We start from the raw sequence: 70689 nt of genomic DNA, 5'->3' as shown, positions 1-70689 counted from the left end.
TTAAGTTCTTTAAATGTGCAAGACAAAATGATTGCAATAAAATAGATAACATAAGGGAAGAGAGAAATGCAAACTGATTTATACTGGTTCGGCCACTTCCCGTACCTACATCCAATCCTCAAGCAACCCACTTGAGATTTCACTAACTTGTAAAAATCCTTTTTACAACTTCTGAACACCCAAGGAATCTCTTTCCCTTGTATTCAGGAAACTCACAATTCAAGAGACAACCAATCTCTTGATTACAACTTACTTCGTAAGATGAATAAAAAGATTCTCTCCTTTAGAGTGGATAAAACAATTTGATGTTCCTGGATGAACTCTCAATAGATTTGCAAGTGTTTACCCAAGAGTTATTGAGAGAGCATTTGACAATGAAATTCTCTTAGAATATCTCTCTCTTGCTTTTCAAAGTCAGACACACACATACATAGGCCCTTCGTGCCTTTTCAAAATGGTTTGAAGAGATGTGTCTTTTCAAAAAGTTTTTTTCTGAAATTCTTCATTGGTAATCGATTACAGGTTTCTGGTAATCGATTACATAGTTATATTTTGAAGGGTCATGACTTTTCAAATTAAATTTCAAGAGTTCCGTTGCTGGTAATCGATTACACATTTAAAATTCAAATTTCAAACCCTTTTAAGAAGCTGATTTGCAAACTTGTCTTTTGGTAATTATTTACATTGTCTGGTAAAAGATGATTTACCGAGCCTTGATATGTTGGAAACAATGTGTTTTGAGGCAAAAGCTGATCTTGAATGAATCTTGAAGTAATTCTTGTTTGTTGAAGCAAGCTTGTCTTAATCTTGAAGCAATGCTTAACCTTTGAATGTTTGTTGAAGTAATGTTGAACGCAACCTTGTTTGATTATTCTTTGGCACATCAAAATTATGTATTCATACATTCACATTCTATTCGGCAACCCATGGTAGATCGGGAAGTGGTTCCCAGCAGATATTCCTCATTGAAGGAGGTTCCTCGCAAGGTCTCCGATAATGGGTCCTCAGCTTTTGAGAGGTTGATGAACTTTGACAATGTGGGTGAGGGTAGTTTCAGGCTATGCATGGGGATAGAATCATGACTCTTACAAAGGATCAACCTTCCTTGTTATAATGATCATGCCCTTGCCCCCCTCAAGAGAATCTAGTGACTACCAAGGCTACGGGAAAAGAAGATGGTGGTGAAGTTAGGGTTTCTAGTTCTCCTCCCGGTGGAGCAAGAGATGGTGAGGTGAGAGAGGGAAATGATGGAGGGCCTTGGGAGATTTTGAAGAATAGGCATCGCTGTGATGGCGAAATGATTTCTCCTTTTCCATGCATTACCAATTTTGAGTGGGTAAGAGAGGACATTTTGAAGTATCATTCGTCGATAGCATCCCTCTTGAGTATTGGTACCTAGTCGCGTCAACTTGAGTTGACAAAACCTGGTGAGGCCCATAATGGTCCCCACTATTTCTATGTTTACCGTTGTATATTTGAAGTGTGGCATTTGACCCTTCCCTTGAATGATTTCCAATGTACTTTGTTGAAGCACTTGAACATGGCCGCCCCCTTTCAAGTGCATCCCAATAGTTGGGCGATGGTGAAGGATTTTGAGATTTTGTACCCGTTCTTCAACATTAAGTCTAGCGTTACTGTATTCATGTATTTTTCCAAATGAAGTTGATTGGGAAGATTGGCTAGGCATCGTTGAATAGTTTTTACAAGAGGATGTTCCATATCGACTTGAAAGCACTCTGCAGATCCATGGATTGCCTTTTTATGGTCAAGGCAACTAGTGTCATTTATGTAAAGTTCAAGTCTTTTGAAGAACACCTAATGTCTTTGGAGGAGAGGGTCGACAAGGCCATATTGGAACAATTGGTGGTCATGCCTGATGCATGAACCAACTTTTCCTTGCCTTCAGCAAGCAATCCTCTTCCCCAAAACCGATGTTGTGTAGTAGCAAAACAACATCAATTTTGACCGAAATCAATGTTTTAAGGTTCATAACAACATCGGTTTTTGGAAAAACCGATGTTGTAAGATGAAAAACAACATCGATTACTTTTTACATTCAATATCGATGTTGGAAAAGCCGATGTTGTATAATACTTACAATATCGGTTTTTCATAATCAATGTTGTTCTACATTTTCTTTTGTTTTTTGTCTATTTCCAATTATACCACATCAGTTTCTCTGGAGAATTGATGTTGTCTGTTGGATTTCAACATTGGTTTTCCCAACCGATGCTAAAAATGGTATTTCTAACAATAGAAGCTTTAACATCGATTTTCAACTGATGTCGAATGTCCATAAAAATCGATGTTAAATATTCATAAAAACTTATGTTAAAAGCATATTTTCTTATAGTGTATCCTCAAAACCTCTCCTAACAGCAACATCAGCACATGACATTACAGGTACAACAAAAAATAGCAAAAGAACTTGAAATGGTGGCAGTAGCAACGAGCCTTCGTGCTTTTACTTGCTTCGTTCATAGACACCTTCACACTTGGCTTCGTGCTTCAACTTCCTTCATTCCCAAAGATCCACACATCCGACTTTATCCTTCTACTTCCTTCAATTTGTTAACAAAGACCTTTACACTTGCCTTCGTTGCTTCTATAGTAGTGGCGATAGTAACAAAAGGGCGGTGGCCGCAATGGCCATGAAACAATCACACGGTGTGCAAGGCGAGATAGGCCAACTGGATAGTACAGGTTTGAGAAAGTGGTGCCAGGGTTTCAAACTAAGCTCTAGAGAGTAATGTAGGCCTACATTTTTATAAAAGAGCTAAAATTAGTTTTTAAGGCTAATGTTAATGACGCCTTCCACAACATCATTTTTCAAAAACCGATGTTAAGATTGTACTATCAACATCGGTTTTCGAAAAACTAATGTTAAGTTTACACTGGTAACATCAGTTTATCGAAAACTGATGTTAACAATATCAATTTATTTACAAAACTGTCACTGTGGGTAGTTTAACATCGATTTTCTTGTAATTGATGTTATGTTGGAGATGTTGAATGCATAATTTGTGGTAGTGATGGCACTGCAACCCTTTTCAAGAGTCACTACACCATAGTCTTTCAAACTCTTCTTCTCAGTTATGAGGTTTTTTAAGAGCTTTGAGTATTCCGGCATGATGTCTATGGCACCGGTGAAAGGAATGGTGACATCAAGTTTCTAAATCAAGTCTATAAGTCTTTTATATCGTTGCTCCTTATCTTGCTTTGTTGGTTTGCAAGGATACAGCTTATCATGTGTAATTGCTTGTTTAGCTTCTCATGCTAGTTGGCTCTTTGTCTTAATTGGCTCTTGTGCTATTTCATCAATTATCATGTCCTCCTCTTGCATGTCTTCCTTCACTCCGTCATGTACCTCCATGTCCTTTCTTACTAGCTTTTTAGTTGGTAACTTGCTTCTTGTGTTATGACATTACAATCAACCTTGTTGGTGATTTCTTTTATTTGCACCGCAAACTTCTTTACTTGATCTTTTAACAAATTTATTACCTTCATGGTGTTCTCGAGGTTGGAGTAGTATGTGGTGCTAAGCTTGATTACAGTTTCTTTTAATTTTGTAGTGCATTCTCTCATGAATTTGGCTTCCTTGGCTACTTCCTCCATACAGTAAGAGGAACGGTGATTACCTCCACACTCTTCACATGGGGGAATTGGTTGTTTTGGCGGTATCAATGGATGAAGTTGTTTTACTATGCTTTTGGTTATGTTCTCCATCATACCCTCCCTTATAGCTTTCATTTGTGTTTGTTGTTTGAGGGATTCATCTTCAGTGTCTTCTTTGGAGATTTCCTTTGGAGAGGTGCGGTTGCAATCACAACCTCATTCACTAGCTGCTACATCTTCTATAATCTTCTTTACTTACGTCATGGTTCCATTATTGACATACTATCCTCCTGCTGAAGTGTTTATCATTATTCTATATTCATCAATTGTTCCTTTTATAAAATAAAGACTTGGGTGTAATCAGAGTAACTATGGCAAGGACAACTCCTAAGTAAAAGCTTTATACCTCTCCCATATATCAAAGAAAGACTCAGATGCCATTTGTCGAAAGCTAGTTATCCTTTCCTTGATAGCTTCAATTTTTTATTCTGGAAAAAATTGTTTGAAGAACTCATCTTTGATTTACTCTAATGAGGTTGGACTATGGTGTGGTTGAGAATTGAGGCATTCAAGTGCACTTCCCACTAATGAAAAAGAAAAAAATAGCATCTTGATGCGACTATCTTTGATTCTGGATATTCTTACCATTGTGAATATTTGTTGGAATCGCATAAGGTGGGTATGCGGTTCTTTAGTGTTGGATCCCGTAAATCAAGTGTTATGGAAAGTATTAATGATTCTGATACAAAGATTTGGTTGATGCTCTCCTGTGTCCGGTGCATGACTAGGTTCATATATATCTATGTCTTGGGGGCTTCTAACTTGGCCATGCTTGGATCTTCGGCCATTTTTATAATTATGAGCCGTAGTAAAGAAAGAAATATTTATTATTTCTTTCTAAAGAAGGGGTAAATGGTATTTTTGGACAATAACAAATAATTCCTAAATAGAAAATATATATAAAGAATAAAGTATTTAGCCTAAAAAAAGTCAAATATAATTTTTTTAATTAAAACGAGTAAGTATAAATATTTTTATAGAATATAATTTAAGAGATAAGAGGTCGCATTAAACTATTATAAATAGGATTTTGTTTTTCAAAAATCAATAGGAGGGATTATAGATATATTTTCTGAGAATTTGAATATTTAAAATGGGAAGAGAATTTTTTTCTGAAAATTAAAAGATAAAAATAGGAAAATAAATCTAAAAGGATAAAATATAAATCTATATTAAAAACTGAAATATATTATTTATTTTTGAAAATTCTATCAAAAAAAGAAACTAAAATTTAATGTTCAAAATTGAAGATAAAATAAAAACTAAAAGGATAAATTCTAAAAGTAAGAAAAACTTAATGTTGGAATTCTAAAAGATAAATTCAAAATATAATTGTATGATCTAATGAGAAGACGGAATTATATCTTTATCTATATGTATATTTCGAGATTTTTAATTTTAAAAAAGGAAATAAAATCAAATGTTGAATTATTAAAAAAATAAATTGAAATGATGAATCAATTAAATCTAATAAGATAAAGACAAAAGATAATATAAATAACAACCTAACAAATAAAATCTAGAAAGATAATAATTATGATAATTTCCTAACAAATTTAAAGTAACTACCTAATCTACAAATATAATTTCCTAAAAGATAATATAAAATAAAATCTAAAAATATTTTAATTTGAATTTCAAACAACTATTCTCCAACAATGGTGCCAAAAACTTATTAACCTTTTAATTACACTTGGATATTTATGTTGGCCAAGTGTAAGCGAATCCCAATTGTCGAACTGAACTGAAGCTTTGGTTGTCTCCCCCAAGGGAATAATGCAAGGATGAATATTCAAATTAAAACCTATCAGATAAAGATATTTTTGTGTGTTTATATTTTAAACTACCTGAAACTAAAACTAATCAAAATAGGAAATAAAAGATATATTTTTCTAGAGAGTTTAATGTGCTGAAAAATTAATAATAAAAATTAAAAGAAAAGGTAAGAAGTTACTTGTTGGCGCGATAATAATTGTTGATGAAAACAATAACATTGAGATGCCAAGATTGTACTCGGAATCCCCCTATTTGCTGCAATTCCTCACACTTTTACATTGTTATATCATTTATTTCCAATTCACTAATGTATTGTATCCCTAATCCCTTAGGTGATAGACCCTAAATCACTTGACTTGATTCACAATCCCTTGGAAAACCAACACTAGCAATCAACATTATTGGTTGGGAATTATCAAGGCTTAAGCAAGATTATTCTATCCTTAGAAGGTAATTATCAAGGCTCTGGTAATCGGTTACCAGGCAATGTAATCGGTTACTAGAAGGTAATTTTGAAAAATAACTGTTAAAAATGGTTTTAAATTTGAATTTTGAACCTCTAATCGATTATCAGATTTTTGCAATCGATTACCAGCAACAAAAATCTTGAAATTCAAATTCAAAAGTCATGACCCTTCAAAATATAACTGTGTAATCGATTACCAGAAACCTGTAATCGATTACCAATGAAAAAAATTCAGAAAAAGCTTTTTGAAAAGACAGATCTCTTTAAACCATTTTGAAAAGGCACGAAGGGCTTATATATATATATGAGTGTGTGTCTGATTTCAAAAGGAAAGAGAGAGATATTCCAAGAGAACTTCATTATCAAATGCTCTCTCAACAACTCTTGGGCAAACACTTGCAAATCTATTGAGAGTTCATCTAGGAACTTGAAATTGTATTATTCACTCTAAAGGAGAGAAATATTTATGTTCTTCTCAGAAAGTCAATTGTAATCAAGAGACTGGTTGTCTCTTGAATTGTGAGTTTCCCGAACACAAGGGAAAGAGATTCCTTGGGTGTTCAAAAGTTGTAAAAAGGATTTTTACAAAGATAGTTGAAAATCTCAAGTAGGTTGCTTAAGGACTGGACGTAGGCACAAGAAGTGGTCAAACCAGTATATATCAAGTTTGCGTTTCTCTCTTACCTTAAACTTCTTTTATTTATTGCTATTTATCTTTTGTTTTAAAGAAGTTTATTTTGAATTTTCTTTTGAGTAATTCATATTAAGGGTGCAGTGTTAATCCAAAACGAGAGTTAAATTTTAATTGGGAATAGTTTTTTTTATCTTAATTTAACCCCCCCCCCTTCTTAAGATAACTGAGGTCTCTTGTCCAACACTCATTAACAAAGTGCTGAGATGTTTAAGCAGACAATAGGAACCAAAAGTAATAACAATTGCAGAATCAAGAGATCTCACTAATCTGTCTCTTGCCACTGTTTTTGGAAAGCTTCAAGAACATGAAATGGAACTTATGAGACTCCATCAACATGAAGAAAATGATAAAAAGAGGAAAGGAATAGCATTCAAAGCCTCATCATCTTCTATTAAAGAAGAAAATGACAAAGAAGACTTGAATGAAATAAAAGAAGATGATGATTTCAGATTTTTTGTGAAGAGATTCAATAAGTTTCTGAGAAACAAAAGAAATCAAAGAAAATCAAACATCAATCCAAAGAAGAAAGGAGAAGATTCCTCCTTAGCCCCAAAATGTTATGAATGCGATCAACCTAGGCACTTGAGATTCGATTGTCCTGTCCTTAAAAGAAGAATGGAAAAATCCGACAAGAGAAATTTCAAAGAAAAGGAAGAAAAGAAACATACATCACTTGGGAAGACAATGACATGGATTCTTCAAGTGATTCAGAAAATAAAATCATAAATCTGGGTCTCATGGCAAAAGACTATGAAAGCGGAGAAGAGTTGTCACATTGATAGTGGTTGCTCCAAACACATGGTAGGAGATGCATCAAAAATTATTCATATTTCTCCCAAAGATAGTGAATATGTGATCTATGGAGACAATAAACAAAGGTAAAATTGTTGGAGTTGGAAAAATAGGTACAAATCCCTCTACCTCCATATAAAAAAAATCTTTACTTATTGATGATCTTATGCATGGTTTATTAAGGCCACTTGTTTAACAAGCCAAACAAGTGGTATCAAATGATACCAAAAGGACACTTGTCTTTGTTAATTACTTTTGATGATTGTTTTTTGATTGAGTTTTGATTGTCCTTGATGATTGTCTTTGAGAGTTATGTTGATTATTGATTACTTTTGATGATTGTTTTATTATTATTATTATATATTTTGATTATTTATACTGAATATGTATTTTTGTGAGTGCAAAATAGTTATTTTTAAGGCCTTTTGATATCATTTGATTCTCATATTCAAACAAGCGGTAACATTTTCTTTTGGGCCAAGAAATGGTACTTTGAACGGTATGGCATGCTCTACTCTTTTAATTCATTATAAATTGCTTAATGTTATTCTCCTCTCTGCTCATGATTTGTTTTTGATGTTGAAAAATAGGGAGAGATAGATAAAATATAAGATAGTATGGGGACTTATCTATTTTATTTATGAGAGTATTTTTTATATATGAAATCTTCAACTGTTTCATACAAGCAATCATTGCAAAATCAAGGGGTAGTAAACTATACAGATAGATATTCTTTAGTTTTTACTCCTAACCTACAGATGATTGTCATCATCAAAAAGGGGGAGAATGTGAATCATGCAGGTTTCGGGTTTTGATGATGTCGAAAAGAATTTCCTTGATAATTATTCTCATCATCAAAAAGGGGGAGAATGTGAATAATGTAGGTTTTGATGATGCTGAGAAGAATTCACTTGATAATGATTTTCATCATCATAAAGGGGGACATTGTGAATGTATGAATACATGATTTTGATGATGCCAAAGAATAATCAAATAAGGTTGCTTTCAAGATTACTTCAACAAACATTCAAAGGTTAAGCATTGCTTCAAGATTAATACAAGGTTGCTTCAACAAACAAGCATTGCTTCAAGATTCATTCAAGATTAGCTTTCGCCTCAAAACATATTGTTTCCAACATATGAAGGCACTGGTAATCAATTACCAGGCAGTGTAATCGATTACCAGAAGATAAGTATGCAAATTAGCTTCTTAAAAGGGTTTGAAATTTGAATTTTGAATGTGTAATCGATTACTATTGATGTGTAATTGATTACCAGCAATGAAACTCTTGAAATTCAATTTGAAAAGACATGACCCTTCAAAATATAATTGTGTAATCAATTATCATAAATCTATAATCGATTACCAGTGAAGAATTTCAGAAAAAAAAACTTTTTGAAAAGACACATCTCTTCAAACCATTTTGAAAAGATGTTCTAAGAGAGAGATATTCTAAGAGAACTTCATTGTCAAATGCTCTCTCAATAACTCTTGAGGAAACACTTGCAAATCTATTAAGAGTTCATCCGGGAACATCAAATTGTATTATCCACTCTAAATGAGAGAAATCTTTCTGTTCATCTCAGAAAGTAAGTTGTAATCAAGAGACTGTTTGTCTCTTGAATTGTAAAAAGGATCCCTCAGGTGTAAGTTGTAATCAAGAGACTGTAAGTTGTAATCAAGGGATCCCTCAGGTGTTCAGAAGTTGTAAAAAGGATTTTTACAAAGTTAGTGAAAATCTCAAGTAGGTTACTTGAGGACTGAACGTAGGCACGGGAAGTGGCCGAACTAGTATAAATCAAGTTTGCATTTCTCTCTTCCCTTATCTCATTTACGTTATTGCAATCAATTTTGTCTTGCATGTTTAAAGAAAATTATTAAATTGATTGCTGCTTATTCTTCTGCATTTTGAGCCTATCATTTAGAAGGGGGTTTAAAGTTTGTTAGTGGGAAATTTTGAAACTTAATTCACCTCTTCTTAAGTTATTGAGACCACTTGTGCAACAAATAGTTAAGGTTTGATAATTGAAAACTTTAAGACAGATATCCTCCTTAGATATATGTTAGTGACCACATTCGCAAAATAGTTACACGTGCCATGAATTTCAAAATCATCCATGAACCTACAAGCTTTTGTCACTGGAGCTGTGTCCTAATGCATTGTCATGGTCTTGTGTGTTATATCAAAAGTGGATTAATTTCACGAGGCTATCCCAAAGTTCCAACAAAACAATTTGATGCATGCAAGAGGTTAAATTTTTTTATTAAATGCTAGAAAGAAATTTATTAAAAGCAATAGTCAGAAATGAAGCACAGGTTGTGCCATGCCTCAACCACCCAAGATTACAAAAATAGCACACAGCCTAAAACCTTTGAAATACTAAAAGTAATGCCTCTCTTTATATGAAAATGATAAAACGAAAAATATACTTTGAAGTATCATTTTTTTCAAATTGTGTTGTCTATTATCTCTCACTATGTAGAAGAAAAGTCATATAAATTGCCACTGGCACTTTTGATGCATGCACTTTTAAATTTTTTATTATTATTGAATTTTGATTAGTTTAGAGTTTGTTCACTTTTGATTTATGAACAACCAAATTTTGTTCTAGTGAATGGTGATGTCACACAATCCGATTTCTACATCGGTTCTAACATGACCGATGTAGAAATGCTAACCATTCTAAGACGGTCGCGTGTGAAAGACTGTCTTAGAATGCTTAGCATTCTACATCGGTTCTTCAACGACCGATGTAGAAATTACATATTTTTACATCGGTGCTTACGTCAGCACCGATGTTGAAACACATTTATTACATCATTCAAAAGCTAACACCGATGTTGGATGCGCAGGTTACTACGTCATTGCTGACGTCACCACCGATGTAGAAATCACATCTTTGAAGTCGTTGCCGATGTCATCCCCGTATTCGAAAGGCACCCTTCTACATCGATGGTTTGGTAGGCACCGATGTAGAACCGCTGTTGAAAGTTTTTACTTTCAACTATGTTAGTATCAACAACGGTTGGGCCCTCACCTGGGATAAAAAAAATACTACTTTATTTTTTATAATTTTTAATTAAAGAAAAAGTAAATAACAAAATATAATTATATGAAATAAAAAAATGAAAAGACGGAAAAGATAAAATAAAAAACCAATCAAATTCTCTTCTCCCCATGCTAGCCCGCTTCTCTAAGATCTCCTTGACACCTGCATGGAGATGATTTATGACAAGGCTCTTGCATTGCTGGAGGAAGACAAAAGATCTGTAGATTGTAAGACAAGCTCATGAAAAGTTGAGGTGTGTTGTTCATTTTATTAGTTGTAGGTTTCACTTAATGTCAAACACGTGGTGAACACAAAATAAATTATAAGGTTGTGAGCATCTTTTGAGAATGGTTGAACACAACATAAAAAGTATTGAATATAAAAACAATAGTCACGGAATTTTATTGCATTAAATTAAAAAGGAAAGCTAAATTGGCAATTTATATGACTTTTCTTCTACATAGTGAGAGATAATAGACAACATAATTTGAAAAAAATGATACTTCAAAGTATATTTTTCGTTTTATCATTTTCATATAAAGAGAGGCATTACTTTTAGTATTTCAAAGGTTTTAGGCTGTGTGCTATTTTTGTAATCTTGGGTGGTTGAGGCATGGCACAACCTGTGCTTCATTTCTGACTATTGCTTTTAATAAATTTCTTTCTAGCATTTAATAAAAAAATTTAACCTCTTGCATGCATCAAATTGTTTTGTTGGAACTTTGGGATAGCCTCGTGAAATTAATCCACTTTTGATATAACACACAAGACCATGACAATGCATTAGGACACAGCTCCAGTGACAAAAGCTTGTAGGTTCATGGATGATTTTGAAATTCATGGCACGTGTAACTATTTTGCGAATGTGGTCACTAACATATATCTAAGGAGGATATCTGTCTTAAAGTTTTCAATTATCAAACCTTAACTATTTGTTGCACAAGTGGTCTCAATAACTTAAGAAGGGGTGAATTAAGTTTCAAAATTTCCCACTAACAAACTTTAAACCCCCTTCTAAATGATAGGCTCAAAATGCAGAAGAATAAGCAGCAATCAATTTAATAATGTTCTTTAAACATGCAAGACAAAATTGATTGCAATAACGTAAATGAGATAAGGGAAGAGAGAAATGCAAACTTGATTTATACTAGTTCGGCCACTTCCCGTGCCTACGTTCAGTCCTCAAGTAACCTACTTGAGATTTTCACTAACTTTGTAAAAATCCTTTTTACAACTTCTGAACACCTGAGGGATCCCTTGATTACAACTTACAGTCTCTTGATTACAACTTACACCTGAGGGATCCTTTTTACAATTCAAGAGACAAACAGTCTCTTGATTACAACTTACTTTCTGAGATGAACAGAAAGATTTCTCTCATTTAGAGTGGATAATACAATTTGATGTTCCCGGATGAACTCTTAATAGATTTGCAAGTGTTTCCTCAAGAGTTGTTGAGAGAGCATTTGACAATGAAGTTCTCTTAGAATATCTCTCTCTTACTTTTTGATAATATATATATAATCAGTGCCTTTAGTAATTCAATTAATTACTTATGCATTATAATTGAATTAAAAGTGCCAGTGGTGAAGATAATATATATATATATATATATATATATATATATATATATATATATTATTTTCTACTTTAAGTTTTAGAAATAAAAGAGAATGCATTGATCATCCAAAACCAATCAAAATGCAATTTTCATTTCCTCTAAGGCCCAATCCAGTATATGCTTTCCACATACAAAGTCAGAGCAAAACAACAGTGACAGTGGCAAGCAACATCAACTGACAAACACAGAACAAATGAAAGGCAACTAAAGGAAACAGACACTCAGATGAGGGGAAGTACTTAGCAATAGCAATACGCAGTGTCTTAACAATGCCAGCATTGATGTTAAAAAGATTATCAGGAGTCATTCCAGGCTTTCTGGGCACACTAGCAGGAACTATAACAACATCTGCAGCCTCCAAAGCTTTTCCGAGCTCTTCATCACCTTGGTACCCCACTACCTGCAATCCCAATTAACAAAAAAAGTCAGCTAGCTCAATCAATAGCACTATAACATTAAACTATAGTAAATCTTGCACATCCCTGCAAAAAGGGTACATTAGCTTTCAAGTTCCAACATAGACATCTACATTCTGGAATAATTGTGCAAATATAAAGAATTGGTTAGACCAAAACTAATCTTATTTGGTCATGGGACTGCATGACAACAAGAACTACAAACTACAAAATAAATTTTAACAAGGAAATTTACCTTCTCTAGTTAGACCAAAACTAGTTTATTTAAATTCTTCAGAGTCTTGGAGGGTTTTCAAATAAGAAATAATTTGAAGGTTTAAAGTAAAATGAATTCATGAATTTTTATAAAAATTATATCTTGAAGGTTTAAAGTAAAAAATTCACCATACCATATACTGCATACCTACATCCATATGAAACCACATACCTGCTAGTTATGTGGAGGCTAGAATTGAAGCAAGTATCAAAGGCACATCATTCAAAAAAGGAGTTTTCCTATTATCCCGACAGTGAAGTCAGTGTGTTTGTAGAAGAAATTGATTTTGTATGAAAATGTCTCAATAGCAAGAGAGAGATTAGGGAAAAAAATATTACCTTGTTTAATTTCATCTAATTGCCTAGAAAGTTGTTGGTTCTCTTTCCCTAGGTGTTCCTTTTTCCTTGACAAAACATCAATCCTCTTCTAGAAAAGGATGGTAGGAAGAAGAGAAGCAATGTGAATATATATATATATATATATATATATATATATATATATAAAAAGAAATATACAACCATCCAGAGAACTCTATCCATTTTCCAAGATAAGAATTTCCATGCACCTTAAACTGAGCCAGCAGTTTCCTATGCTTCTCCGAATCAAGTTTTAGGTTAGCCTGTTTTAATCACAGCAGAACAAAATGTTAATAAAGAAAATATTTCTTCAAACATCAAAGGTAGAGAGAGTATCTCAGAGACCTCATTATGCAGAATGTCATTAATTCTCTTCTCTGTCTCTGCTAGCTCCAATCGGCAGTTTGGAAGATCTTTCTCTAGGCATGAAACAGAATCCTGCTTTTCTGATAGACTTTTACCAAGTTCCTCAATCCGAGCATCCCTCTCTCTTAGTTTATCCCGATGAGATAAAGTATAAAGATAATAAATTCAAGAAAAGATACTGACAACTCACTTCAAATTGAGTACATGCAATAAATAGAAATCTAACAATGTTATCTTTTTCTGTGAGTGTGTATCTATCTATCTACGAAAACTTGAAGTTTCTTGCAAATTTCAAAACTGCTCGATCTGATTTTTAGCTCTATTGGTATTCCAAATATAGTTATAATTTTTGGGAATGGAATTATATGTTCTCCACCTTCTTCCACTTATTTAGTAAGCTAATATCTCCACCTTCTTTACTTACCTAAAAGAGATTAATCAAGAGATGAAAAGTCCTCCTATACAAAGAACTCTAAAAAAGATTAAGAATTTTTTTTCCTTGTAAATTGATTATTCATAAATAGACAAATTATGAAAGAAATAATATAAAAGGTTGACAAATTATAACTCCAGAACCAAAAAGTTCATAAAAGAATAAATGATTTAAATATTTTTTCTTACATGTATCTATCTCTCACTACCAACATTATGTTTTAGGATATAATATATAAATATCACGGTATATATATAGACAAAATGATCTCGATCTTGAGACGTGTGGGTATCATTTCGCATCCCTCCTAAAAAATACTCCAATTCTTCTTTTCTACTTAAACTTTTCTTACCTGATTTAAAGATGGGCCATGCAACACAAAGAAGGATTTTTAGCTTTATCAAAATGAGGATTTATTTTTTTTGCACTTCACACATTGGTTTCAGAATTATCATTCTAGAAGCAATTCTGGAAGTGCAGAATGCAATTGTCTCAAAATGATTTTATTTAGAACGCAAGTTTGATAACCAAGTAATCTTAAATTACTAAACAAGCCAACTTTAGATAACAGATTTTATGTATGCGAAAAGGAACACCAAACATGTATTAAATGATAAACTGTGCTAGACAACTTCAAGGTTGAGAGATGCCTGAATATTCTTAAAATAAACAACCTGGATTTCTCTAGCAAGTTTCTTCACTCGATCATAATCCTCAACATCAACATTTTTACTCCTTTCAAGCAACTGAAAAAAACAGAAAAAAAAATAGAAAAATAATGTAGACCAAACACACAGTAATACATTATAAAATTTTTTTGGTCAAGGTTTGATAAGAAAATACCTCAGAAACCTTCTTATTGAGATTATCTTTTTCCATTTTTAATGTTCCAATTTCTTTCTTATGGTGCTGAAGCTCAATTTAAAACTTGTGCTACCACCATGACACACTAATTAATTATTATCAAACGCACATTCTAGATTGTACCCATTCTTTTTTTCAGTTAAAAGAATAAAATGATAGTGCTAAGACAAAAAATTGTCAATTAGCTAAATATTCCTAGTTGTTAGGATAATAATGTTTTATTTTGGAGACATGAAAAATAGTTATATAATGAGTATATGGCAGTCTTAAGAGAGATGTAAAAAAAAATCATGTTAAAACTAGATTTATCCGCATTTCATGCTATGTAACTTTGAAAAGAAATTTCAAAATTATGAGGCATCGATTATTACCTGCCCAAATAAAGCTTCTCTCCAAAGACAAAGTAGGCTAGAATTGCCTCTAATATCGTAGAAAGAGGGTTAAACTTTGTGACAAAAACTGGCCCTTTTTTCTCAGTGCACCATAGTTGAATGTAGATTATCAAACCAGCAACGACAACTCCCTGCCATTACAATGATTGTGTTATGTTAGAACTCTGGATTTTGTACTTTTTCTTTAGTATGGAACAAAAAATTGTAGACTATATAAGCTCATTATTATACTTAACACAATATATTGGGGACCACAAGTCAACGTTCAGCCCCATAGCCCATGCTGAAGAGTTGTATTCTACTATAACTGTGAAAGCAGCAGATTGTGCTGCTCCAACAAAACACATCCATGTGGTGAGTGAGAGTTGGGCAGGGTATTCTACTATAACGTCAGTTTTGAACCGTCTTAATAGCCGTCGTCGTAAAAGGTGCAAGTATTTTAAAGACGGTCTTCTAAACCGTCGTTGTAAATAATATTTTTTATGACGGTTGCCATAAAACCGTCCTTATATGTATATGCGTTTTACGACGGTTGCCATAAAACCGTCTTTGTATGTATATGCGGTTTACGACGGTTGCCATCAAACCGTCCTTGTATGTATATGCGTTTTACGACGGTTGCCATAAAACCGTCTTTGTATGTATATGCGTTTTACGACGGTTGCCATAAAACCGTCCTTGTATGTATACGTATTTTACGACGGTTGCCACGAACCGTCGTTGTATATGACATGCGAAAATGAATTTTTATGCCGGTTATAAAATAACCGGCGTAGTAGGTGTAACATACTAAGACGGTTATACAATAACCGTCGTAGTATTGCTTTTTTTTTTAATCTTTTTTTATTTATTTTTTGCTTGACTTTTTTTTTTGCCTTTTTTTTAAGGTATTGCATTGGCTTTTTTTTTTAATTAATGTATCTATGAGAATTTTTAAAAAGCAGAAGTATAATGGAGAAACAACAATTAGAATAAAAAAAATGAGTCAAGAGTCAACACTAAAGAATAAAATACAAATTGTATATAGGAATCAAAATGGCCTACTAATTGATAAAAAGTGAAAAGTATATGCTGGATAAAATGATCAACAAGGTAAATATTAAAGCATTTTTTTCTTCTTGAGTTAAAGACCAGTCAAGCTTGAAGCCAAAAGGAAAAAAGAACTTGTAGCTGTTCAATGTACTCTGCATAATAAAGTGTGTTCAATGCAAAGTTACCACTCCATTCCATCGAACCTTGAGGATTGATAAAGCCATCAAGATAAGTCTTCATTAAAATTGTTCTTGAATATTGCTTCCATGGTCTTCGAAGATAAGTCCTAACCGGGTTTTGAAACAACAATATTCCAAAAAGTTCCTCGCATATCGTGATGGATGCTTCATAGAATCAGAAGCCTCTTGATTGAAGCTCTCCAGAAGATCACTTGAAGAGGTCCTAAGGATTCTGCATTATTTGTTTTATATTACAGTTGAATTTCCAATCAAAAGTATGACCCATTGTGTCAAACAAAAAGGAGTGAAAGGTCCAATATACCAAATAAACTAAATCCAACAAGACTGAAAATTGAAAACTGATTATGAAGCAATAATTTCCAAGAAAACATGCTAAGATGTACAAAAATGCACTTACTTTGAGCATCTACGAACAACTAGGTTTGCAACAGGAGAGAGCTCTCGTATAAAGTTCTTCCCAGCAGAAGGAGAATTTTCCATCTCTTCAAATTCTTCACCAAAGTAACTCTTCTTGCCAAGCAACCATTTCAATGATCCTTCTTTTACCAAACCTTCAAGCATATTTCTGGTTTTGCTAGCGACGGGCATATCTCTTTCCTCCCCACTATCTTATTGAGTTGGAATACAAGATACCCAGTACCTAATCTTTCTTAAAGTTGTTGCATTTACTGAAACATAAAAAGTTCACAAAAAAATCAGTCACACCAAATTGAATCCTCAAAACTATAAAATCAAACTACCAGGTACCAACCAAAAAGGCTCAACCTATCCACTCCCATCTGCATGACATATAGGTATTACAGTTGGAACTGAGTGATCAGACCTATAACTAATAAGCTAAAAACAATTCTTACAATTGTAAATAAACTTGTTAATAACCACTTATGGAAGAAGAAGAAAAATGAAGTAAACTTCTCAAATCAGATAAAATTAATTTATACATCTCAGCTTTTGGAGAAGTAGAGCGAGAGAGTTTTTTTTTTTATAAAAGTTGAAGAACATAAGTTGAATTATGAAACTTTTCATAATCCTGCAAATTCTAAGATCTAGTACTGCATTATATTTCATATTGTTCCCTCTCTAGCTCTCTTTCCCATCCATGAAGTTCATAACTTGAAAAATACAATAAACTAGATAAACATAGCTTGAAACAGGAACATGAGTTAAGGAATTAAAGGTTAGGTTAAGCGTATACTTTTACTTTTCTGAATTCATGTCCATGTGGGTTACATTAATTTCTTATGATATTATGTTACATGCATTGTTTGCTATTGTGTTCCAACAAATATAGAAAATTGCACAGGCTGAATACGATTAAATAATCACTAATCTCTCTTGACTATGTCCAACACATGAGTGCAGACATTAATTTCAAGATCACTACATATCTATTAACTTTCCATCATGTAAGGTTAAATGAGAAATCAGCCCAATCATTCACAGATACAAGTTTGATACCCTCCTCACTCTAATCTGCATATAACTACCTCACGGTCTCTTTCTAAAACTAACTCGTACAGGGTTTTTAAGCTACTGATGGCAATTTTTAAAGGGGGGAAATTATCTGAAGGTAAGAAGAGATATGAAGAGATGTTGAGGAAGATAAAGTGTCCATTAACAACATACAAATTAGCCAAGAGAAAGGGCAGAGGAGGCAGAGGAAATACAAATGAGAAAAAAGAAAAAAAGCTTAACCAAATTGTTAAAATATTTTAAAAATTCATTATTGTATCTTAGAATATTTAAGTACCTTGGAAGATCTTTTAAGAGTGCTTTCCATATTTCAAGACTTATTTCTTGTTGATAGAATAAGGGCCAATATATTTTGTATATATATCAAATCAATATCAATTTCAGATTATTCACTAGCCTATTTTCACTTTCTCCTCCCCTACCTAAAATCTCTATAATTTCAGCAGAAGATTTATCAGTGTCTCCATAATTAGGAGATAAGAAAGACAACAGCCTATTAGTAAATATACTCTTGTTTATTTAAGATCAAGTTTCCAAAAGCATTAAATACAATGAGGATTGGCGGTCTAGTACCAAATTTATGCATGATAGATAGTTGTTTAACATTAAAATCAAAGGTTTCTACATTTAAAAAACACAAAAGCCAGAGATTCACTTTTAGCAATTAACTTATACATAAAATATTCCATACATCAAGCAGATTATGAAGCACATATACAAATAAAAAAAATTCAGAGATCTAAGATAACTAATCACCTGGACTCTGTGTGAGTGAAAGAAAAGTCTCTTCTGCAGAAGCATTCGGCTGGAAAACAATTTTGAATTAAAAAACTGAATCAAAATGCTCAAATCAGGACATTTATGAGAAAGATTATAATTAAAAAAAAAAGTCATGGGTATTACATTCCTCTCAAATTAATCAAATTTCATGGTGATAGAAAGTATAAAAGACATTCTTAAAAATAATAAAATCTGATCACAGATGCCACATTGGCAATGATAACAGTAATGATGCATTTGCATAAGCAATGAAATTTGAATCACAAATGACAGAAATACAATTCAGATATTCTACAACTCAAACATCCATACAGAGGTATTTGACTTTGTATTATTTCATATCATTCAATTAAATTGTTCTTAAAACTTTAATAAATACAACTTGATGTTTCACAATATTACCACACTCCTAGCAGAAACTATATTTATTATACCCCACATGACATAGAAACTACTTATTTATAAAACAGAAACTAAAAGAACAATAGAAATAAATATAAATATTAAAGACAGGAGTGCTAGGAACACACTTTGTTCTATTGGTTATAATTTATTGAAAACCACAAAATCTTGAAAGAGATTCATTAAATATGATGTAGAAACCACACAATTGTGACTTTCAATAAATTTCAACCAATAAAAAAAAGTGTGTTAAAAAACGAGTGTTTGAGACTGCCTTCCTAACATTTCTCTAGTAAATAACTCAAAAATAGTTGAGTCTTCATTTTCAACTGAAGTTTATATTTTCAAAAATCAAAGATAAGAAGCAAAAAGGTTTTATGAACATACTTTCTTGAGTCTGATCGATCCATGCTTAGCTTCTTTGTTTTAGCAGGCAGAGCAGGATCACTTTTACATATTGATTTACTACATTCAGGGTCCACAGAAGATTGGGGCATGGCAATTGAAACACCTGGAATGTTGAAACTGGATTCCACATGCTCCAGGTTGTCCATGGTGCCAGGATGATCAGGACCAAATTTTCCTCCGTCATTTCTTCCACTAGGCAAAATCTTCTCACTACGAGATGTTCTAGACACATTCTCTCCTTTGCAGGATAAGATATCTACAAATAACTTTAGAATTTCAGTCCATCCCACAGAATATATAAACCAAAGAATTATATAGACATTACTCGTAATTAACAAACTGGAAAAAGTATGTATTTGCCCCTCCCCCTATTTACTGCAGTAAAAATAATCCATCAATTTGCACCCTTTTATTTTGAAAGGGAGATTCTAGGAGTTTTCCAGGGCATGAAGCCCTTTGTGCATCTAAATAAAAGATTATATTAAGGCATCAACTTAGTCATCCATTCCAAGCGTGTTTGTGTGTGTGTTTGATAAATGAAAACATATCATAAGAGCAGAAACAAACACAAGGATCAGGAGGTATCCTAACAGCAACAGAAAAAAGGGTGAAATACACTTTACCTCCTTAAAGTTTTTGTCCTAATTAATTTTAGTATATCAAGAAATTAAAGTTTTCCACCATCATGTATCAGAATTACATATTACCCTTTCAACCCATGAAGATTGAAGAAAAACCTGCAGGATGAACTGTGATTATTCATGAATGGAAATGTCCTAAGACACAGATTACAACAGAAATAAAATTCAGCTACAAACCTGAAATTCTCAGCAAGAAGGCACATATTAGTGTTTAAGTCATCACCACCAATAACGACGAGGCCATCCAAGTCTATGTTGTTAGCTGTTTCTTTCGATTATTTAACTTGCACCATGCAAGTACACTGAACAAGTGCATCACACTTCAAACAAGCTAAACAAGTGGTAAAATTAATTAATCATATAGTAAACATGAGCCCTAACAAAAGTCACCTATTAAAATGAATCTATGAACTAATAATTGCGTTGATCCTATTAAAATGAATATTTTGTAATAAAATAAAACCACAAACTAAAACAATTTAAGCATAAACAATGGAGACCTTAATTGTGCCTTTCATATACACTTAGCTAACCGAACCATCAAGTAGTTTGTTTGCAACCATTAATGTCACATGAAACAATTGTTTGAAATTTTAAACGAAATGATGTAATCACAGTAAAAATGTTCTACTACATAATGAAAATCCTCTTTAGCATCCGCTTTTCCTAATACTTAAAAAGAATGTTGCCCATTTCTGGCGAAGTGTGGTGATGGCCTCCACGTCTAACGGTGATCCATCAGAAAACCACTACAAATTTAAGAATTGATGACATTATTAGTAACTTAACAAATATTAACCAAACCTACAATTGTAAGTCCATGCATTACGTATACCTTGTTCCAGTCATCCTTCAATCCACCAGTCACTATGCACCACATCCAATGCATCACATAATATCCGCACTCGTACGCTCCAGTTTGGACATGACTCTAAATTTAACAGTGAAAATTGTTAGTTAAGATGCAAGACTTCAACATGTACAAACGCTTCATTAGAAACAGGTAGAACTTCAATAATTGCTAACCTTTGGTTCAACCCACCGAGGTGCAGGTTGATTAGACATGCCTTCGAAAGAACTGGTTATTGTCTTCATTGCACTAGTAAAAAAAATACAAACAACCATATAAGTGACAACCATTATTTCTGAATATGTAACAACAATTACCTCCACAAACCATCATTTGTATATTTGAATAGAACCTGTTAATTGTGGCTTTGATGCTAATGTCTGGCTTCTTCCTCAGAGAACAAAACCAAACAACTGTGTTTTCCGTTGGACACAAAACAAATAGTTGCCAATGTGCCCTGAAGTTGACAATTACAATTAGGTTTTTATTCAAGCAAAAAAAACGACTTCAATTACAAGAACAGTTCAACTTACTGATGCAAGTAAGCTCCTAAGTACAACTGCCTTTGTGATTCCTTGACCCATGTTTGAATGTATTGTTGGCATTGTTCACGTCTGTCCTTAGCATTGTGTATAGATTGAGGCTCCAACAGACCATACAGTGACTGATCAACTTTGCTTCTACCACAGTTATTCATAAAACTATTTCCAAAACAAGTCATGAATATTGTAAATGTTTTAGATTCAACAATGTTGGTTATGACGTAATCAAACATAAAGGTTGACGAAGAATGACTTACATGGTCCACAGCTGCAGGATAGATATGTTCAAACACTTGTCACCTGATATTATTTCCGCTAGATCAGCATGTGTGATGAAAAATTTTGCCCCAACATCAGGAAGTCCAAATTGCGTTGCCTCCCACGGCACTTCCACTGGAGTCTTGTACACGTAAAATAATGTCTTCATCAATTCGCCCAACGGATCAGCTTCAGCTGCAACCTCAGCCTCACCAAGACGTCCAACTGGAAAACGCGCATTATGATTTGAATCCTATATGGTACAACAAAATAAGTAGTAAAGTTAATCACAAATGGTGTATTACCAAATTTGTATTCAATTAAATGACATTAGGCAGGGCGATAATTATATTACTTACATCAGTTATAGGCTTCACTAGATGTCTGGGCCATGCAATGAATGTGCTACTCGCGTCCCTGACATACTGAATCTCTGAAGTTGGAAACGGGACACTGGCGTCACCATCGTAAATTGTCTCAACACAAACCCTTACTACATCATCCGCGTAAGCAACATTGTGTATAATGCCACCAACTCCATACATTTTTCCCGCAGCCACCACCTGTGTACTATCGCCACACACAATGTATAACCCCACAATAGAAGCATCAAGTGTAGACCGCTCCTTAGCAACAACATTTGCAGCAGCCTCGGCACAGCTTTCTTTGGTGCTGACACGTGCAACCAATACATCAGGGATAGACGGTCTAAAAGGAGCTGACTGTTGCGTTTGAATTTGTGATAACTCAGTCTTGATCGCATCCAACTGCTTCTGCAATAAGTCGATAGTCCGTTTGTTTTCGTCTTCTACCTCTTTCCTCAACTCTTGCTTTATGCTTCCTATGATTTCCACCAATTTATCTGCACTCATCGTCGCCGAAGAAGTGTTGGAGCCACTACCACGCGGTCCATAGTAATTACCTATAGTGACACCATGTCCAGCAACACGAACCCGACCTGGGTGCTCTGGACGGCCAATGGCAGTGTTCAGAATGTCTTCACGACCATGCGGGACAAAAGTTCCCTGTGTTGATTGTTCCTGCAAATCATCCTGTAACAATCACAACAAGTAAACTTATAAGTGTCATTACAACTTAAAATTTTTACGGGTGACATATATTGAGCTTACAATTTTGTCTGCGATTTCTTGAGCTGCAGCAGATGTCATTTGCCCAAATTTGTTAGTTCTAGCCTTCTTCCACTTCACATGTCTTGCAATAGGGGATGGAGGGTCGACGACCACATCTGTATTGTCAGTACCGTCACCTTGATTGACTCTTGACTTTGTTTTCTCAGCCATCAATTTTTTTTCAAGCACGTCGTACCCTCCACGAGAAAGTATGTGGGGACAGTCGTTGAATTTTTGAATTTCCTGTGCTTTTTTACGGATTCCCTGTCAACATTATTAAATACAAGTCAATATATCAAAACTTTGACAACAATTAAATAAGTTAAATGTTGAGTAAAAGCAATTCAATTTAAACCTTCCAAGTAGGTGTCTGTCGAGTCTTTGAAAATGCTTCCCATGTTTCTCGATCGAAACCATACTTAGCAGATGGATCAATGTTTTGTTGATCGTCTTTGTCATTGTATACATATCTGGAGGTCAGGGAGGACTTAAATTGCCTCCATCTTGTCGCAACCGTGGACATAACCTTCTTCTTCGCAGTTAAACCTTCAGGAATATCAAATTTGGCCTAAAATAATAAATACTTTTCAATCAGTAACTGCATAAACCAAATTTCCACAGGCATTAAATATACACAAAAGTAAACTTGTTACCAGTTGAGTGGACTTACCAAAATGTCATCCCATACAATAACTTTTAGAGTGTCGGGGACATCTTTCCAAGTAGCATGAACAATAGGGATTTTCTCCCGCGCCACTACCCCCAAGTAACTATGGAATTTTTCTTTATGCGGGCCAGATCCTCTACCAGTACTAGTGTTGACGTGGACAGTTGGTCGTGCTTGATATAAGCTTCGTGCAGTTAACCTTCGGAGCCTGGTAGTTTGTCTAGTCTTCCTTTTTGTGGTTGCACTAGGAGAATCTGGTGGTGGAGGGGATCTCGGGGGTGTTGTCATGGCTGCAATCAAAAAGAAAAATTAATTATGCCAACTTAATTGTCACAACATACAAGTATGAAATTGAAATTATAATGAAAGACAAATAATAGCAAATTGAAAATCACAATGGACAACATAAAGAAAAATTGGGTTATATACCACATTCAAGTAGCAATATTTTCCCATAAGCCTTCATCATGATCGATCCGATTTGCAAATACATCATCCTCCTCATTTTCAGCATTTACCGAAGGCATTTCTGTGCAGAACGTTGGGATGTCGTTAACATCAAGGGTTGAAGCATCAATATCGGGAGGGATACCAGTTGTTTTACCCTGAAGAACCACTGACCATCTCGTGTCACTGGGATCTTCAACGTAAAACACTTGTCTTGCTTGCGCTGCCAGGATGAATGGCTCGTCCTTGTAACCAATTTTTTGAAGGTCAACCAAAGTAAAACCCATTTTGTCTTGTCGGACACCAACATTTCCATTAACCCATTGGCACTTGAAAACAGGCACTCTAAATTCACCATAATCAAGCTCCCAGATTTCCTTAATTAGTCCATAATAAGGCATGGACGCTCGAATAGGATGATTATCTAATGCACTACTAAAGTGCTCCGAATGAGCATCAATCGTTACTCCACAGTTTTGCACAGTGTTGTTATCATCCTGGGATTTTGTGTAGAAAGAATAATTGTTGATATCATACCCCTTCCAAGTTAAGACATTGAGATTAGGCCCAACAGCTAACAATGATAATGTCTTAGAAGCGCTGTCGCTAGCAAATATTGTTTTCCTAAACCAATTGACGAAACTCTTATTGTGCTCTTGCAACACACGCATCATATTCATGCTTGGGTTACAAGCTGTAACATATTCTTTGTGAGCATCTATGTATGGTATAACTTCAGCTGTGTTGTTTAGTACATATAAATGTGCTTGTGACAGTTGCTGGCGATCCATGGTTACAACATTGAATCCTCGTGTCCCCCTACCTTGGTGGCTAGACTCGTGACGGCTTAGAGGAAGACCCACAGGTGAAGCATTTTCAATGTAGTCAGAACAAAACTCAATAGTTTCTTCTGCCACGTACCTTTCAACAATGCTTGCTTCTGGCCGATATTGATTCTTGGTATAACTTTTCAATACCTTCATGTACCGCTCCACCGGATACATCCATCGCAGATACACGGGCCCGCAAAACCGTATTTCTCGAACCAGATGAACAATCAAGTGAACCATTATGTCAAAAAAGGCTGGTGGAAAATACATCTCCAACTGACAAATGATAATCGAAGCCTCATTTTCCAATTCATCCAACTGTTTCGGGTCGATGACTTTGCTACAGATGGCATTGAAGAAAAAACACAATCGAGTTATTGCAACCCTTACTTTGTCAGGCAATATACCACGAATGGCAACAGGCAACAATTGCTGCATTAAAACATGACAATCATGCGACTTCAAACCAACCAACTTCATTTCAGTCACAGATACAAGGCTCTTGATATTTGAAGAGTATCCTTGTGGGACTTTAAGATTTTTCAAACAATGACAGAAACTTTTTTTCTCAGACGTTGACATCGTATGACATGCTGGCGGTAAATATGTTCGAAGCCCTTTTGACACTGGATGCAACTGTTGACGTATGCCCATTTCTGCTAGATCTTGACGACATTTCAGACCATCTTTTGTCTTCCCTTTAATGTTAAGCAGTGTCCCAACCAAACTATCACAGACATTTTTCTCAACATGCATAACATCTAAACAATGTCTCACATGTAAATTGCACCAGTAAGGCAGATCAAAAAAGATGGACCTTTTCTTCCAAATTTTGTTTGCCAAGCCATCCTTTTTTTGTGTCTTCCCATAGATAACGGCAATGTTGTTCACCCGATCAAGAACTTCAACACCTGACAAAGGAATCGGTGCACTGTCAATCTCAGATGTCCCATTAAAGGCTTTCTTCATTCGCCTATATGGGTGAAAAGGTTTTAAAAATCTTCGGTGTCTTGTATACACTGTCTTTTTGCCATGCTTTAATTGGATGTAACTTGTTTCTTTCTCACATATGGGACATGCATGGTGGCCTTTCACACTATATCCACTCAAATTACCATATGCTGGAAAGTCATTAATGGTACAAAATATCAAGGCACGCAACTTGAAGGTCTCATGAGCATTCCCATCATACAAATCAACCCCTTCTACCCACAATTTTCTGAGGTCTTCAATCAAGGGAGCAAGATACACGTCAATGTCATTTCCTGGTTGTCTTGGACCGGCTATCATCATAGACATCATAATGTACTTCCGCTTGATGCACAACCAAGGAGGGAGGTTGTAGATTATTAGCAAAACAGGCCACGAACTATGATTGCAGCTCAAGTTTCCAAATGGATTCATTCCATCCGAAGCAAGACCAACCCTTAGGTTTCTGGGATCTTGGCTAAACTCCGGATACAGCTGATCAATTGTTTTCCATTGAGGAGAATCAGCAGGATGACGGAGCAATCCATCTTTGATCCTGCCATCAGCATGCCATGTTAGATTTTTCGCGTCTTCTGCATTAGCAAACAATCGCTTAAACCTTGGTATTACTGGAAGATACCAACAAACTTTGGATGGACGATCTTTGTATGTGGTTGCATCCTCACCGCAATCGTTGGAATTCACTTTGTAGCGTGACACGCCACATGTAGGGCAATTGCGCAGTTCAGCATACTCATGCCTATACAAGATACAATCGTTAGGGCAAGCATGTATTTTTTGGTATTCCATTCCAACAGGACATAATATCTTCTTTGCCTCGTAATGATTCTTCGGTAGCGTGTTATCTTCAGGAAGCATATTCTTCAATAACAACAGTAATTCGTTGAAGCTTTTGTCACTCCACCCAAATCTTGCTTTCAAATTCACCAAAGCTAACACCCCTGACAACCGTGTATACTTAGTGCATCCGACATACAACGGTGTCTTTGAATCATTATCTAACTTTTCATAATATGGTGCATGTGTTTGCCTAAAACCCTCTTGTCCAAGATCGCGTAGCATGTCTTCTATACGATCACCAACTTCTTCATGAAATCCAACATTTCCAGGGGTTGATGACATTTCTGATAACTCACCATGCCATATCCATCTTGTATAAGTAGGACAGATACCATCACATATCAGATGTGTTCTAATGTCATCCAAAGATTTTCGTCGACCATTCAAACATTTCACACATGGACAGAAGTATACCCCACGAAAGTCTGGAGCATTTTGTTTGGCAAATTGCAAGAAATCTTCAACCCCATTCTCGTACTCTTCAGTTATGCGTGGTCTTTTCATCCAACTCCGATCCATATTTGGTGTACTGTCAAACGAGGTTCATTATCTGATATGCATGCGAACCTCTCTTTTTTATTGTAAAAAGGTGTGACCCTACCCCATTCAGGAAGACAGTTTTTTACTTCATTCAAACAAACAAGTTAAGGCGGTTATGTTAAATTTGACTAAATTTCGGCAGCATTTCGCTTTGGTCTCCAAGTACACGACATCAAAGCGGTGACATCAATTGACACCGCTCATGTATGCACCCAGAGAACAAAGCAAGATGCAGTGACCGAAATATAATCAAAAATAACACAACATACTTGACTTGTAAGTCAAAATGAAGTAAAAAAAAAATTGTCTTCCCAAACTGTCCAAACGGACAATTCAAGATTCAATACAACAATTAATCCAAACTATCCGTATTAATCGTTGTATTGAAGCTCAAACGGGGAACTATGGCTCACTCAATGAGGTAGAATGTAATAATAAACAATACTTACATCAGCGGCAAAAATATAATAGTTAACCACAGCAGTTTAAGAATGGCATACATACCTCTGCAGATGAGCAATATGACAGTATTTGTTGCAGTAACAGTGAAGGAGCAAGTACTTTTTGCCAATCCGTAACAGTCGATACCTACAAATTAAGAATAATTTAATATTTAATAGCACAACAAGATTACAATTGTGTAACAAAAAAAAATGAAACACACATACAACATATGGCTGTAAGGTAATTCAATAACACAAAAACATTAGTTCATTTTCAAGACTTCAGACTAACTTCTGTTTGTCTTGGGAAATAGATTTAGTGCAATCACATTTTCATGCATTCAATTTATTTTATATTTGTTCTAAATTTCAGTAGTTCAATTTTAAACAACTGAAATTTGGATTTCATTTTTTAAAATTAATTGGTCGAAATAAAATATGAATTATTCAATCTTCATTTGATAGTTCCAAGTTACTAAATGCATTGACAAGTGAACGCAGAGGATATGATCCTCTGCCTTAGTCTTTCAGTCAATGGTAGGTATTCTCACACAACCTTCCAAGCTAATTTTTAGGAATTGAAGGAAACGGGGTGATGTAGAGCCTTAGTTGCTTCTAGTTTTAAGAGCTACATGTGAACTTACTCTAGAATAAGGTAAGGTTAGTGGTACCCCTGATCCTGCCACTTTGTTTGCATAAGATTTGACACTTTCACATACATAATTTAATTGACACTTTCACATCTATTCATTTATAAGAGTATAAAGGCCTTTGTAATATTAGATTCATTATAGTTTCAAAACAGCTCAAAAGAGTATTTATAATGGCAGCTGTGTGTTATTCCTTGTGATAAGGTTAATCTTTTATTTTTATCCTTGTGTAAGTATCTGTGTTTTTCATTTGCTTTTTAAGCCTTGTGCAAGTTTTTTGGCCTATTAACATGTAGAGAATTCTAGAGACAGAGATTAAGTTCTTACTTACAGCATATAAATAAAGACTTACTGCACTATTATATCATAGGGAAACTTCTTTATGCAAGAACTATTACTTTCTTCTCCTTTGAGAAAAATGAAAATTTAAAAAAGTATAGACAAAGTGCTTATCACTTTTTTCGTGTCTTTAAAACACGGCCTTTATTTATATCACACAAAGTATAAACAAAGTCACAAAACACTTTAAAAAGATACTAGTAAGCCCATACAAAAGCTCAAATACCATTTATCACTGTTGGTATTTTCCTTACTTCCTCACATCTTATCCAATGTGTGTGTCCAGCTGTTGGTAATGCTAGAGTAAGTTCGCAGGGGCATGTAAGATTATGGATGATAAATTGATAATTAAATATACATTTTTGTATAAAAATTAAGCTTAATGTCACTTTTGTTCTATTAAGTTTATTTTAGTTTCATTTTGATATGTTTTCAACAAAACGGATCGTTTTTGTATTTTTTTTGGTTTTTTTCTAAAACATTTAATTCTGTCAATGTTTTAAATTTTAAAACAATAAATTTTAAATAGTGGTGATTAATTAAAAATCATTACTATCTTTATTTTATTTTAAAAATTATAAAACAATCTAATTCCTAACCTCTTTTCTTTCCTAAACACCAACAGTCATTACTTCACCCCTCCCCCCACCATGCCCACCACCTTGCCCCCGAGTTCCTCCTCTAGCATGCCTCCCTTGTCGCCTCCTTCTCCCATCAATTTGTTCACAAAATCACAAAACATACTAATCATGCCACTACCATCTTTAAGCTTGTTGCCTAAAGTAGATGACGAAGCAAATCTTAAGACAGACATGGATGGATTAACGGGGGTAAATGAAGTGAATGTTTTCATACCAAGTGACAAAATTGTATTTGTTACCATTGGATTCAATGTTCAAAAGTGTCATTCAAATAAACCAAAGCAAAACTGCCAATTCATGAACAATGGGATGATGGCAGCCGAAATGAAGAACGTAAGTTTTGAATGGTACTAGAACAAAGGTCCTTAAGTATGGCAGTATGGTGCAAGTCTTTCTGCAAGACATTTATTTGAGAGATGCTTTTGGGTAATTGGGAAAGGATGGCAGCTGCAGGGAATTATAAAATAGGTGCAACACATTTTCAATCATTGTATTGGGTTCAGGTGGTCCCTAATATAATGGGTGCAGGACATTTGCTATCACAGTGGGTGTGGTTGGTGATGTATGTAGAGGCTTCGAGGAGAAAGTACTGGTTTATTGTGATGGGATTATTACCCAATTGCATGTGGAATTGTCCAGCAATCAACTCCATAGGTCTGTTAAGCCTCCTATTTTTTCAAGTTTTGGAGACATAGCCTTGGCAATTGGAGAAAAGTCTTAGAAGTAGTTGTTGTATGCAATGCCTATGCTTTAGAGTGGTGCAGAACTCGCTGCAGATATATATGCTGCTGATGACAATATGACAGAATACACTAATTGTTTGACAAATGGAATTCTAGAGGCATACTCAGGGATCTTAGAAGGATTTAAAGGTTCCCCAAAGACCCAATTTCTAATGTCTTAAATATGCTCGTTTGCCACTGTTCATAAATAAAAGCCGCTGAAATTTGTTTCTTATATTAAATCTTTTAATATAATTTGAAGACCAAATTGATAACTAAGAAACATAAAGCTAGCCTGCAAATACATTTATTTATGAGCATTCATTTCTGAACATTCCCCTCATTTTGAAGCTGCTGCCTCTTAAAGGTTATTATTGGACATTTGAATGAAATTAATTTTGTCAAAATTTTGTTAAAGAGAGCTACCAGTTAAATTAGGAAACTTAACATAATATATTAATTTTTTGTAAAATTAGCCATGAGAGTTCAAAGATCTAAACGACAACTTTATATATCCATCTTTATGAGTGAAATTTCTTCAAATCTTGAATAAATGAACAAAAGAAGTAGGCAATATAATTAGCTATAAAGAAAGGAACCAACCTCTATTCTTGGAATTGGATGACCGTGAGTTGTGATTTGTCTTTACTTGTCACTATTCCAAATCGTAAGCAATAAACTGAATGTGAGAAAAAAAAAGAGCAGCTTTAGGAAGAAAGCTGAAATATGTTGTCAAGCTAAACATGATTTAAGCATATGGATGATGTACTACTAGTCCGAAGAAGACCAAGATCAAGTTAAAAAGCAACAGAATACTGAGAGCATGACGAAAGAAACCAGAAAACATACTCGATCACAAATGATCCTCCCTGTTTGAGTGTTTGGAATGAAAAAATATCTTAAGTTTATCTTTTTTTAAATTATGTAAAAGCTAATTTTAAAAAAAAATATGATATGTGACCAACTCTGTAAAAGTCTTTCACTGTCTTTGCTTTTATGTTTGCCTGATACATGACAGTGAGATTGACAAGTTTGGTAGAGGGAGATAATTTGATTCCTTTAATTTTTCAATTTAAGTTGCAGTTTGCATGTGAATTGTATATGTGAGAAAAATGGATTATAAAAGGTTGGTCTATCAAACTCAACCTAACAAAAGTGAATTAATTTGATTCGATTAGTTTAAAATTTAATAATAATTTTTTGGATCATAATAATATTAAATTTATGAAAAGTTTGATTACATTAATATTAAGTTGAACTCAAATATTGTATAGTTACTATAAGTGGATCAAAAGTTCTCTCAGTTTAATTAATAATATAAAGTTTAAATTGTGAGCATATAGTTTATTAATTACCCGACTTATGATTTTGTACCAAAAATGTCGGGCAGGTAAACTTCATAGAGTAGACCCAAACTCTGTTGAAAAAGACATTATAGTTACAATGTATTGATCTAAAATTAATTTTAATTGAGTTGTTAAATGTCTAAAAAATATATAAAGGAATTATCTGAATCATAGCTCTCATACTGGAGGTTAGTTTTTCAAGTTGAATACTCGAGCGCAAATCTGATAAAATAAATTCCTCATGTTGCATACTGATATAGTACATATGCATAGTTAATTGTGAGAAGAAGGGCCAATCAAATGAAACTGGAGAAACCAGATCTTCCTTTTTTACAAAATAAAACGTTCAGTTCTATTAATCAGCATTTTTATGCAATTGTAAGAGCAGATGTAGTTTCAGAAAACAGAAAAGATTTAATTTTACTTGAGTTGGGCCCATTTTGAACTTTAAATTTTAACAACTTGAAGTCCAAGTGACTGAGACTTTTGGAAGCTAGAATATTGTTGTCAAGCAGCATTCTTGGACCAGATTAAGGCTTTAGAAACACTTAAATATATTGCAGCATGAAGGGAAAAAAAAGGGTTCTCTACGTTGAACAGACAGGTTTCTTATTTGAAAGTAGAATTGTAGAGAAAGCTGCCAAGTGTTGGACTCAAATATCCTTTTAATTCTTGATACAAATAATAAAAGAAATAAAGGAAATATATTTTAAGAAATTAAAAACTACAGTACAAGCCAATGGAACCATAGGAGGTTCATCAGGCCCATGAAGTTCCAGTGACCATCCCAACCACCTCTAGGCGGTTAAATCAGCTTGTTCCTGAAGCACAATCACTGTTCACATGTTTATGTGCATTTTTGCTGGAGGAGTTTTTCCAGCATGTGTACACCATGTGCAGCTGTTAGCCTTGCCATTGGTGTCACTCTGTTTGTTGATGACTTCCCAGTTAGTTCTGGGGGAACAGTTGCACAAAATCTGCATTTGTGCCAATACCCTCTTTCTAGAGTTTTCTTGTCTATCATGGATCCCATGCCAGACAATGAATCCAGCAGTATTGGGTCCTCAAACAAAGGCCCCTGTGTCCTTTATTTTTTCTTCCAATCCTACCTAAATGTTGAAAAAGCTTAATGGTAGGAACTATTTGTATTGGGTCACAGTTGTTAAGATTGGTTTTGTGGCCAAATATTATGATCACTTAACCAAGGCTGAGGAAGCCTCTTAGGTATTGCTTATTCCTTGTCTTGCTTCTTTAATTCCTCCCTGTTCTAGAAGGGTCTCCTCCGTTATAGTCTCCTCCTAATCCACCTCTTCTCATAACTTATCAGCATTGTCTAGGTCCCATGCTAGTCAAGGAACCTCCCGTTGAAAGTTCAAGTGACTCACATCCAGTCTTAATCTCTTATGTCATGTCCATTGAAAGGTTATTCAATTTCTTAATTCTCCTAGTGATGCTCATTGGGATGTCGTGGTTAGAAACCTGAAGTCATTCTGATTTTATTTCATATATTGATGCAAATTAGGTAAGTTGCCCGACTAACAGTCGATCTAATTCAGGTTACTGTGTTCTTAATAGATGTAATTTCACTTCATGGAAGAGTAAAAAGCATAATGTTGTAGCCATCTATTCAAAGGTATACTAAGCCATGGCCCTCATCACATGTGAACTCATAGGGCTGAAGCAACTCTTCCAAGAGCTAAATTTTGTAAAGTAGGCCCTATGAATACCATAGGTGATAATCAGGCATCCTTGCACATGTGCATTTAGATTGACTGTCACTACACAATTTGTTGGTTCTATTCTATTGATTAACCAGCAGATCTTCACTAAATCTCTTTGTGGACAGAGGATATCATATGTATCAAGATAGATGAATATGAATTATAAGCATCGAGTTGGGGGGGAATATTGAGATTACAATAGGATTGTTGAGGTTATGATAGCATTGCATTGAGATTTTCAGATATAAGCTGAGATTGTGCTACAATATTTGATTTCATAGTAATTAATTCCCCTTTATTTTCTGTACATAATTAGCCAATTAGGCTGAAAATCTTGCAGATCTTTTATTCTTTCCCTAATTATGGGAAACCCATTGTATATTGTTTCACTGTTTCTATATATGATATGGATGACATGCTCACTCCCAAGCAAGTTTTCAAACAATCTCATAGTTTCCTTCAGATTCAAGTGATAGAACACACAACACAAAATTATGTTGAAGTGACAGTGCAAATAAGATATACCAATAATGTTTAACAATCTACTTCACACATGGATGCATACCCTAACAAGCAAATTACCTTTTAAACATAAATAAACACTTCTAATCAGGTTTGGCCATTCATACTTCATTTACATTATTGAGAATTTTTTAAAACCTAAAAAATGGCTACTTTCCTGTTTCACATTTAGCTTCCATTTATAACTTGGACATATGGAAAAGGGGAAAGTGAGGATTAAAATCAAAGCTAAGAATATTAAAAGAAGTCAATTATAAAGGCATTATTCTAAGTTCTAGAGTTGGTTCTAAATCACTAAAATGGGAGATTGAAGAAAAGTAATAATAACATAAGAGACTTACAAATGCAATGAATTCATGGTCTTTGCTCCTCTTTGAAGAGTTATTTCATAAGTGCGGTCACAAAGATCTTGCAAAAATAGTTCTAGAGCTTTAGCTGTAATGCATTCAAGAGCAATGTCAACAACATGTATATGACAAACAAACAACCAGCAGCCTGAAGTTAACAACAGAGTAAGTCAAAGCAACTCACAAACTAAAACAGGCACAGCGAGTGCTATCTTTCCAACATCCTCATCAGCTTGCATTATCTTCTTTATCCGAGCCTGCAATTTGAAGATCTCATCACATCAAATAAAGTGTTCTTTGACAAGAGCTCACTCCTTATAATACTTAATAAACAAGTAGAAGAATTTAACAGAGTCCAAATTACAAACTAACACCCTTATGAACATTATATAATTCAACTTAAAACTTGATTAGAAGTTTATAGAAGTGGTGTCTCTCTCTGTCTCCCTAAATTCTCCCCCCTCTTGAAGTAAGGAAAAATCATTATGTCTCCCAACTCTCTAATAGATGGTAGTTACTGTAAGTATTTTATTAACTATACATGATGACTCTGTATGCTGTGAAAGTATAATGGATTAAATTGCTAGATAACTGATAAAAGCAACACATTTTATTAGAGAGAAATAGGTATAAACCCCAATTACAAAGATCAGAATCACTCAGAAAAAATTACTGGAGGTTAGCCAAAAGAATATAACCAACTCCAGAAACATACATGTAAATAATTTTCCTTTTCCCCTTTCCTCTCTTTTTATTGCATTTAAATAACAATACTATATCTCAGGGCAATTAAATATCCTGTTTCTCCTGGCAAATAACAATACTATATCTCATGTTTACTTCCTACCTTGACAGAGCTTCCAACTTCCTCTAGTTTCTGCATTAGTAGCAGCTCCCCAAAGGATTAGGATCATGTTTCAATGACATTGATGGAGACATCTAAAAATCAAAGAAAACAACAATGGGTGAGAGAGAGAATGAGACAACAAGTAAGCAGCAAGAACAATGAGTTCTAAGTTCTAAGCGATATAAAGGTACATAGTCCTATTTTTTTATTTTTTTTCCACTCACCTAGTCTTATTAGAGCAAAACTGTAGGCACAATCCTATTTTTTTTTATTTTTTTTCCAACAAGAGCAAGTTAAACACAAACTAAAACTTAACACATTCAAACAACTAAAACATCATGTGTTTTCGTACTGTGGGGAATGTGTTGCTGGTGTAAGAGATGAGCAAAATAGAATCCCACCACTACACATAGAGTTTGGTCCACGCTTCTTTCCGAATCCCACCACTACAATCAAACAAAAAGCAAAATTAAAACCCATTTCACGAAATCCCCAAATTCACAATCTCTACTATTCTAACACAACAAAATCGAATTTTTCAGTAGAAAATGGGAAAAAAAAAGAAAAACTAAGGATGTTGAACATTGTGGGTATAGGCATCTGAACACAACCCTTACCTCTTGGAGCAGCAACAATATTAGGGTTAGGTGTTTTCGTTCTCACAAAAACCCTACCCTTCACCGGAGACGGGTCAGAGCACAGGTTGGGAAATGTCCACGACGAGCTTGTGGAGGTCAGGGCAGGGTGAAGGGCGAGAGTGAGATGTATGGAGGTCACGGCAAGGTGAAGGGTGAAGGGCGAAAGGGCATGCGCGTACCAAGACTGAAGCATAAATAATTAATAAAAATAACTACAAATGAGACAAAGGCGGTTTTCGTATAAAACCGTAGTAATAGGCTAACAAACAAAGGCGGTTTTTATAAAACCGCCTTCGTAATGTTTGTATCAAAAGCGGTTTACAAGACCCGTCGTTAAGCTTTATAAAAAGTTGGTATTAATTTCAAAATTGCCACCGCAAGCTATATTACATCGATTATTTCATAACCGACTTAGATTCAACGATGTTGAATCACACTTGTGTAGTAGTGCATGTAACACAACTTGAAACCGTAAGAATTGAACCCTTTAACCAGTCTTCATTTATAGCAGCACTTTTCCCTGGAATATGGATTAGAGGATGCCATAAATTTCTCATAACTGGTCCTTTGTAAAGTGTCATGATCAAAACACCAGCTAAGGAGATCATGGTCCCAATAACTTTTGCTATACCACGAGGATGTTGAAGATCAAGAACCTCAAACCTACATTTAACTCAACTCTTTTAAGAATCAGATAAAAAAAATTAAATATAATGACTTGTGTTTGAAAAGTCCAAATTCGTGCAGATAAAGAATTAAGCAAACCCGGGTGCCACTGCAATGATGAAGGTAAGGGAAGCTATGGTGTTGACCATGGAAGCAACAAATGTCGGATTTGTGTAGTTCAGGCTTGCAAAGTACATATTAAGAGTCACACTAACCCTGAAATATTTTAAGGTTAGACAAATCAAGTTTTGATTACTTCCCTATGGTGTAGAATTGTAGCAGCATGCATTGTCCTTACCCTAACAGAGAAAGCACAAAAATTTCCATGAAAAGAGCAAATGTCAGCTTTGGTCTTGCATTTCTGCAAGAAAACAAAAGTTATAGTCAGATACATGATAAAAGTTATAGGATCATACCAAATTCAATTGTTCAGATAAAACAAATTTATTAAGAATGTAAATGCTAAATTTGATGTTAATAAAATGCTCTTCCTCATAGATATCGCTGAATTGACTATGAAATTATACAATAAGCAATTATAAGTTATGTTGACAAAGTCATGACATAAAAGCAGTAGGCCCATGGAATGCAAATGTGTCATTGAAATGATCCAAGACCAAACCTAAGCCTAGAAATCCTAATAACTTGTGGCCTCCAAGTCGCAAGATAGCAACCCTAACCATGCTACAAGGCTCACCCTCTCCAGATTAGACAGGATGGCCCAAAAAAAATAACTACCCATGAAAACCAACAATGATTCACAATTCATTATATATATTGTAAGATGCTAATGACTCGACGATATGGAAATGGAGCTGTTTATTAATTTAGAAAAAATGAGGCAACACAACTACAGAAAGAAAATTGGTTATAATTCAATAATAGCTCAAAGAGACAAGCTCACAACAATGCTCGAGACTTATGAAAACATCAACTCACCTTGTATGAGAGAAGTTCTTCAAGTAGTTTATCTTCATTTTCTTCACCTGGATATTCATCAGAGCAATATTTATTTGTGAACTTTATGAATCAAATCTATATTTAAATAGAGTAAAGAAATGCTTTACCATATTCCTGAATTACTTTAGAAACCATTTCTCTAGAAAATCCCATATTGACGAAGTGGTCAAGTACCTTGGAATTAGCCAAAACTGCAGACGAGCTTGCCTGAAGGGGGAGAGAATAGGACATTAGTAGCTAAAAATTAATACATGTATGAATTACAAAAAATCTAAACAGTAAAATAGACATTATAAATGAAAAATAGTTTTGTATGGTTTCAATTCGTAAGGTTTATTTTCTTTTTCTGCATTGACCTGCAAGGTTAGTTTATCATTTTGGTTTATCATGGTTAGTTGGTTATCAAGTACACCAGCAACAATAGGAATTAGAGAAGGCCAAAAGCCCAACAGAAAAACTTATAGTTGCCAAAGACAAAGTATTTTGCATTATCGTTGTCTTTCTTGTTATATATCCTCTGAATTCTTAATATTCAACCACTCATAACACAGAAAATGAATAAAGTGTCTAAAAGCTTACCTCTCCAGCATCCCCATTAGGAAGGGTTAAACATGAAGATGAAGAGTTATAGTTCTCAATTTCAAGCTCATCATCAGTATTCCAATCAAAATCATCTCCTCCTTGCCAATCAAAATAAAAAGGTTTTTTTTGAACCACATATATATTCTCCCAAAGAAAACTAACAATGAGGACACCTAAAGAACCAAAATATGCTCATACCATCTTCAACCTCTCTCAGCTTCTTCTGTGCAGAATACAAGATATATTTAGGCTGCCCAAGCACATAAGTAAGAGAATTAGCATCACACAAAAACTGAGCTAATCAAACACAAACCTAAAATCATGCCAAACCCTAAACAAATGAGTTCATCACCGATTACAAATTCAAACAACACCGAAGAAATTCACAAACCACAATTGGAATCCTAACGGTCTAAGAATGCAAGAGCGTGAATTCCTACCTCTGCACAAAACACACAAAAAAATGCACGTCAACTCAAATTCAACCTTGTAAAATTACACAAAATTAAACAAAAATAAATAAAGAAGTAAAAGAGAGAGTGAGAGGGAGATCAAACCCTTGTTCGCATATGAATTTGACGAAGAAGAAGAACTTGCTAGTGGTGCGAGTAACTAGAGAGAGAGAGAGAGAGAGAGAGAGGGTTTTGAAATTTGTAGCAGCGTGCACAACAAACAGCCAATAATTATACTTTTAAAAATCGAAATCATTTTTTTTAAAAAAAGGAAAATGTACCTGAACTGAAGTGAGATTGTTGAGCTTTAGGTCAAGCTTTTCCAACTTCACAAAAGTGCCCAAGCACGTTATCTGGGTAAGTTACAAAGTTAAAAAAGTAAGTATTTTTGTTGCATAAAAGTGTAAAGGGGAACAGAAAACAAAATGGTATTTCACGATAAACCTCACATTGTAAAGAACTTGGCAAGTAAAGAGTGGTCACGGAAGTTGCTTCTTCGGAGAAGGGTGTCTTCAAGACCTCTTCAGAGCTCAGTCAGAAGACGAAAGGTTGAACGGAGAGCACGACACGGAAAATGGGTACTGATGGCGCAGGAGAGTGGGGCTGCTAGCTAGGGCGCGTATATTTCTGAAACAACAAAAGTGGGAATATCAGGAGACGCGAATGCAAAGAAACACGAAACAAAAAGCACGTGTGCGCCACGTGCAGTCATTATTGATACAAAGACGGTTCTCAGGAAAGGACCGTCTTTGTATGTTAATTACTTACGCTACAACAATGGGTTTCAAGAAACGTCGTCGTTGTCTTTCTTTTAATTACGATTATGTCATCGCCTAACTTACTAAGACGGTCCTTTAGAACCATCGTAGAATCAACGACGTAAAAAACTGTTTTATTAGTAGTGGGGGTGTCTGGGGTCAAACACTATTTGGCTGTATGTTAAACTTTTCCCTTTGAGAAAATTTTCCTGTCTCTCCAGCACGAGTAAAACTACTGACCCAACCACAACTGCATGTAACAGTATTGATCATTGACTTTGGCAAGACACGGTCATAACAGCCAATGTATTCAAAATCACTTTCTCTTTCCTGCAAGCAATTTTTCCTTCATCCATGGTCATAACAATCTGTCATATGCTATGTTTTCTTACTCATTTGATCAACTATGCAGTTATTTTTTGAGAAAAAGAAAATCCTTTGAACGGAATCAGACGGAAAAACAAACAAATTATTAGTCTACTCATAAAGAGTAGCCCTTTCAAAATGTTACAGTAATCAATAAACCTGGCGATGAGTTTGATTCTGTGATCATAAAATCCAAACTGTTAGGTGAATTCATTTTAAATGTGGTTCTTATTCTTGTTGATTCCATAAAAAGGAAATGTTGATTTATGAATACAGGCTTGACAAACGCATCATGCTTGACTTGAAATATCTATTTTGAGTCTTCACATATAATTTCAACATCTTTTAATGTTGAAACAATATTCCATAAAGGCAAGTAGATGCAAGTTGTCGAACGGCATTTACAGCATTTAATGTATGACGTAGACGTATGTTATTGAACAGTTTAACATTATCAATCGTGAGAGTACCTGGGAATTTCTTTGACATCGTCAACAACCTAATTAAGGGCATGTTCAGTAAGAATGAAAATGGAGAAGAAATAGGGAGGATAGTGAAAATATAAGAGAAATGAAAAAAAAAATTATGCATATTTGGTAGATGTGAAATATGTGGGCAGAAAAAAGGTGTGTTTCTCCTCAAAAGTAATATAAAGAGTAAATTATACAAATCTTATGGGAGATTTGATAAAATTACATAAGCCTCTCCTATGTTTTTTTACCTTTCTTTTACCCCTTCCTATAAACAGTGTTAAGTTTCTGTCAATCATATATTAAAAAAAATACTTAAAAAAAAAAATACTGCATCTTTTATGGTAAACCTATTTTGAGGAAAGAATAGACAACCTAAAGTATGATGCCGATTTCTTTTCTCTTTGCTCTTGAGTAAGCAAATAACAATATAAGGACACAAGGGCATTTAAGGAAAATAAAATTCATTAAAAGTTAACGTGACTAGCACACGATTGCTTCCTGTTAAACATTAATGCCTCATTTGGTGGTTAGAATAAAATATGATAGAATATCGAGTAGGATAAGGACAAGATATAATAAGAATATGATATGTTGTAATTATATCCAATTGTTTGGTGTGCATCAAATAACCATAGCATCTGCTCAAATTTTAAAAATACTGTTTCATTAAAATTACTTATAATTTTCTAAAAGTAATATTTTAAATTTTTTGTTATAAATTTATTTTTTTAAAGACTAGGATAATTATAAAAAATTAATTTTAACTAAACAGTAAAAACTATATATTGTATAAAATTAATATATTACTGTATAATATACATATTTATATTTTGTTACTATATTTATATTTACATATGTTATATAAGTTAATTTATTACCACATATATAAAGAGAGAAAGAGAAAAACTCTTATCTTATCATGTTGATTATAATCTAGTTCCATCTCCATCAAGATAAAAAAATACATTAGAGCAATCATATAGATGAACGACAAGATAATACTATCGCATCTTATTAGTGCAACAAACAACGGATTACAATATGGTAAGATAATTATCCTATTTGATCCCCTCTTATCTTGGCTACCGAGCACGCTCTAGACGATGTTAAAGTGTGAGGTGAACATTTGGAGGGATTTTCAAAACGGAGGGGAGACTCGTAATTTTGTCGAACCTCTCTAGGAATGTTTATGTAATTTACTATAGTATAAATGAACAATACCATTTTTCCCTTTTTTTCCCATTTCTCTTTCCTAATTCAATATATATATATATATATAAACCAAACACTTCTATTTTTATTTATTTAGTTTTTAGTTTTTTCTATTAATTTAATTTCTCTCTTCACTATTTCCATCAATCTTATTCTTTTTTTCTCTACCAATCACACCCATTATTTATAGATATTAAAAAAGTTGTAACGAAAATATAGATCTTTTCTAAGAAAGTACAAGGTTCAAAAGCATTGAATTTTTGGAGTAGAGGCTTATTCTGGGATATCATCAAGACTCAAAAGTCAATGGTGGATCTGATGCTTACGCTCAGTTCTACTCATCCTCGTACTAAATTAAGAAAATTGGAATACACACGTTGAGGAGGAGCACACTCCATCGTATCCATAAAAATGTAACTTTATGCATAATTGTAAACATAATTTAATAAGAATGGAGGCGAGATGGCGAGCTGCAGATTGTTTTAGTTACGGGAGCTATGTTGAGCTAAACATGCCTTAATTCGACTTTATGACAATTAATTCATTTCAAATTCAACTTGTATTTGATATGTACCATTATTTCTTCGGTTCTTGTTCAATATTCTTTAAAGGATTTTTCTTAAACTTTACCTATATGTGATGAAATAGACTTCCCTGGTTTGCTTCTGCTAAAAACTATAAAACAGTCATGAATGATACAAAAATGGGGACGCGTGAGAATTAGTCTCTATTAAGATTTGAGGAAATTTTAATGGTTGAGAAGTGAGGAAAAGAAATACAGTTGGCTCGATTAATGAAGACTTTGAACTTAATATTGGACAGTTTTGTTGGGCTTGACATATACGTTGCTGCCAACTACAGTTGACTCTATCTTCTCACAACAATTGGAACCGATCATCGTTAAACTAAAACGTGTTTATTCCGCTATGAACCATCCCATAAACAACTTGCTTCTGCATCTGGTTCAACTCTCATTGTAATATATGGTCATTTTTTGCCACTGTGTTCCAAGAGTGCTTACTCAACGTTAAACCTCATTTTCCCTAGTTTATTAGTCATTATTGATTCGACAACATAATGACGCATAGCATCATAATGTTATGTATTTGGTTCTTTTTATCTTCCTACATGTTTCAAACTTCCACTTCACTAGACAGTTTAGCAGTGAGTCAATCCATCCGAGATGGCGAGACTTTGGTTTCAGCTGGTGGAATTACTAAAGTGGGTTTCTTTAGCCCGGAAAATTCAACAAGACGATACTTGGGTATATGGTACACAAATTACCCTTCAACAGTGGTATGGGTGGCTAACCGAAATGCACCTCTTGAGAAGAACTCAGGAGTTCTGAAACTCAACAAAAAAGGGATTCTAGAGCTTCTCAATGCAACTAATAGCACTATTTGGTCATCCAACATATCAAGCAAAGCAGTGAATAATCCAATTGCTTATCTTTTGGATTCGGGAAATTTTGTCTTGAAAAATGGACAGCAATCTAACCAGGAGAACATCTTGTGGCAGAGTTTTGATTATCCATGTGATACGTTGATGCCGGGAATGAAACTTGGATGGAACTTAGAGACGGGTCTAGAAAGATCTTTATCCTCTTGGAAAAGTGTTGACGATCCTGCGGAGGGAGAATATACTTTAAAACTTGATCTGGAAGGATATCCTCAAGCAGTTATACACAAGGGACCTGAGATAAAGATCAGAAAGGGGCCATGGAATGGCCAGTCTTGGCCCGGATTTCCAGATCCAACTCTTAAAATATCACAAATATTTGTGTTCAATGAAAAAGAGGTGTCTTATAAATTCAAGCTTCTTGATAAATCCATGTTCAGCATATATACGCTGACCCCTTCTGGCACCGGAGAAAGCTTTTATTGGACAACTGAAACAAGTAACCAACAAGTCTTCTTGACAGGAGGGAAGGATCAATGCGAAAATTATGCCTTTTGTGGTGTAAATTCTATATGCAGTATCGATAATGACGATTCAACCTGTAATTGCATCACAGGATATTCTCCCCAGTTTTCTGAATACTCCTCAATTTCGCCTAATGGTTGTTTCCCAACAATTAAATCTAATTGCAATGACAGTCACTCAGATGACTTCTTGAAGTACAAGCACATGAAATTGCCAGACACATCTTCATCATGGTTTAGTAAGACCATGAATCTTGAGGATTGCAAGAAGTTGTGTCTGGAAAACTGTTCTTGTGTAGCATATGCAAATTTAGACATGCGTGGTGGAGGAAGTGGCTGTCTACTTTGGTTTAGTAATCTGGTTGACATGAGAAAATTCTCTCAATGGGGACAAGACCTTTATGTCAGAGTCCCTGCTTCAAAACTAGGTACTCAATTCTATTTAATTGATTTCTTTTTATTTATGCCTTTTGTTTCATCGTTTCCTTTTCCTTGTTTCATTTCCCTTTTATTATTGCAATATTAATCTAAGAGAAAAGTGAGGGGAGCAGAGTAAGGTGTTGAAAACTTGTTAGGAGAATGAGACAAACATTTTGGTATTGCAGCTCGAGATGCCAAGCAGAATGGAGACATTAAATGAAACATGGAGCTTATTTGAAGATGGGATGCAAAATTTTGCTATCAAATACACCAAAACCTATTAACGATGCATGTTATTTGTGATATGGCATTTACTTTCCAAATTAAATATATTGTGTTCTGTACTGGAAAAGACTGTAGAAACTAGACACACTTAGCTCCAATCAATAGAGTTATTGTAGTAAGAGTGGTGACTAATGATGGTCTTCATCTTACAGGTCATGTTGCAGCTGCCAATGGAAACCTCAAGAAAAAGATAGTGGGAATCACTGTTGGTGTGACTATTTTTGGATTAATCATAACATGTGTATGCATATTGATACTTAAAAATTCAGGTATGTCAGTAGATTTCATTATCATTTATTACAGGCAATTAGGCATACAAAAATATGCATATTATGTATCAATGTTCATGTACTGATTTTTTCCAACCAATCAGGGGCTGCAAGAAAAATTTACGGCAAACATTACAAAAACATACAAAGGAAGGAAGACATTGATTTGCCAAATTTCAATTTATCAGTCTTAGCTAAAGCCACTGAAAACTTTTCAACCAAAAACAAGCTTGGAGAAGGTGGCTTTGGACAAGTATACAAGGTGATAAAGAAAACTGATATCCATAACTTATTTTTTGCTACAAATTAACTTCCTAATTATAGCAGAAGATTGTTTTTCAGGGCACACTGAGAGACGGCAAAGAGTTAGCTGTGAAAAGGCTTTCAAAGAAGTCTGGACAAGGGTTGGATGAGTTGAAAACTGAAGTGGTGTTCATTGCCAAACTTCAGCACCGTAATCTAGTAAAGCTTCTTGGTTGCTGCATTGAAGGAGAAGAAAAATTGTTGATTTATGAATACATGGCCAACCAAAGCTTGGATTACTTTATCTTTGGTTGGAGTCGTTACAATTTATTCTATACATCTATGACAATATTCTTAATTCTTATTAGTAGTTCATGAAATTATTAAGGCTGACACTGTTATGCTAATCACTTGAGTGTATTTGACTAGATAAAACCAAAAGAATGTTGCTAGATTGGAGTAAGCGTTCCAAGATTATTAGTGGCATTGCTCGAGGACTTCTGTATCTTCATCAAGACTCTAGGCTAAGGATTATTCACAGGGATCTAAAGACTAGTAATATTTTACTAGACACAAATTTTGAACCCAAAATATCAGACTTTGGCGTCGCTCGATCATTTTTGGGAGATCAAGACGAGGCAAACACAAATACGATTGTTGGAACATAGTAAGTTTCCTTTTGATATTAATTCTTTGTCTTTCCACTATCAAATTTTAATCAATCGGGTAAATTTTATTTTCAGCGGTTACATGCCTCCTGAGTATGCTGCTCGTGGACATTTCTCAGTGAAATCAGATGTCTTTAGTTATGGTGTCATAGTACTAGAGATTATAAGTGGGAAGAAAAATAGGGAATTTTCAAACTCAGATAACTTCAATAATCTTCCTGGACATGTAAGCATCCTGATCTTACTATGTTGCTAAGTAGCATGAAATGAATTATTTTCATCCTAGTCATTAAATTCTCATAATCTTAGGCATGGAGATTATGGACAGAAGAGAGAGAACTGGAACTGTTGGATGAAGTGTTAGGAGAACAATGCACGACCTTTGAAGTCATACGATGCATACAGGTAGGTCTCTTATGCGTGCAACAAAGACCAGAAGATAGGCCTGGCATGTCATCAGTGGTTTTAATGTTGAATGGTGATAAATTATTGCCAAAGCCAAAGATTCCTGGATTTTATATTGAAAATAATATCACATCTGAAACAGTTAATGAACATGCCGTCACAGCTTAGATGCAAGATAGAAAATCTAGGCAAGAAGATGTAAGGGTTTCACCTTCTAATGTAGTATATGTGTTATTTGAGCATACATAATTAGTGATTGTTCTATTACTAACTCCATTGCCTTTGTCATGTATTGAAACAGATAATTTAAAAAAGAAAAGAAATCTATTAAGACAAGAATTGTTAATTGTAATTTGTAATAAAATATGTTTTTGAACCTTCTCCAGTTTTTGACAATTTTTTTACGGAAAGTGGATTGGAGAGTCACAATAGAATATGCTTGTGACGCTTGAGTACTATTGCCTAAGGTGCAAAACTTAAACTTTGTTCCCATTGACTGCTCAAAATGCTCTTTTGTTATCAGAAGAATGTTGTTAGAGATTAGGAAATTACAATTTTTCACACTTGAAAATCTTAAGTAGCTTAAAAACTATTGTATAAGTGTTCAAAAGCTAGATTTACAAATCTTGTTTGTTAAAAAAAATGATTCTAGAAACTAATAGCAGCTAGATTGTTTTATACATAAACTTATAAAGGTGTTTCTGAAAGTTGAAAGCAATTCAGTTCTAATTGGGGATGCGGATCACACTTTTTGTGGCATGATATTCAAGGTCATATATATCATCACATATAACTCCATAAATAATTATCAACAGAAAGTATTCAACAACTTATGAACGCAACACCTTATGATTTCACTGACATCTCCACGAAATGACGTAAAACATCCCATTTTGGACAAAAGTGGCACGTGCCCAAAACCATGTGGTGGATAGTGGTCTAGTCAGGAACATATTCGGATGGGGGTTTCACCATTGTGAATCAAGATTGCGAAGTCCCACTCTTGTGGAATTGTCACTACTAAAAAATTATTCTTTTACGACGCACATTCTAAGGTGGTTCCTTAGAATCGTCTTATAATGTACTTCGGTGGCATTTTTGTAATTAAAGCGTAATTAACTACGACGGTCTTTAACACCCGTCTTCGTAGTTACGGCACGATGACATTTTCGTAAATTTTACAATTCCTTCTACGACGGTGTGTTTAGCAAACCGCCTTTGTTAATTTTAAAAACAATAAATTAAAAATTCTTGAAGCTCAGTTGACGCGCGTCGCAAACCCTAGAATCCAAGCTTCGAGCTTCTCAAGAGTCGCAATGGCGCCTCCGCGAACACCTCCTTTCCCTTCTCCCCTAATTGAAGCGGAAAGACCAACTCATCGGCCGCTTCAAGGTTTCACGCCTCTTCAAGATCTTTCTCTCACAATTTTTATTTTTAATTTTGGAAGTCGATGTTGAAATTTTTGGTTATGGTTTTTTTTTTTTGGAGCACTATGAAGCGGGAATGAATGCGCGAGCTTTGAAGAAGTTCGCTGAGGAGAATCAGCAGAGACTGGCGACGGAGTGTGAGAAATTGTTTTCTCGCTGCCAGTCGTTGGAGAATGATTGCGCCCTGTAGGATAAAGACAGAGAAGCGTTGATGGAGTTTGGGAACAACGCTGACGAACGGGCACGGGAGGCTCAAACCCAAGTTCTTGAATTGGAACGGGATTTGCTCTTTATGGGGAATGAATTGAACAAATATAAGAATCAACATCAATTGGTAAAACCATATTTTTCCCCCTTTTTGATTTTTGTTAGTGTTTTGCATTTTAACATTTTTTTGAAATCCCGACTTAACACATGACAACTTGCATTTTTTGCATCGTGCATACGTGCTCGGTGCTCCCGTTTTTCGACTTAAACGACTGTACAACCGAACAATTACAGTGACAAATTAGTAATTCCCAAATCCCAAAACCCTAGCTCAATTTGGGATATATAAATCAACTACGAGCCTCATCCTCACACATGTTTCTCTCTTTTTTCTTTTTTTTTTAAGATCTGATCATTTTTCTTAACCTTAGATGGATATAACTTCTCCAATTTTTTTTGTTTTCAATAAGCGATTTTTTGTTGAAAGTGATGTGCATCTACTATGATTCTCTTTTTCACTAACAGTGGAATAGAGAATACGAAAAGATGCAAAATCAACCGGTTCCTCTATGGACTGGCATAGTCCCAATTCTCAATGGATTTTTGCTATTTCTCGTAGGTTCCACAATTTCTAACCTTTTAACCAATTTTCGCTTTCCCCCTTCTGGGTTTTGATTTTCATTCCCCAAAATTAAGGAATCCATTGCAAGCATCTTGATTTTGTGATGTTAATGTAAACTTGAAAATTTTAGAGGTCTCTCTTCTAAGATTGCAGAGGAAAGCATGGAGGGGGGAAACAATTAAAAGTTTTTTGTTTAAATTTTTCTGTTTATTGGGGATTCTTTATTCTAGAGTGGAGATAAATCCTCTTGTTCATTTCATTATGTTGATTCGTTCATCCTTGTTGAAACCGAATGATATAGTTTCTTCTAATTCTTTGAATTTGAACTATACAACCCTGTTCTGTCGGCTCTTGTTTTCCTTTCTTGGTGGCTTCAGATTTGCTCAATAGTTTACTATGACTTTAGTGTGCTTGAATTTCCTCATGGATTTGTAGTTAGATCTTGATTGTTCGAGTTGGACTTTTCTTTTGCTTGGGAACATAGACTTTCTCAGCCTTACCTGGATGATTGGATATGCATTCAGTTTTTTTTTAACATGTTGTCGTGATTTTGGTTTCAGAGCCATGGAAGCAACTAATGTTCATCCTTCCCGCATTTCTGAATTTGGAACGCTGGATCAATCTCTTGGATTTCGCGTTGAAGATACCAATTGTTTAAATTTATCATACATACAAAAACATGCTTATTTTTACTCTAAAATATGGTGCTTCATTGTCTTTTGGCAGTCTGAAAGGTGTGAATCCAGTGGATCAAAAGATAAATCAAATCAAAAGGTTGTATGCAGTAATTGTGTGCAAATAGCATAAGCCTTTTGTTACTGTGTGCTAATTTTTCATTTTTCATTTAGACATTAAGACGACTTGCTCAAAATTGTGAGGCTGCCAGGAAAAGTCGACTGAGGAAAAAGGTAAGGCCTTTTCTGTTAATTTAATTTAGATGAACTTCTAAAATTACTGTGATATAGCTCGGTTAGTTGTTCAATATGTCATTATTGAGACCCAATATTTTGTCATGTTTTATATGTATTTCTTGACTTATTTTTAAAATCCTTCTTTCTATTAATTCAGGCATATCAGCAACAATTAGAGAGCAGTAGGCTTAAACTGACCCAACTTGAGCAGGAGCTCCAGCGAGCACGCCAGTAGGTTTGGTTTTGTACTTATATTTATTGTTTCCGTTCAAAATTTGATACCTATCCAGCTATCCTTTTGACCCAACTTATGTATTTCTTAGAAGAAGCCTATCAAAATAGGTTAATAAGAATCATAAGTTATTTGTTATAAAATTGAACAAAAAATTTATCAAAGCTGAATATTTCTTTGACAAATTTTACAACAAGTTTATTCAAATAGGTTTAAAATAACTTACAAGAATAATAAACTATTTAATTTACGCTACAAATATTGGAGGAGAGAACTTTAGATGAAGGTTAAATAAATGTGTGATTTAATTTTTATAAACTTTATAAAGAAGTTTATCAAAGGACTAAAAATATAAAATTTATAAAAGTCGTAATTTTTTTATATCAAATATTAATGCATGTCATATGAAATATACTAATTAAAAATATTAAAAAGATATATTTAATGTGCGTGTGAGTATAATATCCTATTAGTTTATTTTAATATATTAACACCTTGTCCTTCAATAATTAATTCCACAGCCACCGCTAAAGTATATGCACCATTTGTCTGCCCAATATATAAGGTGTAAAACTTACTATCAATCAAGTTGTCAGTAATTGTTTTATATATTAAGGGGTCATTGTTGGACACCATGACATTTGGCTTTAGAAATCTAAATACATGCACGTCATAAATACTTCTTCTATATAAGCTACAGTAGTTTTCTTGTTGTATATGGTTATTTAATAATCATTGTCTTTTTATTTTGATATCTTTTCAAAGATTGAATAGACCTTGCGATCATTAATGAAAAATTATACTTGTTTAAATATTTAATTATTTACGTTTCTATTTGAGTCAGTGTAAACTGTTAAGTGTTAACTATTGGCAATGTCAACGTATCATATGACAATCAAGTAGGCGGTTCACATTTTTCAAACAAGCTCTATCAGTTGTATTTTAATTCATGTAACAAGCTCTCTCAATTCACTTAGCATCTTTCATTATTTACATCTTTCTCTCAATTCACTTAGTGCTTATGCACGTCTGTATGTTTATGAACGTGTACGCAAGGTAATATGCAGTCACAAGTATACGGTATATGATGATTTTATAAATAGATTGCATGTTAGAATTTTTATTTTCACCGAGTAGGATAAGACTATTGTTTTTTTCCTCTTTTTTTTTGGTGAAGGGATAAGGCTGTTGTACCTTTTACTTTGATTGATAGGATAATATGTGTTGTTTCCTACTTGAATTGATGTAAATTCATAAATCATAACAGTTGTTCTTCTTTCAATTTGAAGGTATTGTATGACTACGAAGACAAAATCAACCAAGCTGTTTTCCCTGGACTGCAAGGTGGCCCTTACAATCACACTATTATTGGTTTAACTGTTGCATTGAAGCCGGTACACAAGTGGAGAAGATCATAATTTGATCTTACTTGAGTTTGCATTTTTTTTATTTGGATGCGACTGATATAAATGTTCCAGGTATGTAGAAGAATTAGTTGCTAGTGCAAAGGCTGCTGTGGAGGAAGTTATCCGGCATGGGGTAAGCTTTATTTTTACTGTATATACAGAATATGAAGTCAAGGTGATGATCTAAGATATCTTAAGATTTTCCAGTTGAGGTCATATTTTCATCTTCCTTTAGTTAGTGTTAGATGTTTAATTTTTAGGCATGTGTGATCTATCGAAACTTCTGCTTTCAATCAATTCTGAAATGTTTCAGTAATTTATAAAATTAGTAATAGGTTTGTCAAAATTGTTTCATTTAGAAATCATTAGTTCAGATTGTTGTTAAGATTTTTGTTTTATTATGTCCTATTATAGGGCACCTAGCCTAAATAACAAGTACTATGTAGAAGATTTAGTATAACACCCTGCATACCAAATACTACTACATGTATTTGTCTCTGAGCAATCATTTGTATTGCATGTTTCAAAAAAAATTTACAAAAAAAAAATTATAAACTAGACATACTAAGACGGTTATGGTTTAACCTGTCTTAGTATAGTCCACTTTCTACGACGGTTATACACGTAACCGTCTTAGAAAGTGAACTATACTAAGACGGTTATTTCAAAAACCGTCTTAGTATAATTCACTTTTTACGACGGTTATACACATAACCGTCCTAGAAAATGGATTATACTAAGACGGATTAGACCATAATCGTCTTTGATAAATGACATATTTCAAGACGGTTATTCGATTAACTGTCTTAAAAACTCGATTATACGAAGACGGTTTCAAAACCGACCTTGAACATGTCAAGCCATTTTACGACGTTGCATTTTATGACGGTTTAAAACCGTCGTTAAATACCCCGAAGAACCGACTTAAAAAATCCCTTTTGTAGTAGTGTGTGCTGTCGACATGTCGTCTAGCTAACACCATGTGCGCACCCGTCTCCTTGGCGAAGTGCCAAGTGCTCACACTCTGTGTATACGTGCATGACAACAATAATGTCATATAACAATTAACTTAACACATGTTCAATATGATTCCATCATTTCATTATATCTGTTTGCTATGAATTCTCGCCTAGCTTCTGATCTTCCAGAATCATCTGCCAATTGTGAATTTGATTCTTCTATCTTCTAAACATGTTTTTTAGTGAATAGCATCTCAGTCATCTAAATCTCATCCTTGAGTCTCTTCTTGAGATGACTGCTAGTCCATCCTTTTCTTTCCAAATTAAGTTGTTTGTTAACTCTTTGGTAAATGTATTAAGTGGCACAAGTATTATAAAATGTTAGAAGTCCAAGTATCGTATTGTTGACTCACTGACAAGCATCTCAAGTCATCAAGTAGTATTCGATAAGTAAGACATATTGTTCCCATGAAGACTTACCTAATACTTGAAAAATTCATAAATATTTACTATCTAAACTAACAAACAAAACAAGAAAACCATAAAATTTGACATTCTAAGATAAAGACACATTAAACAACAACACAATTTTAAAATATGTGTGGGGTTTTTAGATAAGAAAGAAATAAAAGCAAACGAAATATAAATGACAAAGTTTATCAGGGTTAGATTTTTACCAAATCAAATTCTCTTTACACTAAAGCATAATACCCAACTTAAGATTCAATGTTAATATCGATCATCTTCAAAAATGGTATTAAGATCCCTAATCCTTAGGTGAAAAGACCTAAGTTCATTAAATGTCAATCCCTTCCACATTTGACAAAGAAACTTGCTTTAAGCTTAACGAACCAAAGATAACCAATAACTCTTATCATATTCCTAGCTTCGAGGGTTAATGGGTCTTCTACTACAAATCAAGATAAAAAGAGTATTTCTCAATCACAATCTCATCCTAAAATCAAGTTGTGCAAGTATTTCTCAATAGTAAATCATAACAAGCATTAAGAATAAAGGCAAAGAATTAACATTGAAGAACAAGATGTGTAAATAAACATATTTCAAATGAAATACATGATAATATAAGGTTTAGTTACAATCGAACCCCAAGCAAAGGAAAAATCTAGCTACCTACTCCCATGGGTAGCACCAAAATGCAAGATGGGAGGAAGAAGATGGAACAAAGGAGCAAGGAGAGCCTTTTTTATCCTAATTAAAGTAGTGATTTTACAACCTAAAAGTATGTTACCCCCAAATGTTCATGAAAATTATTTATGCAATCCCTAAAAGTCTGAACTTTAGTGAAGGTATGCTTAAGCAAAAACTTTCAAGCTTGAGAAGATTCTGTAACTTTGCCATTCTGTACTTTTGTCTTGTTTCAGCTTAAGCTAGTTTGGGTTCAACTGGTTTCCCCTTTGCGACTTCTTTGCTTCTTCTCCAAAAAGGAACTTCAATTCATGTCCACATTTCCTATCTTAAGTACACTTTGATATAATTTTCCACTTCAAGCTTTCAGAAACATTGCTCCAAGTCACTTCAAATTCCTACAAAATAATCGATCCATAAGCACATGCAACCTAGCAAAATGATAAGTTAAAGAGAAAAATTACAAATTTAGACATTAACATAAAGAAGGAATAAAAATAGTCTTAAATAAGAGAAAAGATGAGATAATTGCCTAAATTCACATCTCTCAGTTAAGTATTTTGGCAATTATCATAAATCTACAGGGACTCGTATAATACTCGATAAAATAACAGTGTTCACTATGATTATCAAAACAACGATTTTAATTTGATTGTGAGAATATAAAAAGCATCTCCTAATGCAAGAACATGAACAAACAGAAAATCTAAGAGTAAAAGAATAAGAAACTCTTTTTGGTAATTTTTTCAAACAATTGAAATGCGATAAAAATAGGTTAAACAGGAATGATTAAAATTGTTGGGGTCGACTTCCCCAAATCATCTCCTAATGCATGCAAAGGTCATTTATCTAGTTTAAGGCTTAATTATTATCATTAACTAATAAAATTACTCAACCAAATGGCTTGGATGGAGAGAGCCTAAGTCTCTTGACTAAACTATTAAGTCCTTGATCTAGTTTGGCCAAGTAACTTCTGTTAATTAAGAAAACACTACTAGAAAATTGACTTTCAACATCGTCAAGTTAACATCGGTTATAACAAAAACAAATGTTAAAAAATACGCAGTGACATTTTTATAAATAAAATCTCATCATTAAGTACTAACAACATCGATTTTTTAAAAAATAATGTTATGTGTGCTTAAACAACATCGGTTTTTAAAAAACCCGATGTTGATATCCCCATCTGAACATTACTTTTCAAAAAACCGATGTTCTCTTTGCTTAGACAACATCGGATTTTTAGAGGAACAGATGTTGTTTGGTTTTTCTTTTTTAAAGTTCTGGCGCCGAAACCCATTTTTGTATGGTTTCAGTTCTCGCGACTCTCAAGGCGCTGCACCTTTCATCTCCTCCTCCTCATGAGTCTCACTCTTCCTCTCTTATCGTGACACAACTCCTCGCGACATGACGTGCCCATCGTGCCACCACCGTGATCTCGGGTCGACACTGCACCTCCCATTCTCCTCCTCCTCACGACTGTCACTGTCGATGTCATTTCATTTCTCGATCACGAAAGTTTTGTTTCATTTTTGTGTTTGGTTGTTTTTGTATATCTGTGTTTGGTCATGAAAATGCTTGTTAATTGGACTTTGTGCTGGTCTGAGAATTCTGCCACAACCTTAGGCCCCAAAAATAGGAACAAAATCTATCACAATCTTTTGGGTTATGCATATGGTAGTAGCTTCACGTACACACTACTAGAAAATAGGCTTTGGTGGCACAGTTCTGTTTCTGGTTATGGTTCTGGTATTCGTAAAATACTGGAGGAAATGTTGCATGGTTCCAGTTCCTTCATAACAAGAGCACTTAGCAATTTTTCGTGAAATCATTGTCTATTCAATTTGTTTTGCAGATTTTTTGGAATTGTGGTTGTTTGCTGGTTCTGGTTTTGGTTGTTTTCGATAGTGTAGGCCTCATTATTGTTTGTTTGTGTGGTTCTGGTTCCTAGATAAGCATGGTGCATAGTCAGTTTTTGCAGGGATCGTTTAGTGGATTTAGATGGTTTGACAAAATGTACTTAATGTCATGTTTATATTGTAAATGGAGTTTAGAAATGATGGATGAACATCAACAAAACTTAAAGGAAATGGCTAACACAATGATGAAGATTAACAAAAAAGCAAAGGAAATGTTTAACACTATTCATGTTATGGATCAGGTTAGAAATTTCAACACTATTCTCAAATAAACATGACATGATATAACTCTTTTGCTTATATTACTTTGCTTATTAAATATAGTTTGATAATAAGTTGTAATTTTCGAAGATCAATTTGACATTGAATTATAAAGTCCAGGTACCAATTTATCATTAAACTATCCAGAGGATTATGTTTTTACAAAAATGTATCCCCTTTAGACATTAACATAAAGAAGGAATAAAAATAGTCTTAAATAAGAGAAAAGATGAGATAATTGCCTAAATTCAAATCTCTTAGTTAAGTATTTTGGCAATTTTCATAAATCTACAGGGACTCGTATAATACTCGATAAAATAACAGTGTTCACTATGATTAACAAAACAATGATTTTAATGTTATTGTGAGAATATAAAAAGCATCTCCTAATGCAAGAACATGAACAAACAGAAAATCTAAGAGTAAAACAATATGAAACTCTTTTTGGTAATTTTTACAAACAATTGAAATGCGATAAAAATAGGTTAAACATGAATGATTAAAATTGTTGGGTTCGACTTCCCCAAATCATCTCCTAATGCATGCAAAGGTCATTTATCTAGTTTAAGGCTTAATTATTATCATTAACTAATAAAATTACTCAACCAAAGTCCTTGAGCTAGTTTGGCCAAGTAACTTCTGTTAATTAAGAAAACACTACTAGAAAATTGACTTTCAACATCGCCAAGTTAACATCGGTTATAACAAAAACAAATGTTAAAAAATACGCAGTGACAGTTTTATAAATAAAATCTCACCATTATGTACTAACAACATCGATTTTTTAAAAAATAATGTTATGTGTGCTTAAACAACATCGGGTTTTAAAAAACCCGATGTTGATATCCCCATCTGAACATTACTTTTTAAAAAACCGATGTTCTCTTTGCTTAGACAACATCGGATTTTTAGAGAAACAGATGTTGTTTGGTTTTTCTTTTTTAAAGTTCTGGCGCCCAAACCCATTTTTGTATGGTTTCAGTTCTCACGACTCTTAAGGTGCTGCACCTTTCATCTCCTCCTCCTCATGAGTCTCACTCTCGCTCTCTCACCATGACACAACTCCTCGCGACATGACGTGCCCATCGTGCCACCACCGTGTTCTCGGGTCGACACTGCACCTCCCATTCTCCTCCTCCTCACGATTGTCATTCTCGATGTCGTTTCACTTCTCGATCACAAAAGGTTAGTTTTATTTTTGTGTTTGGTTGTTTTTGTATATCTGTGTTTGGTCATGAAAATGCTTGTTAATTGGACTTTGTGCTGGTCTGAGAATTCTGCCACAGCCTTAGGCCCCAAAAATAGGAACAAAATCTACAACAACCTTCTGGGTTATGCATATGGTAGTAGCTTCACGTACACACTACTAGAAAATAGGCTTTGGTGGCACAGTTTTGTTTCTGGTTATGGTTCTGGTATTCGTAAAATACTGGAGGAAATATGATAGGAAATGTTGGATGGTTCCAACTCCTCCATAACAAGAGCACTTAGCAATTTTTAGTGAAATCATTGTCTATTCTGTTTGTTTTGCAGATTTATTGGTGTTTTGGTTGTTTGCATGGTTCTGGTATTGGTTGTTTTCGATAGTGTAGGCCACATTATTGTTTGTTTGCGTGGTTCTGGTTCCTAGATAAGCATGGTGCATAGTCAGTTTGTGCATGGATCGTTTAGTGGATTTAGATGGTTTGACAAAATATACTTAATGTCATGTTTATATTATAAATGAAGTTTAAAAATGATGGATGAACATCAACAAAACTAGAAGGAAGTGGAGAGCACAATGATGAAGATTAACAAAAAAACAAAAAAAAATGTTTTAACACTATTCATGTTATGCATCAGGTTAGAAATTTCAACACTATTCTAAAATAAACATGACTTGATATAAGACTTTTGCTTATATTACTTTGCTTATTAAATGTAGTTTGATAATAAGTTGTACTTTTCGAAGACCAATTTGACATTGAATTATAAAGTCCAAGTACCAATTTGTCATTAAACTGTCCAGAGGATTACGTTTTTACACTTTTTGGGCATTCAATAACTAAATTTGAATTTTTATCATTTAGAACTAATTTGTTAGTGTATCACTTTAAGAGCAGTATATTTTGACCTAAAAGAGGAGGGCACCATAATATTCATCTTTCAATGGATAGGGGTATAATATATGCATTTATTTATGTAAATGTCCCCCCTCTTTTTATTTATGTGTACACATATTGTCAAAATTCAAATAAGCTTTAAATATGAATATGATATATCATCTTATTCTTTAAATATCAACGAAATAATTTAATATAACTTATCTTTTTTCAAACTATCATTTTCAGTATCTTTGATTCTATTTTTGAATTTATATATTTTCTTTTTCATTAATTAAAAATAACAATATACCACAACATAAATGAATTTAATTAATTCTGATCAAGCATATGTGGTGTACGTTTGCTGCAGAGTTTTCCGGATTCTGACATGGACAAGATTGTGTTTAGTTTCTTTTCATCTCCATTTCTACAAACCAAACCTAGAACATGCTCCGTTTTTAATGGAGACGCATGCAAGCAACCTAGAAGGATTGCCAAGTTAGTTAAGTGAGTGTGACCAAAGAGATCAAATCTTCGTTAACGTTTGTATAAGAAAAAATAAAGGCATGAATTGATAAAATAAAATAAAATGTGCCATGTATACAAGTGAGGAAACTCAGGCAATTATTATATAAACATAATATTCAGATATTCAACTGATTAAGTAGTTTAAGATAATGTTATTAATTAAAAATAATTTAAGATTATATTTTATTATGAATACTTTAATATATTTTTTTATTTTTAAGTAACTGTGATTAACGTAATAATGTTTTGCCTCTTATAGTGCTTATAACATCAATATATTTTTTCTCAAAATGAAAATAAAAAAGTATTACAACTTTTAAAACACGGCACTTCGTTATCAAGTGCTGCAAGAATTTATGTAATGGAAGACTAATAGGTATTGGAAGTACATATATATTTCGTGGCAATTAATCCTAGTAGACTCTGTCATTGACTTACCGGTCTTCAGTCTTCTCTAATTGAGTTCATCCTAATTCTATGTAATGGTTATCCTCTGCATAATTTCTTACTCTCACAGAAACTCACCTTCCTCAACGTTCTTTAGTGGGAGAGGCAAAAAAGTTAAGTGAGCATCAGTAATTAAGAAGTCATTGCATTCAAAACATCACAATATGTTATTTATTTGGTTCTTCTTATTCTCCTACATGTCTACAACTTGCACTTCACTAGACAGTTTAGCAGTGAGTCAATCTATCCGAGATGGCGAGACTTTGGTTTCAGCAGCTGGAATAATTGAAGCGGGTTTCTTCAGTCCCGGAAGTTCAACAAGACGGTACTTGGGCATATGGTACAGAAATGAATCCCCTTTAACAGTGGTGTGGGTGGCTAACCGAAATATACCTCTTCAGAATAAATCAGGAGTTCTGAAACTCAATGAGAAAGGCATTCTTGAGCTTCTCGATGATACAAACAACCCCATTTGGTCATCCAACATATCAGGCAAAGCAGTCAATAATCCAATTGCTAATCTTTTGGATTCGGGAAATTTTGTAGTGAAAAATGGACAGAAAACTAACAAAGACAGCATCTTGTGGCAGAGTTTTGATTATCCAGGTGACACATTGTTGGAAGGAATGAAACTCGGATGGAACTTGGAGACTGGTCTAGAAAGCACTGTAAGGTCTTGGAAAAGTGTTGATGATCCTGCTGAAGGAGAATATGTTATAAGAATTGATCTTAGAGGGTATCCTCAAATAATTGAATTCAAGGGATCTGATATAAAACTCAGAGCTGGGTCGTGGAATGGCTTGTCAACAGTTAGATATCCAGCTGCAACTCATCTATTGTTACACAAATTCGTGTTCAATGAAAAAGAAGTGTATTATGAGTACGAGATTATCAACAGATCGATCTTCAGTGTATCTACGCTTCCCCCTTCAGGCAATGGGATGAATTTCTATTGGACAACTCAAACAAGCACCCGACAAGTCATCTCAAATGGGGAGAAAGATCTATGTGATATTTATGCCTATTGTGGTGGAAATTCAATATGTAATATTGATGGGTAACATTCCAACTTGTGAATGTCTGAGAGGTTATGTTCCCTAGTCTCCTTATCATTGGAATAAATCAATTTGGTCAGATGGTTGTGTTCCAGGGAATAAACCAAATAGCAAAAATAGTGATACAGATGGCTTCTTGAAGTACTCACGCATAAAATTGCCAGACACGTCTTCATCGTGGTATAATAAGACCATGAACCTTGATGAATGTCAGAAGTCATGTCTTAAAAACGGTTCTTGTGCAGCATATGCAAATTTAGACATCCGTGACGGAGGAAGTGGCTGTCTACTTTGGTTTAATACTCTTGTTGACTTAGGGAGATTCTCTCAATGGGGACAAGACTTTTATATCAGAGTGCCTGCTTCAGAATTAGGTACACGATCAATTTTTTATTTTCATTTTCATTTTTGCCTTTGGCTTCTTCGCTTTGTTTTATGGTTTGAATTTTTGTTGATTATTGTATAATTCTAAGAGAAACGGGTGTAGTAGGGTAAGGCCATAAGAACATTCGAAGGTGAGTTAAACAAACATTGTATTATGATTTATGTGCCTAGAAATGAATGCTTAACTTCAGGCAATAATTGAAACGAAGATCCGTGTGTTGCAAGAATTTGCTTAGAACTGCATATAAAGCTATTAGCATTGCATGTTATTTATTATATGGAATTCACTTTTCAAATTACAAGAAAAATGACATATGCCTACAGAAGTTTTTGCCTACATACATAAGTTACCGCAGGTAAAAGTCAAAAAATACTTATACCTATAATTGTTTGCCATAGGTAAAATTTAAAAATTTATACTTACTAATATTTGGTGTAGGTAAAACTCAAAATAACTTTTACTTACAAATGCCTAGTGTTGGTAAAATATCAAAAAACATATATTTACGGTTACTTGGTGTTGGTAAAATCCTATAAAACTTATACCTACACCCCATTGATGTACATGAAATTTAAAAAATTTCTACTTAAAAATAATAGTGTAGGTAAAATCCCATAAAATAAATATATTAAAATAATTATTTTAAGAAAGTTTACCGGAAACTCAATAACATATATTATTCTCATTATTTTTCTCATATTAAAATAATTCTCACTATTTTTCTCATATTAAAATAACTATTTTTAACATATTAAAATAATTATTTTCTCGCTACAAAATATTTGAGGTCACCAATAACCCAAAGCTGCTTAATTGAGGACACTACAACCATAACAAATTTCAAATGAGCATACAAAATTTTCTTCCACTCTTCAAAACCACGCGAATTCTAATCTGAACATCAACACTCCGAAGAACAAAAATGCTACTCCTTCCCGTGCTTTCTCTCTCTCCCTCCTTCCCCTCTCTCACTTCGAACCGTTATCTCCAATTTCAACCTCGTCGGAGCCGCCGCGTCGTCTGATGCGCTGCCGCGGAGTCTGGCGACGATGAGTTCACGGCAAAGTCGGGGTACCTGTTCAAGCTGAGCGCGACGGAGGCAGATTCGCTGGGGGAATACCGGATACTGAAAATCGCGGCTGTATACTCGCGGAAGCCTCTGCTCGTGGCTCACCGCTAGGGAAATGCTTCGGTTTCCGCTACATGGATACTCTCTTGGACCGCTCCTAGTCAATGTTTCAGGTTTCGTAACGCTCTGTTTCTATTTGTTTATTTATTTTGGCAAATTCAGGTTTGGAGGAAGTAGTTTCGTGTTATCAGAGTTAACAGTGTTGAAGATTTTGTAGGAAATGATTAGTTGTTATAATTAGAATTAGAATGGAGGATTGTGTAGGAACTGATTTGTTGTTGTGATTAAAATGGAGGATTTTCAAGGAAATGATTTGTTCTTATGATTAGAATGGAGGATTCTGAAGGTTCCAAAACCTCACACTTCCACTTAGGTGAAGCAGACATATCTCCATTAAAAAAAATAAGACTAATTGTTATTAAGACTATGGAAGCAAACAAATATTTTTCAATAAGACTATGGAAGCAGACAAATATTTGTTATTTGTTCACACTTAATAGTCTTCACACTATTGATATGGAAGCAGGATTCCTTTTGGGATTTTTGTTCGCCCTTGACTATGAAATGGTAATGTAGATATCGAGCGTTTGATGAGTTAGAAGGGATTGAAGTGGCTTGGAATCAGGTTAAGGTGGCGAACCTGTTGCGTAACTTCGATGATTTGGAGCGACTTTATTCAGAGGTTCATTTGCTCAAGACTTTGAAGCATAAAAATATAATTAAGTTTTACAATTCATGGGTTGACACCAAGAATGAGAACATCAACTTCATTACTGAAATTTTCACCTCAGGAACATTGCGTCAGTAAGTCTCTTCTCTTTTGGCTTCTTGTTTGGTCTTATTTGCAACTTTTGTGAGCTTTGCTGTTTAAGTTTGACTTTCTCTAAATTTAGATACCGGAAGAAACATAAGCATGTTGATTTGAGAGCTGTGAAGAAATGGTCCAGGCAGATTTTGGAAGGCCTTTTATATCTTCACAGTCACAATCTGCTGGTTATTCATCGAGACCTTAAGTGTGATAACATTTTTGTTAATGGTAATCAAGGGGAGGTGAAAATTGGTGATTTAGGATTGGAAGCTATCCTTCAACAGGCCAATTCAGCTCACAGTGTCATAGGTTACGTTTCCCCTGAAATTACTACATTTATTACCCTTTTCTTATGTGGAGTACTATGGGAATCTTGTTACTGAAAGCGTTTGTAATTCTTATTATGAGCCTAGGTACCCCTGAGTTCATGGCCCCAGAACTTTATGAAGAGGAATACAATGAGTTTGTTGACATCTATGCTTTTGGCATGTGCTTGCTAGAGTTGGTAACCGTTGAGTACCCATATATTGAATGCACCAATGCTGCTCAAATATACAAGAAAGTGACATCTGTAAGTCAAGTGCTCTGTTTTCAAAATGTTGGGGCTATTTTAGTTAACATGTTTTTATTTACAAGACTGTGATGTTTTTACTTAACATGTGATGCACACTGGTATTAGAATTAGTCATTCCATCTCAATGTAGATGGATATAATATTCAATGCACTGTGAAAGCTCTTTAATTTTTCTAGAGACTGTAATGTTTGTCAAACCTTTGGATAATAGTACAACAATTTACACTTCAACTTGATAAGAATATGAGATCATAAGACCACTTCTGCTGGTCCTTCTGTAAATAAGACGTAAAATCATGAAATTTCCATGATCTGAATGTTTTTGAACTACAACCTCATTGCTTGTTTTTATCAGTAGTCAAAAGTATTGGATGGCATAAAGACAAAAAATTTCCATGATCTGAATTGGTGTTTTTTCTTCTTCTCCAGTTGATGAACCCAAATTTTAATTGGCTTCTAGAGAATGAGAAATGCTAGCAATACATTCATCTGAACACAATCAAGGAATTGGTTGGAATTTATTGGAAATCACAAAACTTTATGGTCTCACTTCTTACTTGTTGAGCCTTGCTCATGATATTGTAGTCTCCAATAAAGAGAGTGTGTTAGAAAGAGTAGCATTGATAGTGCTTCTCTCCAGGGAATAATGGTTAATATATCTTCTTCAATAAAAATCATGTTGTGTTTTAGCTTTTCTTATGTATGAATTGCTAGAGATATGATCTAGAGTTTTGTTAGATTACAGCCTTTAAGGGTTGTAAAACTTGTAGAAAAAGAATATCATTCTGGAAATTTTTTTAATTCAGACATTGAAAAATATTTGTCTGCTTCCATAGTCTTATTGATATGTTGTTATTAAGAACAAATAACAACTATTGATATGCTTCCATAGTCTTCACACTTCAACTTAGGTTCCAAAACCTGATTCTTTATCATGTTATTCCGTTATTATTAAGTGAATATACATATCTCCATTAGTTTAGTTTCCTTCATTACATTTGATATATATGATTCAGCCTAATTGCTAATGTAATACCGCTGTCTCGTGAAGTTAAAAGAATGGCTTCACAACTTAGGAATAGTAGATCAAACAGTAATGGTACAAGATGACGAAGAACCTGATGATGGAGCTGTGCCTTCACCATGAAGACAGTGTTAATAACAGGTATTTTAGTTTATATCATTATAAAATAGAAAACTGAATTTATATCATTATAAGATAGAAAACTGATATCTTTCAAAAGCTTAAGGGTTTTAAGAGTACATAATATGTGCTTTTTTATTTTAATAAAAGAATGCAGTTATTATATCTCTAACATCAAGTTAGAGATTTATTATAATTTGTGTTTTTTTATTTTAGTAGCTAATTAGCTATAATTCTTTAGTATTTCTTCCCGAAAGGGCTTAAACAAACATACTCATTAATGATAGTATAATTTTTGCAATCCAACTTTGAATTTTACAGATAAAAAAATACAATGATGAGAAAAGATTTTTATATTATAATTAATTATGAATTGTCATATGATAAATTAAGTATCATCTTAAAAATTATAATTATACGTAACAATTAAATTCTTTCTTCAAAATAGTATATAGTACGAACAAAATCAGAAACAAATTGAATAATTAACAAGGTGCATGAGTGAAAGAAATCGACTTGATAAATGATGTAATGAAAAATAATAGAAAAAATAAGAAAGAAAAGAGAGTTGGAGTGAGACAGAAAAGAATATGAGTGTATATTTAATATTTTCCTAATAAATTTAAAGATAAATTTAAAGATGTCATGGTGGATCATCTGTGTAGAGCAGAACTTACCTTAATCTAACATATGATAATAGGTATGCTTTTTCGCATTATATATAGCCGCTACCTATGTTTTCTCTAGCAGCAATCTCTTTCTCAATTTATTGCTTTCCTTGATATATCACTATATAGCTCTTATTCTTTTTTATTTTATGTAATATATCTCTTCAAATGGAAGCCAAAGCAGATTACACCCAAGATGGCACTGTTGATTTCCGTGGCCAGCCTGTAGTTTCATCTAAAACTGGCAAATGGAAGGCTTGCGCTTTTCTTGTTGGTGAGCACATATACTAATCGATTATATATTCTAGCCATATATATTATGATTAATATTTACTCACTGCTTAAGCTTTTCTTTTTTCTTACAAGATCTGCACTGTTTGATTTTAACTATCTCCAACCTTTGAAGATTAATTTTTTAATTATCTGTAGAAAGAAGGAGAAACAATTTGTAGACCCTTAATTGCATTATGCTGATATATAGATTGTTATGCAAGCAGCATATTTGATCTCCACTTAGTAGTATATTATTCCAAAATTATAAGTCTTTACACTGTTTCTGAATATATAGTTGTTAATGGTTATATATTTCTGTGGAGTCATATGATATACTAACTCTCAAGTTTGATTTGTTATATGGCATAACATAATTAATATTTCTACAGGCTATGAAGCATTTGAAAGGATGGCCTTCTATGGAGTGCCTTCGAACTTAGTGAATTAACTTACAACCCAACCTCATGAAGATATTGTTTCATCAGTGAGGAATGTGAATAACTGGTCAGGATCTGTGTGGATAATGCCAATTCTTGGGGCTTACGTAGCAGATTCTTATTTGGGTCGATTCTAGACTTTCACTCTCTCATTCTCGTTTATGTCTTGGTAAGCTATAAGTTGTTATCTCTTTCAAACATAAAATCAAGAATCTATGCAATTAAATCATTTTGGAGGTAATTTTATGTTTGAATTAGCTTTATGTTTGAAGTCTTATGAATACAGGCTAGAGTCTAACAAATGAGCCACTCTATAAGCTTTGTCAAAAGTAATGTACGTAAGTCCTATACCAAACATATGAACGGGTAAGTAGCACGGAGCATAGCTAGAAGATTTATTATTATTATTATTATATGGTTTTTACCTACAGTTGAAGATTATAGGTATAAATTAAAGACTTTTACCTACAGTTAGAAGATGTAAGTAGAAGTTAATGACTTTTACCTACACATTATACATAGTAGGTAAAACCTATAGTGACAGACAATTAGTCGTCATTATACGCCCCCTCAAAGTTGACGGAAGAAATGTCTGTAGGACAAAGTCTATCATACATCTACCTACAGATTTTTTATTTATAGTGATAATTTTTGTCCGTAGGTATAGGTCATTTTTCTTGTAGTGTTAAATACAATATTGTCTTCATCCCTTAGAGAGGCTAAAGAAACTAGACTCACTTTGTCAGCCCCAATCAATAGAGCTGTTTATTTTCAAGTTGCTGACTGATCTTGCTATGTTTCTCTCAGATCATGTTGACCATGGAAACTTCAAGAAAAGGAAAGTAGAAATCATTGTTGGTGTGACCATTGCTGGATTAATCATCACATGTGTATGCATATTGATAACTAAAAATTCAGGTAAGTAAAATGATGTAATGTAGCATCTAATACAGGAAATTAGGCACACAAAAAATCCAAGTTTACATACTGCTATTTTCCAACCAATCATGATTTCCTGATCAGGGGCTGCAAGAAAATTTTACAACAAGCATTGCAAAAACATACAAAGAATGGAAGACATGGATTTGCCATCTTTTGATTTTTCAATTTTAGCTAATGCTACAGAAAACTTTTCAACTGAAAACAAGCTTGGACAAGGTGGCTTTGGACCGGTATACAAGGTGATAAAGATAATTGATATCCAGAACATTTATTTTCCTTAAAATCCCTCCGACTTACAAGGAGAATATTTTTTTTCAGGGCACAATGATAGATGGGAAAGAGATAGAAGTGAAAAGGCTTTCAAAGAAGTCAGGACAGGGGTTGGATGAGTTCAAAAATGAAGTGGCATTGATTGCCACATTACAACACCGTAATCTTGTAAAGCTTCTTGGTTGCTGCATTAAAGGAGAAGAAAAACTGTTGATTTACGAGTACATGCCCAACCACAGCTTGGACTACTTTGTTTTTGGTTGGAACCATTTTCGTTGATTCAAACATCTATTATAATCTTTCTATTTTCTATTAATAGTTTAGGAAATTATGGAGACTGCAATTGCTATGCTAAATGTGTGTATTTTACTAGAGGAAACCAAAAGGAAATTTCTGGATTGGCACAAGTGTTTCAACATTATTAGCGGCATTGCTCGAGGTCTTCTGTATCTTCATCAAGACTCTAGGCTGAGGATTATTCACAGAGATCTAAAAACTAGCAATATTTTACTAGATGCAAATTTGGATCCAAAAATATCAGACTTTGGATTGGCTCGATCATTCTTGGGAGATCAAGTTGAGGAAATTAAACACAAATCGGGTGGCTGGAACATAGTGAGCTAGTTTCTATCTGATTACGATTGTTTGTTATTGTACTGTCAAGTTTTAATTATTTTACTTTGAAAAAATAATTTTTAGTGGTTACATGCCTCCGGAGTATGCTACACGTGGGAATTTCTCAGTGAAATCAGATGTCTTTAGTTATGGTGTGATTGTACTAGAGATTGTTAGTGGGAAAAGAAACAGGGACTTTGCAGACTCAAAACACTACAATAATCTTCTTGGACATGTAAGCATACTGACCTGACTATGCTGCTAGTTAGTATAAACTGAATCATTTCCAGCCTACTAACTCAATTCTCACCATCTTAGGCGTGGACATTGGGGACTGAAGAAAGGGCACTGGAACTATTGGATGAAGTGTTAGGAGTGCAATGCACGCCCTCTGAAGTCATAAGATGTATACAAGTAGGCCTATTATGTGTGCAACAAATACCCTAAGATAGGCCAGACATGTCATCAGTGGTTTTAATGTTAAATGGTGATAAATTATTGCCAAAGCCAAACGCTCCTGGATTTTATGCTGAAAAAGATGTTTCATCTGAAGCAAGTTCATCCTTGACAAATCACCAACTTTGTTCAGTTAATGAACTTTCCATCACAATGTTAGACGCAAGATAGCATATGGAGGCAACAAAATGTTAAGGCCTCACCATCCAATGTGGGATATATCAGTTATTAAGCATACATTAGTACTGAATGTGCTTTTATGAGCTCCTTCTCTAACTTTATTTCTTTTATCCAAACTAGTGTTAAATAAGCAAATAGTTCTATGAAGACAAGAATGTTTAAATGTATTTTGTAATATTATATGGTTGTGATGCTTCTCCAGTCATTGAGATGAAACAATTTAGATCCCTCTCTACCTGCTCCACAAAATCACTAATCACAAGAATGCATAAAAGTGTGATGCTATACAAGTGTGAGGTGAAGTTTTACATCTTATATGAATGAAAATGTTGACTACTATATAATTGAGAAGAAAACTCATAACCTGAGCCTTAAGATATTAGGTTAAGGTGTAGTGTTAGTTTAACTTATGTGATTACTCATGACCCATTGATGTAAATCTCAAAAATATTACTCTATAGATTACCAAACATATTGGTCATAAAGTTGAGACTGTTGATACTTATGACTTCTGCAAATTAGTAAATAACAAACTAATACTCGATTCCAAACATGTTATTTACTTTTTGACACTCTTTAGTTGAGACCATTAGACACTAGACTACTAGTGCTTACTTCACATTACTGTAAGTCTGGCAGTACGTTGGTACCTCAAAAGAGAGAAGCACGGTGCGTACCCACATGTTTCACTTTGTTCCACAGTGCAACCCTATGTTTCCAAAGTGATCCACGGTGTGTACCAAATTTAAGCCGTCCGATATAATTATTAAAAGGTTGATGGCTTCAATGCGATAACATCCGTCTGGTTAAGAGTATGGTCATGTAAAGGTTTTTGTTAAATTGTTGGTGGAGTATATTTTAGGAGATAATTAGTATATTACTTAATATTTTTTTTGTTAAATTATAATTTTGATCTCTCAAGTTTTTCAACTTCATGATTTTGGTCCTTTTGATTTTTAATTGTTACATTTCGTCTCCTTAAGTTTATAAATTGGAGATTTTGGTCTTCTAATAGACTATTAATAAAAAAAATTGTGATTAGCAAAATTGTTAACTTAATTATAAAGTAATTAAAAATTATTAATTATTAAAAAAATTAATAAAATCCATTAACCTAGTCCTACAAAGCATATTGTGCTCCTCCTCTCCTTCATAGTCATCTCTTCCACCTCCACCGTTGCACGAGACTCCACTAACATCATCACCACATTAGATTAGGGTTAATAATATTTATTTAATGATTAACAGTTTTTATTTAATTTATAACTAACTTGATAAATTTATTAATCACAATTATTAGTTAATAATCTACCAAGGGGACCAAAATCATCAATTTATAAAACTAGAAGGACCAAATGTTACAATTAAAAATCAGGGAACAAAAATCATGTATTTAGGAAACTAGGGACACCAAAATTACAATTTAGTATTTTTTGTTGCAAATGAAACAAAACAAAAGAAACCATACTTCTCAAAGTTTGGAGCTGGTCGATTGTGAGACTTGGCCGCCATCAGAGTGGACTCCAGTGATCTTTGTGGTGGTAAATCCGTCGATATCCTCTACCTAAGGAATGGGGAGGGGGTACTTGGAAAAGGGATTTTGACACTCAAGTATAATTGTTTGAATGAGTAGTATATGAGTAAAAAGGTTGAGTTAAAGTGAATATAGAACATGGTTATTATAGTCATGGGTGGAAACCTTAGATTGTTACCTGGGGGTTATTGCAACAACATAACAACCTTGTTATTCAGGTGTAGCTACATTGTAAGAACTTCGTAACACAGTAATTGCCCTAAGATCCAGATACATGCTATCGGAATTAGACATGGCAAGAAAACCCGTACCTATGGGTACCTGCCCGAATCCGTCCTGACATTGACGGGTAATACCAGAGTTGACCAGGTATGGGTTCGGGTTTTCCTCGATAACCAAAAGTCGGGTGCGGGTACGGGTATGAGATTACTAGACCCGTCCCGACCCCGAACCCGCCCCGCCACTTAAAATCTTTAGAATTTTTGCATAATTTAATCAAAAGGCATAAAATTTTTATTACTAGTTAATTTTATTTTAGAATTTTTACATAATTTAATATTATTTTCTTAACTATTTTTGTAGACACACACGCTATAATAAATTTACTGATATATAAGTAGTTAAAAATAAATGTTTAACAATCAATTTATTTTTTCTAAAATCAAATTTTTAATATTTTTTTTTACAAAAAAAAATATTTTTCTAATTTGAATCGTGTATGGGACGGGGTCGGGGATACCCGATACCTGACGGGTACGGGGATGGGACAATAAACTTAAACCCGTCGGGTATCGGGTATGGGTATAGGGATATGTTGGGGACTCGGGGTAAGGGATTGGGGAGACAATACCCGTACCCGCCCCGCCCCAATGCCATGTCTAATCGGAATCATAACGACCTAACTGCCTAGCCGCGTGACTCTAGGGTTGGCTATATGAAGAACATCTGTGCTTAGGGTCCAAGGCTGACTAAGATGGAGGGTTGACGAGGACTACTCAATGCTGCGTCACTCATGGACCCCCAGACAATATACAAGTCCCCCAAGCTTTGAGTCCAATATGTTGACAGAAGAGATTATACAGTGTCAAGGATAGTAACCTTGATAAATTTAACGGTCGTTACCATGACAAGCCCCCTAGCTGGACAAGCATTGTCCGGGATATGATTGACAGGTTGTGTAGTGTAAACGTGCTTTATGTCCCTTCAGGTAGAGTCGAGTATTGTAATGTTTTATGAGAAAGTTCCCTGACACGATGTAACATCCTATTTAAAAAAAAAACTAATTTAAAAAGGATTGTTATTTATAAATAAATAGATTTTTAGAAAAATGATGAGGTTTTTATAATTAAATAAATAAAGAGAAATAACTGTATTAAAATAATGGGTTGAAGAAAAAATATTTGATTTATTTATTTGATAATAAATAAAATAGAGTTTTTTTTTATAAAATAATAAAAATAAATAAATAGAATAAATAATAGGTTATGAGTATCCTATCTATAAATAGAGACGTGTTAGGTCAGATTTCACAGCGACGATGCCTCCTCTTCCTCTCAATTTTGTTTTCCCCTCTCCTATTTCCAAAACCCTCTCTTTTCCCGCATACCACTAAACCTATCTCAAAAAAACGATGATCTTGGAGTCTTTCACCGTTGGATTGTTGTGATATTTCAGCACCAGGTTTGAAACTCATTTCTGAACATTCGCACCGTTGGGAATTACGAAAAGATGTTGGAGTTGAGAGAAAAACCCTTTTCATCGCAACTTCTCCTTTTCCCATAGAAACCCAAAACTTTCTGAGTAAAACTACGATCCCGGACTCGTTAACTGTTGGATTATTGTGAAATTTTGATATGTGGTTTGCGATTCAATTCCACACACCTTCAGCGTTGGGATTTTGGAAGTGATTTTCATGGAGAGAGAAAACTGAATCACACGAAGATGGTACAAAATGGAGGCTCCAATCCCTTCTCCTTTTCTCCAACGCTTGAAAACACTATCAGACCAATCAGAGGAAAAACTTGAGGAATCTCAAGAAATTGCTAGAGATGCCGCTATCGCTGCCAAAACATACGTGAGCCCGCTTAGAGGTAAGGGATGAGTTTATTGCAATTGGGGGTTAGAATGAATATGTGTAGGGAACCTTAGAGGATTAAATTCAGGTTTATTTTGGAATGTTTATTGAATTATAATTTTTCCTTTACGATTATAAATACAATATTGTTATGTTTTACGTACCAATTGATGTTCTGATGAGAATTGATTGATATACTTGAGTGCTCTTGATGTTTTTATGTTTTGACCTATGATTTTCATATAATTGTGTGAAATTATTTAAGGGGTTTTACTCCCCATGTTATGATAAACCTTTTGTATAAATTGTTATATTGAGATTTATGAAATGGTGATTCAAATTGTGAGTATTCGATAAATTGAATCTGTGATGAATGGTGAAATACATGTGCATTGAGATGTGTGTATTGAGTTGTGAGTTATGAACTGTGCAATCACACAATTGTAAGACCCTTTAAGGGCAACGAGTATTGTGATGGGATCCACTATGGGAACCCGATGAGTTAAAATTATTTTGAAAACAATTGAGTAGTTGTGTGTATTGCATAGTTCATAGGTAAAGTGTATATGATTCATGGGGTGTGATAACATGATACTTTGTAATTATATCATTGTGATTGAGACTAAATATATGTGATAAATTGAGTATGTATTGACTCGTAATATATGTGTGCATTGAGTTGTGAGCTATGAATTATACAATCACACGACTATAAGACCCTTTAAGGGCGACGAGTTAATGATGACCCTTTAAGGGCGACGAGTTAATGCATGATGAGTATTGTGATGGGAACCACTGTGGGGACCCGACTAGTTTAATCACAAGCGTGATGAGATAAAATATTTTGAGAACAATTGAGGTGTCATGTGTTTTGTACAGTTGATAGAGAGTCTGTGTGCTAAAATGTTTTC

At 34.1% G+C, this 70689-nt stretch overlaps 7 protein-coding genes, 2 long non-coding RNA genes and 2 pseudogenes across 13 annotated transcripts; 4 read left to right on the top strand and 7 right to left on the bottom strand.

The window, feature by feature from the left end:
- Positions 1–12910: 12910 nt before the first annotated feature.
- LOC114378279 (nuclear-pore anchor-like) lies at positions 12911–14820 on the bottom strand. Of its 2 annotated transcripts, none has more exons than XM_028336848.1 (6): positions 14746–14820; positions 14577–14648; positions 13449–13604; positions 13313–13366; positions 13086–13173; positions 12911–12986 (listed from the first exon to the last, which is right to left on the bottom strand). In XM_028336848.1, the coding sequence occupies exons 1-6, from the start codon at positions 14779–14781 to the stop codon at positions 12970–12972; spliced, it is 423 nt and encodes a 140-aa protein (XP_028192649.1). In that variant the 5' UTR covers positions 14782–14820; the 3' UTR covers positions 12911–12969. The 2 variants fall into 2 exon arrangements, with proteins under 2 accessions (XP_028192649.1, XP_028192650.1); XM_028336849.1 differs by having other exon boundaries at positions 13086–13170.
- Positions 14821–16193: 1373 nt separating this feature from the next.
- On the bottom strand, positions 16194–20156 carry LOC114378548. Its single transcript, XR_003659367.1, has 4 exons — positions 19433–20156; positions 18620–18668; positions 16788–17058; positions 16194–16601 (listed from the first exon to the last, which is right to left on the bottom strand). It is a non-coding gene; the product is annotated as an uncharacterized LOC114378548 (long non-coding RNA).
- A 571-nt stretch (positions 20157–20727) lies between these two features.
- On the bottom strand, positions 20728–23829 carry LOC114378859. The gene is made up of 10 exons (XM_028337456.1): positions 23545–23829; positions 23230–23442; positions 22875–23138; positions 22104–22796; positions 21744–21997; positions 21478–21645; positions 21297–21401; positions 21121–21193; positions 20930–21025; positions 20728–20843 (listed from the first exon to the last, which is right to left on the bottom strand). The coding sequence occupies exons 1-10, from the start codon at positions 23827–23829 to the stop codon at positions 20745–20747; spliced, it is 2250 nt and encodes a 749-aa protein (XP_028193257.1). The 3' UTR covers positions 20728–20744.
- A 146-nt stretch (positions 23830–23975) lies between these two features.
- On the bottom strand, positions 23976–27167 carry LOC114378858. Its single transcript, XM_028337455.1, has one exon. The coding sequence runs from the start codon at positions 27165–27167 to the stop codon at positions 23976–23978; it is 3192 nt and encodes a 1063-aa protein (XP_028193256.1).
- Positions 27168–27761: 594 nt separating this feature from the next.
- LOC114378547 (dr1-associated corepressor-like) lies at positions 27762–35623 on the bottom strand. Of its 3 annotated transcripts, XR_003659366.1 has the most exons (7): positions 35384–35623; positions 35119–35212; positions 34767–34858; positions 34104–34176; positions 33914–34007; positions 30587–30662; positions 27762–27776 (listed from the first exon to the last, which is right to left on the bottom strand). XR_003659366.1 is itself a non-coding variant. In XM_028337168.1 (6 exons), the coding sequence occupies exons 3-6, from the start codon at positions 34800–34802 to the stop codon at positions 30629–30631; spliced, it is 237 nt and encodes a 78-aa protein (XP_028192969.1). In that variant the 5' UTR covers positions 34803–34858; positions 35168–35212; positions 35384–35598; the 3' UTR covers positions 30587–30628. The 3 variants fall into 3 exon arrangements, 2 of the variants coding, with proteins under 2 accessions (XP_028192969.1, XP_028192968.1); XM_028337168.1 differs by lacking the exon at positions 27762–27776 and having other exon boundaries at positions 35168–35212; positions 35384–35598; XM_028337167.1 differs by lacking the exon at positions 27762–27776 and having other exon boundaries at positions 35384–35597.
- A 627-nt stretch (positions 35624–36250) lies between these two features.
- On the bottom strand, positions 36251–36457 carry LOC114378549. The gene is made up of 2 exons (XR_003659369.1): positions 36369–36457; positions 36251–36286 (listed from the first exon to the last, which is right to left on the bottom strand). It is a non-coding gene; the product is annotated as an uncharacterized LOC114378549 (long non-coding RNA).
- Positions 36458–37000: 543 nt separating this feature from the next.
- LOC114378857 (DNA (cytosine-5)-methyltransferase DRM1-like) lies at positions 37001–38928 on the bottom strand. Its single transcript, XM_028337454.1, has 6 exons — positions 38884–38928; positions 38346–38417; positions 37811–37862; positions 37610–37710; positions 37138–37237; positions 37001–37056 (listed from the first exon to the last, which is right to left on the bottom strand). The coding sequence occupies exons 1-6, from the start codon at positions 38926–38928 to the stop codon at positions 37001–37003; spliced, it is 426 nt and encodes a 141-aa protein (XP_028193255.1).
- Positions 38929–41720: 2792 nt separating this feature from the next.
- LOC114380433 (G-type lectin S-receptor-like serine/threonine-protein kinase At4g27290) lies at positions 41721–45431 on the top strand. Its single transcript, XM_028339498.1, has 7 exons — positions 41721–43223; positions 43653–43769; positions 43874–44031; positions 44112–44322; positions 44442–44679; positions 44756–44906; positions 44990–45431. Exons 1-7 carry the CDS (start codon positions 41951–41953, stop codon positions 45251–45253), a joined length of 2412 nt encoding a protein of 803 aa, XP_028195299.1. The 5' UTR covers positions 41721–41950; the 3' UTR covers positions 45254–45431.
- Positions 45432–46329: 898 nt separating this feature from the next.
- On the top strand, positions 46330–50244 carry LOC114380435 (annotated as a pseudogene). The gene is made up of 7 exons (XR_003659712.1): positions 46330–46477; positions 46574–46846; positions 47902–48115; positions 48190–48249; positions 48410–48487; positions 49774–49878; positions 49963–50244. The product of XR_003659712.1 is annotated as an uncharacterized LOC114380435 (transcript).
- Positions 50245–57253: 7009 nt separating this feature from the next.
- LOC114380434 lies at positions 57254–66398 on the top strand (annotated as a pseudogene).
- On the top strand, positions 60375–64593 carry LOC114380237 (probable serine/threonine-protein kinase WNK2; the record flags this gene model as incomplete). Its single annotated transcript, XM_028339242.1, has 7 exons — positions 60375–60607; positions 60697–60920; positions 61025–61182; positions 62237–62350; positions 63173–63271; positions 63660–63876; positions 64515–64593. Coding segments are annotated over 4 exons (711 nt in total), but the record flags the coding sequence as incomplete, so codon positions are not given.
- Positions 66399–70689: the final 4291 nt, after the last annotated feature.

Source organism: Glycine soja, chromosome 12 (assembly GCF_004193775.1).
Source record: "Glycine soja cultivar W05 chromosome 12, ASM419377v2, whole genome shotgun sequence".
In the NCBI taxonomy this organism is placed as follows: domain Eukaryota; kingdom Viridiplantae; phylum Streptophyta; class Magnoliopsida; order Fabales; family Fabaceae; genus Glycine; species Glycine soja.
The sequence above is the reverse complement of the archived record's forward strand: the minus strand, read 5'-3'. Positions and strand labels throughout refer to the sequence as shown.

Excerpts from the sequence above, each read along its gene's own strand:
- LOC114378858 (XM_028337455.1), bottom strand. The coding sequence starts at position 27,167 with ATGGATCGGAGTTGGATGAAAAGACCACGCATAACTGAAGAGTACGAG.
- LOC114378859 (XM_028337456.1), bottom strand. The coding sequence starts at position 23,829 with ATGACAACACCCCCGAGATCCCCTCCACCACCAGATTCTCCTAGTGCA. Across the intron at positions 21,646-21,743 it reads ATCCTGCAGCTGTGGACCAT|TTTTATGAATAACTGTGGTA; the intron begins GTAAGTCATTCT and ends TTTTGGAAATAG. Across the intron at positions 21,402-21,477 it reads TTAGGAGCTTACTTGCATCA|GGCACATTGGCAACTATTTG; the intron begins GTAAGTTGAACT and ends TGTCAACTTCAG.
- LOC114380433 (XM_028339498.1), top strand. The coding sequence starts at position 41,951 with ATGACGCATAGCATCATAATGTTATGTATTTGGTTCTTTTTATCTTCC. Across the intron at positions 43,224-43,652 it reads AGTCCCTGCTTCAAAACTAG|GTCATGTTGCAGCTGCCAAT; the intron begins GTACTCAATTCT and ends TTCATCTTACAG. Across the intron at positions 44,032-44,111 it reads GCTTTGGACAAGTATACAAG|GGCACACTGAGAGACGGCAA; the intron begins GTGATAAAGAAA and ends ATTGTTTTTCAG.
- LOC114378279 (XM_028336848.1), bottom strand. The coding sequence starts at position 14,781 with ATGGAAAAAGATAATCTCAATAAGAAGGTTTCTGAG. Across the intron at positions 13,605-14,576 it reads AACTTGCTAGAGAAATCCAG|GATAAACTAAGAGAGAGGGA; the intron begins GTTGTTTATTTT and ends TTATCTCATCGG. Across the intron at positions 13,367-13,448 it reads ATGACATTCTGCATAATGAG|GCTAACCTAAAACTTGATTC; the intron begins GTCTCTGAGATA and ends TGATTAAAACAG.
- LOC114378547 (XM_028337168.1), bottom strand. The coding sequence starts at position 34,802 with ATGCAGAAACTAGAGGAAGTTGGAAGCTCTGTCAAG. Across the intron at positions 34,008-34,103 it reads CGCTGTGCCTGTTTTAGTTT|CTAAAGCTCTAGAACTATTT; the intron begins GTGAGTTGCTTT and ends AATGCATTACAG. Across the intron at positions 30,663-33,913 it reads ACCATGAATTCATTGCATTT|TTTATTGCTTACGATTTGGA; the intron begins GTAAGTCTCTTA and ends TCTCACATTCAG.
- LOC114378857 (XM_028337454.1), bottom strand. The coding sequence starts at position 38,928 with ATGGTTCTAAAGGACCGTCTTAGTAAGTTAGGCGATGACATAATC. Across the intron at positions 37,863-38,345 it reads ACAATCTCACTTCAGTTCAG|CCTAAATATATCTTGTATTC; the intron begins GTACATTTTCCT and ends GTGCTTGGGCAG. Across the intron at positions 37,238-37,609 it reads CTAATGGGGATGCTGGAGAG|GCAAGCTCGTCTGCAGTTTT; the intron begins GTAAGCTTTTAG and ends CTCCCCCTTCAG.